Source organism: Nycticebus coucang, chromosome 10 (genome assembly GCF_027406575.1).
Source record: "Nycticebus coucang isolate mNycCou1 chromosome 10, mNycCou1.pri, whole genome shotgun sequence".
Taxonomy (NCBI): Eukaryota; Metazoa; Chordata; class Mammalia; order Primates; family Lorisidae; genus Nycticebus; species Nycticebus coucang.
Genome location: NC_069789.1, coordinates 12,829,496 through 12,901,187, shown reverse-complemented (window position 1 = coordinate 12,901,187; position 71,692 = coordinate 12,829,496). Strand labels below are relative to the sequence as shown.

At 38.0% G+C, this 71,692-nt stretch overlaps 1 protein-coding gene across 2 annotated transcripts; it reads left to right on the top strand.

The window, feature by feature from the left end:
- The first annotated feature begins 35,890 nt into the window (after positions 1-35,890).
- On the top strand, positions 35,891-70,231 carry EXO1 (exonuclease 1). 2 transcript variants are annotated; one of them, XM_053605937.1, is made up of 15 exons: positions 35,891-35,968; positions 36,432-36,656; positions 37,876-38,049; positions 39,938-40,057; positions 40,822-40,945; positions 42,419-42,556; positions 44,369-44,581; positions 46,288-46,475; positions 47,441-47,537; positions 49,912-50,137; positions 54,285-54,531; positions 59,258-59,819; positions 63,668-63,769; positions 66,518-66,711; positions 69,960-70,231. In XM_053605937.1, the coding sequence occupies exons 3-15, from the start codon at positions 37,889-37,891 to the stop codon at positions 70,093-70,095; spliced, it is 2,508 nt and encodes an 835-aa protein (XP_053461912.1). In that variant the 5' UTR covers positions 35,891-35,968; positions 36,432-36,656; positions 37,876-37,888; the 3' UTR covers positions 70,096-70,231. The 2 variants fall into 2 exon arrangements, with proteins under 2 accessions (XP_053461912.1, XP_053461911.1); XM_053605936.1 differs by having other exon boundaries at positions 36,432-36,922.
- The last annotated feature ends 1,461 nt before the right edge of the window (positions 70,232-71,692 follow it).

The window sequence follows — 71,692 nt, the reverse complement described above, 5'->3', positions numbered from 1 at the left end:
CGAATCCGCCAGCTCAGGTGTATGTGGCTGACGCCTTAACCACTTGAGCCACAGGCACGGCTCCTATAGACAAAACATTTTCTAACATTTGCCCCATCCTTGTTCTCCATTCTGGGCTGTCCTTTGCCAAATAAAAACAACTAACCCAACAAGAAAGAGAAAGAGAAAACAAACCTAACATCCTAGCAACTGTCAAGGTTTCACCCATGTCAGTCCTTCTAACATTTCCCTCATTGCTTAAATAACAAAAAATAAAATAAAATAAAAGTTGTTTGGGCAAAGAATAATGTGCTTTCTCCATCATCAATTGTTATTCTGAGACTCTGTCTAGGTCATATGGTAGGAAGTTTCAAATTTGTTTTCAAAAAACAGAAACACACCTACACAGCACTCTGCCTGGAGAGAAAATCCTTTCTCCCATGAATACTGATTCAGTTCAAAGGCAAACCAAACTCTAATCTAAAATAGAACAGGATGAAAAGTTACTTAGAAGTGAATATAAACAAGGAATTGGGAAGAAGAGAGGCAACAGTGACACATGGAGAGTTTATTCTTGCATGTTATCTTAACACGTTCCTAGGAAATAACCTTGGTAATAGAGTTGAAGAAATGAAAAGAACAATCACTAAGCTGAATGGCAAAGATAGATGTGGTGATGAATCAGGCCACCTAATTTTGCATTCATTTCACCCAGTCTCCATTGTAGCTACTTCCTGCATATCAAAGACCACAGTAGGGCTGACGACCCTTAGCAGGATAAGACTTGCAATGTGATGTTTTAAGTAGGGATAGGCCTGCTAGCCATTTTGCTTGCTTATAGCCATGGTTTAAGAATGGGACAAAGACTGGATGTCTTAGGGCCAACTGCTGGTTCCAGAGCTAAAAGAACCCCTCCATGGCAGTTGGGAAATAAGAGTCCTCCCACCCCCAGGCTTGTGCACTGCATCAGGAAGCCAGTCACCCAGATAAAAGAGGGGGCATTCAGGAACAGGAGTTGGGAAGTCTGTGGGGAAGTTTATAAAACATTGCACATCCAATGTTACTTAAATTGTCCCCCAGCCTACCCCCAGAGAGACCTAATCCTTTGATTCTTCCTTTGGGTTGCTAGGTAAAAAAGATTGCACAGATTCCCAAAAGCAAGTCTAGAGAAATAGCTGCTGACCTACAAGAGCTCTAGAAAACTGGGATCATGAGGCTAAAAAAAATGATGGCAGAGTTTGACGCAGATGGGGAAAAGAATACTTCCTAACTTCTTCACAGCACTTATCATGAATTCAACAATGAAAATTTAGACCAGGTGATTCCACCTGCAAGCTACCATCAGGGAATGTTTTAAAGAACCACTGAAAGAAAAGTAACGGCCCACCATGGGAGAAAGCAGTCATATACTCAGAGGTCTTTTTCACCTTCTTACTGGACCTGGTGGTGAACCAGTGGTGCCAGGAGTTGGGGTTTGAGGGAACTAGGTAGGATGTGACCTGCCTGAAGAAGCAAAAGTTAAGAAAGCTTATAAGGACAAGTCCAAGTCACTGTCCCTTAGAAAAAGAGAGTATCCAGCTTAGGGCAGGCAAATACCATCAGGGGGCTGGAAGCACTGCTGGAATCAGAATTCAAAGATGGGGTTAGAAAGCAAGGCAAGGGAAGATCAAATGAGAACAGAACAGGGGGGCTGCTAAGAAGTAGCCAAGCTCCTTTTCCAACCAAATAAACCACCCAAAGCTTCCACATTCAACAAATCTTCAGGACTAGAAGAAATGACAGAAGGTGAGGATATGGAAAAGATGTAGGGTCTATCCTTACCCACAGGTAGAAAGCCAACAGAGACCCAGGAGTCAAAAACAATTCAAATTAAACATCAAGTTCAAAGGGTGACTTGAGATTTGGGGTTTGCTTCAAAATAACTGAAAGAGGATCCACAGTATATAGATGAAACAAAACTGGTCCTTTAACTTCAAATAGTACAGTATAAATAGCTATTTTTTTACTCAGAACACTTCATTCTGAATGGAGATGACAATGGCTAGAATTAAAAACCACTTTCACAAAGAGTACCAGCTAATATTGTTCGTGAAGAAGGATATGTCTCATCCTGTAATTCAAAACTTCCTTTCAATTTATATCTGAATAGGAATATGGGAATATTCAAGAAAGAGGGCTTTGTGAAAGTTCTCTATGCAGCATTTGAGAGCAGATTAAATGATGTTGCTTTTCTAATGTTAACACTTTCAAATACAGGACAAGCCTAAGGTCTTGTCAAATCTTGACAAATCTAAGGTCTCATGTTTATAGCTTTTGTTATTAATATTCTATTTATATTATATTATCTGGAGAGGTCGAGAAAACTACTTGTTATGTTTATCCTATAGTGAAAAAAGTAAGATGGGAGCACAGAGCAAGGTGGTGGACCAGAAGGTTCATTTAGCTGACCTCTCCTAGAATGACTGGGGAAAAAAATGAGAACCCAGATACCTGGCACAGGAACCTTACCCAGAGTCGCAGCTCAGGGAGCACAGCAAGGAGGTGGTGAGCTGGATATAGTGTATGATTTGGAGTGGTAGAAATCTGATGAATCACATAAGTGATTGCAACCAGCTGGGACTGGCTGGCCCCCCCATGGAGGTCTGGAATGGGAGGAAGCTTTTCCAGAGTTTTCAGTTGTTGGGGGAAGCTGTGCATTGAGTAGAAAGCTTGAAAGAGTAGGTGGACTCAAATAGTATACAGCAACCATATTTGAATGCCGCTGGAGTGGACTTGCCATAGGTTTGGTGGATGGTGAGGCAGCCATATTGAGAAGATGTCAGTGGTCATGGGGCTGGCATTGTGGGAAGATTAGGAGAAGGTATTATCTGGGACCTAAAGCACAGCTGCCTTAATTCTGCCTGCCAAGATCAGAACTCCACTCTTGGAACAGGCTGAGGGACTCCCTCACCTCCCAGAAACTGGAGTCAGGGGGGCACTGTGAGACCTGCCCCTGAAGAATTCTTGGGAACTTTAAGATCCCAACATGGCAGGGTCTGAATGCTGAAGAAACAATCAGGCGATCACCAAAGTTTGGAATGAGCACCATAGAGGTTGTTGGCTGTGCTCTCTGTCTCCTAAAACACAAAACCCACAGCACCACCTGAAGTCCCAGCAACATATTACAACATATTTTCATCAAAAGCAAGGACTTCTGTATATTTGGCCACAAAGAAGAGTTTGGCTTGGCTCAGGCTGAGGCCAATTCAAGACCTAAGCTCTGAGACAAGGGAATTTGAAGCAAAAGAGGCAGCGAGAAGGAAAAAGGAGGACAAGGAGGTGAATACGAAGAAAGAACACATGAGGAACCAACAGAAAAAATCTGGCAACATGAAAAATCTGAACAAGGGATGATGAGGCAGCTACTGTAGAAGATACCACCTATAAAACATTAATGGACTTGCCACAAAGGGAATTTAAAATATGGATGATAAAAACAATAAGAGGAAGGGACAATAAAATGGAAAGACAGAACCAAAAGTCAGATGAGAGATATGTAGAACATAGAAAGTATATGGTGGAGCTTAAGGAAATGATCAGGGAATGTAAAGATGCAATGGGAACTATCAAAAATAGGTTAGATCATGGAGCAGAAAGAACCTCAGAGCTAGAGAACAAAGTTTCTGAGTTAACCCAGGTAGTTAAAGAGGTAGAAAAGAGGAGAGAGAAAGCAGAACAGGTGCTTAGAGAATGATGAGATTCCATGAAGCATCGAAACATATGAATAATAGGAATCCCTGAAGGGGAAGAAGATTGTCCCAAAGGAATGGAAGCCCTACTAGAAACTATCATAAATGAAAACTTACCAAGTTTTACTAATGACCCAGATACACTCCTTTCAGCTGGATATCGAACCCTCAGTCATCTCAACTCAAACAGAAACTCTCTAAGACACATTGTAATGAACCTGCCTAAAGTCAAGATGAAAGAAACATTTCTTCATGCAGCCAGGAGTAAGCACCAACTGATCTACAGAGGCAAAGCCATAGGATGACAGCAGACTTTTCAACTGAAACCTTTCAAGACAGAAGAGCATGGTTATCCACCTTCAACATTCTTAAACAAAATAATTTTCACCCAAGAATTATGTATCCTGCTAAACTAAGCTTCAAAATTGATGGAGAAATCAAATCTTTTGTGGGTACACAAGCACTGAGTAAATTTGCCATAACAAGACCATCTCCACAGGAAATACTTAGACTTATTTTCAACACTGACCACCACCAGCAAACTAAACATCCAGAAGCTTAAGGTCAAAATTTAGCTTCCACAATTGTGCAAAGGCTAAAACTACACAACAGACTTTCATAAAACAAGATGAACAGAACTCTGCCACACTTATCAATTCTCTTAATAAATGTCAATGGACTGAATTAACCACTGAAGAGGCACAGGCTGGATGATTGGATAAAAAAGCACAAGCCATCCATATGCTATCTCCAGAAGACACACCTAGCCTTGAAGGACAAATCAAGACTCAGGGTTAAGGGATGGAAAACAGTCTTTCAAGCAAATGGGAATCAGAAGGAGGGGTTGCAATCTTATTTTCAGATACAAGTAGATTTAAAGCAACTAAAGTTAAGGAAGACAAATATAGACACTTTGTACTAGTCAAAAAAACAATATAATAAGAAGACATATCAATTTTAAATATTATGCACCAAACTTAAATAGTCCCAGATTTATGAAACAGACCTTGATGGGTCTGAGCAGTATGATATCCCATAACACCATAATCTTGGGGACTTTAACACCCCTCTGACAGAACTGGACAGAAACTAAACAAAATACAAAGGACTTAAATGTGACCCTAAAACAAACAGGATTAATAGATATATACAGAACAACCATCCTAAAGCTAAAGAATACACATTTTTTTCATCAGCCCATGGTAAAAAATTGACCACATTCTAGGATACAAAATAAACCTCAGAAAAATTAAAAGAATAGAAATTATACCTTGTAACTTCTCAGACCACAAAGCAATAAAGGTGAAACTCAACTCCAAAAAAAGTTCATTCCTCCCCCCCTGACCAAAGACTTGAAAATTAAACAACTTTATGCTGAATAATAGTTGGGTTCAGGAAGAGATACAAGAAGAAATCGTTAAATTCTTCAAAAATAACAACAACGAAGACACAAGTTATCAAAACCTATGGAATACAATAAAAGTAGTCTTAGGAGGGAAATTTTTCCCATTAGATGCCTACATTCAAAAAACATCAACAAACTCACCAACCATCTTATGGAATTGGTTAAAAAAGAATAATCTAATATCAAACTCAGCAGAAGAAAAGAAATAACCACAATTAAATCAGAGATTAATGAAACTGAAAACAAAAGAATCATTCAGAAAATTAATGAAACAAAAACTTTTTTGAAAAAGCTATTTTTCAAAAAAATAAATAAAATCAATAAACCTTTGGCTAGATTAACTAAAAACAGAAAAGTAAAATCTCTAATAACTTCAATCAGAAACAATAAAGGAGAAATAACGACAGATGCCACAGAGATACAAGAGATTATCTCTGATATCTGCAAGAAACTCTATGCCCAGAAATTTGACAATGTGGAGGAAATGGATCAATACCTGGAATCACACCCTCTCCTTCAACTTAACCAACAAGAAACAGATCTGTTTGGTTTTTTGTTGTTGTTTGTTTTATTTTGTTTTGAGACAAGAGTCTCAAGCTGTTGCCCTAGGTAGAGTGCCGTGGCATCACAACTCATAGCAACCTCAACTCTTGGGCTTAAGTGATTCTCTTGCCTCAGCCTCCCAAGTAGCTGGGACTACAGGTGCCTACCACAAAGGCTGGCTATTTTTTGGTTGTAGCTGTCGTTGTTGTTTGGCAGGCCCAAGCTGGATCTGGTGTATATTGCTGGCACCCTAGCTGCTGAGCTACAGGCGCCAAGCCAAGAAATAGATCTCTTAAACAGACCAATTTCAAGCACTGAGATCACAGAAACAATAATAAATCTCCCAAAAATAATAAATGCCCTGGTCCAGATGGTTTTACACCACAATTCCATCAAACCTTCAAAGAACAGCTTATACCCGTATTACAGAAATTATTTCAAAAAATTGAAAAGGAAGAAATCTTCCCCCAACACATTCTATGAAACAAACATTACCCTGATATCAAAACCAGAAAAAGACCCAACTAAAAAGGAGAACTTCAGACCAACTTCACTAATGAATATAGATGAAATTTTTTTCAGTAATACTCTACCCAATAGATTACAGCTTCACATTAAAAAAAAAAAAATCATACATCATGATCAAATAGGTCCCATCCCAGGTATACAAGGCTGGTTTAACATACACCAGTCCATAAATGTAATTCACCATCTTAACAGAAGCAAAAACAAAGACCATATGATCCTCTCAATAGATGCAGAAAAAGCAGTCAATAAAATTCAGCACCTTTTTCTAATTAGAACACTTAAGAATATAGGGATAGGTGGCACATTTCTTTATCTTTTTCTTTTCTTTTTCTTTTTTCTTTCTTTTTTTTTGCAGTTTTTTTTTTGGCTGGAGGCTAGGTTTGAACCGACCACCTCCAGCATATGGGGCCAGCACCCTACTCCCTTGAGCCACAGGCGCTGCCCAGGTGGCACATTTCTTAAACTGATTGAAGTCATCTACTACAAACCCACAGCTAATATTGTACTACATGGGGTAAAACCGAAAGCTTTTCCACTTAGAACTGGAACCAAACAAAGTTGTCTTATATTGTCAATACTATTCGACATAGTGCTGGAAGTTCTAGCCAATATGATCAGTTAAGAGAAGGTAATAAAGGACGTCCCAATGGGACAGTGGAGGTCAAACTCTTGCTCTTTGCTGATGATCTTATACTTAGAGAACCCCAAAGACTCAACCACAAGACTTCCTGGAAGTGATAAAAAAAATACAGTAATGTCTCAGGATATAAAATCAATGTCCACAAATCAGTAGCCTTTATATGCCAATAACAGTCAAAATGAGAAGCTAATCAAGGACACATTTCCCTTCACAGTAGCTTCAAAAAAAAAGAAATATCTAGGAATATACCTAACAAAAGAGGTGAAGGACCTCTACAAAGAAAATTATGAAACCCTAAGAAAAGAAATAGCAGATGATATTAACAAATGGAGGAACATACCATGATCACCGCTAGGAATGATCAAATTGTTAAAATGTCTATACTTCCAATCTACAGATTCAAAGCAATCTCCATTAAAATAACAACATCATACTTTCAAGATTTGGAAAAAATAATTCTTCATTTTGTATGGAACCAGAAATAAACCTGTATAGCCAAGGAAATTCTTTCTTTTAATTATATTTTACTTTTTTTTTTTTGAGACAGAGTCTCAAGCTGTCACGCTGGGTAGAGTGCTGTTTTAATTATATTTTACTTTTTTTTTTTTTTTGAGACAGACTCTCAAGCTGTCACGCTGGGTAGAGTGCTGTGGCATCACAGCTCACAGCAACCTCAAACTCTTGGGCTTAAGCAATTCTCTTGCCTCAGCCTCCAAAGTGGCGAGGACTACAGACACCCACCACAACACCTGGCTATTTATTTTGTTGCAGTTGTCATTGTTGTTTTAGCAGGCCCAAGCCAGGTTTGAACCCACCAGCCCCAGTGTATGTAGCCAGTGCCCTACCCACTGAGCTACAGGCGCCTCCCACCCAAAGCAATTCTTAGTAATAAAAACAAAGCTGGAGGCATGACCTTACCAAACTTTTGGCTATACTACAAAGCCCCAGTGATCAAAACAGCATGGTATTGGCACAAAAATAGAGACATAGACATCTGGCACCAAATAGAAAACTGTGAGAGGAAACTAACCTCTTACAGCCAACTGATTTTTGATAAAGCAAACAAGAAGATACACTGGAGAAAAGAATCCCTATTCAATAAATTGTGCTGGGAGAACTGAATAACCACATGTAAAAGACTGAAACTGGACCCATACCTCTCACCACTTATAAAAATTGATTCAAGATGGATAAAAGATTTAAATCTAAGGCCTGAAACAACAAAAATCCTCAAAGAAAGTGTGGGGAAAACACTTGAAGATATTGGCTAGGGAAAGATTTTATGAAGACTTCTGTGGCTATTGCAACCACAACAAAAATAAACAAATGGGGCTTAATTAAACTGAATAGCTTCTGTACAGCTAAGGAGATAATTACTGTAGCATATAGACAACCTTCAGAATGGGAAAAGATATTTGCATATTATGAATCAGACAAAAGCTTGATAACTAGGATCTACAGAGAACTCAAATTAATCAACAAAAAAAGAGCCAACAATCCCATACATCACGGGGCAAGAGACATGAACAGAACCTTCTCTAAAGAAGACAGGTGAATGGCTAACAAACATGAAAAAAAGCTCATCATCACTAATCATTAGAGAAATGCAAATTAAAACCACCCTGAGATATCACCTAACCCCAGTGGGAATGACCCACATCACAAAGTCTCAAACCTGCAGATGCTGGTATGGATGTGGAGAGAAGGGAGCACTTTTATACTGCTGGTGGGACTGCAAACTAATACAACCTTTTTGGAAGGGAGTGTGGAGAATCCTCAAAGAACTCAAATTAGACCTCCCACTTAATCCTGCAATCCCATTTGTGGGTGAACATAAAGGAAGTTAGGATTATGGGAATAGAGTAAGATTGATATAACAATGGAATGATTGTACAAAAAGTTGTATGATCAGGGTCAGTTATGCAGGAGAATGGGAGAGGAAAAGAGCCTCCAAAAAGTACATGCTATACTGGGGGCTTCATGAGACAGCTTCACATGACCATCAAATGACTTCAGGAAAAGGTCTGCAAGGGAGTCAGAAAGAACCCGGAAAAGGTCCACAAGGGCCTGGCTGGGGGCCTGAGAAGGCTTGGGAAGCCATTTTAGGACATGTGCAGCTGACTCATTGAGCAAGAAAGGTTAGTTCTTATGGGTGTGAGATAAGAGGATTCAGCTTTGTTCCTCCCAGCTCCTGAAGATGAGTAAGGTGTCAATTAATCTGCCCACAGGAAACAAAGGATTAACTGGGTAGCATCTAACTCCAAAGATCATGGTCCCATTTCCTCTGTTTTCTTTAATACTGTTTGTGATTGGTACATATCTTAAGAAGTAAAAGTAATAAAAATAGTTAAAGGGGGATGGGTAACCCAGAATCAGGGCAGGAGAGACTGCAGATGTGATGTATGTTGTTGTTGTTGCAAACACCCATTAACTAATCAAGAGAAATAATAAAAACTGAGTTCATCCAGAATGAGATGTCTTCACTGTCTCTGTGCAATCTAATTCTTTGTCCCCTCAATGAATCCCAAACAGGAAGAAAGGAAAAGGAAAGGAAAGGAAAGGAAAGGAAAAAGGAAAGGAAAGGAGGCTTAAAATTGGAAAAAGAGGGCGGCGCCGGTGGCTCAGTCGGTAAGGCGCCGGCCCCATATACCAAGGGTGGCAGGTTCAGGCCCAGCCCCGGCCAAACTGCAACCAAAAAATAGCCGGGCGTTGTGGTGGGCGCCTGTAGTCCCAGCTGCTCGGGAGGCTGAGGCAAGAGAATCGCTTAAGCCCAGGAGTTGGAGGTTGCTGTGAGCTGTGTGAGGCCAGGGCACTCTACCGAGGGCCATAAAGTGAGACTCTGTCTCTACCAAAAAAAAAAAGAAAAAAAAAAAATTGGAAAAAGAAAGAAAGGAAAGGAAAGGAGGAAGGGAAGGGAAGAGAAAGGGAAGGGAAAGGAAGGGAAGGGAGGAGAGGGGAGGGGAGGGGAGGGAAAGGAAGGGACCAAAACCAAACGAGATAGAAGAAATTGTCCAAACCCAACAAGGAAGAGTCAGGACTTTGAGCCTAGGTCTCCTGTCTCCAAACTCAAGCCTTTTTTCATAGCCCCATTTCCTGAGTTTCCTCCAGTTGCCAGTGTGGTACCAAGCCTGGTAATTTGCTGATCAGTCTTTCCAGTCTTGTCTTTTAGAAAAAAGTGAACTATAGTTCTGCAATATTTTGTTATTCCAGAATATTATGCTATTTTTAAAGAACTAAGTATTTTTCTATTTTTCTTGGTATAGTACCATTATTTCGGTATTTCAAAAGTCTAATCTCTTAATTATGGGCATTGTGAGATGTACTCAGAGAGTTATATATTACATTTAAATTTCATACCCAATTCAGCTTCTTTTGACCAGAAAGCATTCTGATTTTATCACTTCTCTGCTAAAATCTCTTTAAAATGTCATCTGGTACTAATTTTAATTTTCTAAGTAACTAGTAATGCTAAGCATTTTCTTCTTATAGAATTTTTATTAACCTCAGAGTTGATTTGGGCCCCATTAATTTCCAAAAGCTCCGGATAAAATTTGAATGGGGTAAAGGATAGTGGAGTAGGAAGGGACCCTAAGGAAAATAAAGTAGAATAGACGCGTTAAGAAGAAGAAGAGAAGAAAATGTGAAATTTCAACATTAGTGGTTCTTCTTTCCTTATTTCCTGAGAGGACCAAATTCATTTTCTTAGAAATAGACTAATAGAATTATCCCATAGGCTAATCTATTTTAACTTTTTCCCTAAATTACCCTTTTTAGAGACATTTAGGCTAGAAGAACAGAAACACAGCAGTCTTTGGCCCGGCTCTCAGTTTCATTGTTTCCTCAGGACAGTGTAGGAGATGATAGCAATGTGACGAAGGCAACTTTTAATGAAATACTGCCAGTGATATCAGCGTTACTGCCAGCATTTCAGTATTAGGGAAATAAATAGAATTAACTTTTGTCGCCTTGTTCCAATATTGCAGTTGCTAAACCTGACTATTTGAAGTTTCAGACCAACTACTGCGGATTCTCTTAAGGCCTCCTGTTGTGCCAGCCCACTCACCCACTGCCATCAAAGCCAAACTTTGATGGCCTTCATCACAGCTCCCAATTCAAACACCACCTGGTGGAGCTTGCTCTACTATGAACTCTTCCAGCTCTGGGTACAACACAGATTCTGGCATTACTGTCCTCATTCTGAATTCTGGCTACCTACCATAGGAGAGTTAAATATAACACAATGAATTCCTTTTCAATTTGGATGGCTTTTGTTTCTTTCTCGCCTAGCTGTCCTGGCTGGGACTTCCAGTACTTTATTGAATAGAAGTGACGAACATGGGCATCAGTGTCTTCTTCCAGATCTTAGTTGTGGGTGTGTTGTACATGGCTTCTATTGTGTTGAGGTACATCCCTTTATACCTATATGTTGAGAGCTTTTATCATGAAGGAATATTGCATTTTGTCACTGCTTTTTCTGAAACTATTGAAATGATAATATGGCTTGTGTTTTTTATTCTGTTAATGCAGTGATTTTCAACGGGTGTGCCATGGCACCCTGCTGTGTCGTGAGAGGATATTAGGTGTGCCCTGAAAATTCAAACATCATTAATTATTTTCAAAAGAACTTCTTTTACTTTTTTTTTGATCGACATAATTTAAGTGTGCCAGGAGATTAAAAAGGGTTGAAAAAATATTGTGTTAATGCATTGCATCACATTTATTGATTTCTGTATGTTGAAACATCCTTGTATCACTGCGACAACATCTATTGATAATGATAAATGATCTTTTTAATGTGCTGTTGAATTTGGTTTGCTAGTATTGATTGACCTGTAGTTTTCATTTTTATGTTGTATCCTTGTCTGGTATTGGTATAGGGGTAATTCTTGCCTCATGAAATGAGTTTGGAAGTGTTCCTTTCTCTTCAATTTTTCAGAATAGTTTGAGAATTGGTCTTGGCTCTTTGTTAAATATTTTATAGAATTCAGCAATGAAGCCATCAAGTTCTTGTCAAAAGTTTGATGGGAAGTTTGGCTGGTTGGCTTCTCTCTCTTTTTTAATGATTCAATGTTGATAGGTTGTAGGTACCCAGGAATTTTTCCATTTCCTCTAGGTTTTCCAATTTGTTGGCATATAATTGTTTTTCTTATCCTTTCTGTTTGTGTGGTCTCGGTTGTAATGTCACCTTTTTTACTTCTGATTTTACTTATTTGAATTTTCTCTCTTTTAATTAATTGAAGCTTTGTAGTGGGGGTTTGGTCTCTATTTCATGTATTTCTACTGTGGTGTTTATTATTTTCTTCCTTCTATTAATTTTGGATTTAGTTTGTTTTTATTTTTTAGTTCCTTGATGTGCAATGTTGGGTTGTTTGTAACTACAGAAAAAAATAAAATACTTTGGAACAAATTTAACCAAGAAGATAAAAGATCTCTACACTGAAAACTATAAAATATTGTTGAAAGAAATTAAAGAAGACACAAATAAATGGAAAGATATTCCTGACTCATAGATTGGAAGATTACACCCTAACCCCCTTTGGAGACATAGTTTTACTCTTGTCACCATTGGTAGAGTGCCATGGTGTCATCATAGCTCACAGAAACCTCAGACTCTTGAGCTCAAGTGGTCCTCTTGCCTCAGCTTCCCAAGTAGCTGGAACTACAGGAACCTGCCACAATGCCCAGTCAGAGACAGAGTCTTGCTCTTACTCAGGCTGATCTTGAACTCCTCTGCTCAAGCAATACATCCACCTTGACCTCTCATAGTATCACAGGCATCAGCCATCAGGCCTGGCCTATAGGATTTAATATTGTTAAAATGTCCATATACCAAAGCTATCTATAGATTCAATGCAATCCCTGTCAAAATTCCAATGATTTTTTTTTTTACAAAATTTTTTAAAAATCCTAGAATGTGTTTGGAACCACAAAAAACCCTACATAGCGAAAGCAATCCTGAGCTAAAAAGGAAGAAAGCTGGAGCATCATATTAAGTAACTTCAAAATATAATGCAAAGTTGTAGTAACCAGAACAGCAAGGTATTGTATAATAATAGACACACAGACCAAAGTGGCAAAATAGAAAGCCCAGAAATAAATTCATTCACCTACAACCAGTTGATTTTCAACAAAAGGACCAAGAATACAAACTGTGGGAAAAGATAGTCTCTTCAATAAATGGTGCTGGGAAAATTGGGATATTCACACGCATAAGAATAAGACTGGACCTTTTCTCTCACCACATACAAAAATCAATTCAAAGTGAACTAAAAACTTAAATGTAAGACCTGAAATGATAAAACTACTAAAAGGGGACACAGAGGAATGCTTCATGCCATTGGTTTGGGCAAAGATTTTTTTCAATAATATCCCCAAAGCACAAGTAACAAAAGCAAAAATTGACAAAGGGGACAAATATCACACAAAGCATCTGCACAGCAAAAGAAACAGTGGAGTGAAAGGACAACCTACAGAATGGGAGAATGGGAGAAAATATTTGCAAACTAAGCATCTGGCAAGTGGTTAGTATCCAGACCATATAATAAACTTAAACAACTCAATAGTAAAAAAAAAAAAATAAATGAATAAAAAAAAATCAGATTTTAAAATGTGCAAAATAGGGCAGTGCTGTGGCTCAGTGGGTAGGGCACCAGCCCCATATACCAAGGGTGGAGGATTCGAACCCAGCCCCAGCCAAACTGCAACAAAAAAATAGCCAGGCGTTGTGGCGGGTGCCTGTAGTCCCAGCTACTCGGGAGGCTGAGGCAAGAGAATCGCCTAAGCCCAGGAGTTGGAGGTTGCTGTGAACTGTGATGCCACAGCACTCTACCAAGGGCAATAAAGTGAGGCTCTGTCTCTAAAAAAAAAAAAAAAAAAGTGCTATATACTTGAATAGACATTTCTTAACAGAATATATACAAATGGCTAACAGATATATGAAAAAATGCTCAACATCATTAATCATTAGGGAGACACAAATGAAAACTATAGTGAGATATTACCTCACCCCAATTAGAATGGCTATTAAGAAAAAGATGAAACATAACAATTTTGGCACAGATGTGAAGAAAAGTGAATGAAGTCTTATATGCTGTTGGTGAAAATGTAAATCAGAATAGCCATTATGGAAAACAGTACACAGGTTCCCCCCCCCCCCAAAAAAAAAAAAAAACAGAACTAAAGTATGATCCAGCAATCTGACTACTGGGTACATAGCCAAAGGAGATGAAATCAGTACCTCAAAGAAATTATCAGTACTCCAATGTTTACTGCAGTACTATCCACAATGGGGAAAATATGGAATCAACCTGAGTGTCCAACAACAGATGAAGGGGTAAAGAAAATGTAGCATACTAAACAGTGGAATACTATTCAGCCAAAAAAAAAAAAAAAAAAGGAAATTCTTCCTTTTTTGGCAACGTGGATGAACCTAGAGGACATTATGCTAAATGAAACAAGCAAGGCACAGAAAGACAACTATGTTACTTCACTGACATCCAGGATTGAAGGAAGTTGATCTCATAGAAATAGAAGCTAAGAACAGAGTTTACCTGGGGTTGGGGAAGGTAGGAGGAAGGTGGGGGGATGGAGAGAGATTAGTCAACGTGTACAAAGTTACAATTAGATAGGAAGAATAAGTTCTGATGTTCAATTGCTCAGTAGGATGACTATTTTAGCAATATTGTATTATATATCTCAAAATATCTGGAAGAGAGGACTTCAAATATTCCCACCACCAGGACAGGATAAATGTATGAGGTGATGGATATACTAAATACCTTGATTCTATTTCTATGCAGGGTATGTATGTACTGAAACATCACACTGTACCCCATAAACATGTACAATTATGAATGTGTCAACTGAAAACAAAATAAAATAATTAACTTCAATATATTGCCCTTCAAAAAAAGGGCAATATATTATTATACAATATTTATTGTATGAGCCCATTTATGTAACCAAAATTCCATAAAACTTGCGTCTTTCTTTTATCTAGCTGTCTGTATGTCTATATGAAAATGAATACAGGGTGGCGCCTATCAGTGGATAGGGTGCCAGCCACGGCCGAACTGCAATAAAAAAAAAGTTGGGCATTGCGGTGGGCGCCTATAGTTCCAGCTACTTGGGAGGCTGAGGCAAGAGACTAAGTCCAGGAGTTGGAGGTTTCTGTGAGCTGTGTGACGCCATGGCAAGAACTCTATCAAGGTTGATTAAGTGAGACTCTGTCTCTAAAAAAAGAAAAAAAGAAAAGAAAAAAGAAATTGAATACAAAGAAGTCTGGAGAATTTACTGGAGTCTAACAGAAAAGCTTAAATGCACATAATATATATTTAGTATTCACAGACATATTTAATATTCCATTTTTTAAGCATAAAAATAAATGTGAATGCAAAATACTTTAGGGGAAAAAGGAGTGAGCAGGCCATCTGCCAATATGGTAATTCAATTTAAAGCCAGCTAAGCTAGGGGAACCTCTAAAAGAGAGAGGCAACTGCCCAGCCCATTAGAAGGTGATGCTTCCCAACAGCGATGAGATGCTTATCCTGACATAGCAAAGTTGTCATCTTCTAACAGTCAGTCCATTACTGAGTCATGTTCAGTTGAATTCAGTAGTGCTCTCATACCTTTTTTCCCCTTCCTTTTATTAAGAGTCAGCAAGAGTTCTTTCATCTCTGGCTGCAGAGAAGAAGCAGGCCTGAGTGATCACTGTCCATTAGCAGCAGCTTTGCTGGCAGAAAATGGGAAAGAAGTCTTTTCTTTTCATTAGCTGCCACTGCAGCAATCTTAAAGAAAGAACCCACCTATTTTGTCCCGTGTCAGTTGAACTTTTAAGGAAGTTTAGCCTGAAACTTCCAAGCGGGTGCCATAACATAAAAGATTAAACGGATGCTGATATCCATAATGTTTATGTTCATTCTATGTATTTGATTATTAAGTTCATTTTCTAATTTTCTTAATGACTGTCAAAAGCTCACTATTTCTTTCTGGTAAATTCTGTCTCTCTCCCTCTCTCACTCCTCTGATTATTTTAAAATATGGTGCCTCTTTGCCCTGGCAATGGAGGCCCATTCCCTATCTATGGTGAACGTATCTTGTTCTATAAACCTGTATCTTGCTCTTACTCTGTAAACCTACTTTTCTCTTCCTCAATAAACTTTGTTTTATGCTTGCCTTAAAATGTAAATAAATTAAGAAATAAATAAAAATAAATATAAAAAAACTACCCAACCTTTACTCTATATTCCAGATGTTTATTTTATGAATAATGGTTCTATGTACAAAAGAAATAAGCTGTGTGATTTTTCTTTTTAAATATATTCTTACTTCTTAAAAATGAAGATAGAAAAAGTTTTAAATGGTGTCATTCTCACATGATATGACTGTGTGCCTGAAAATCTCAAGAGGATTAGCTCAAAAGTCATTATACACTAGAAGAAAATTATTCAGTAAATTGGCTAAGGAACAAAATTAATCTAAAATAAAATCAATAGTATTGCAATATACAATTAAATAAATATAATTTAAGAAAAGATATATACAACAATAGTTAAAATAGTCTTAGGAATATATTTAACAATAAACATGCAAAATCTGTATGAAACAATTTTTTATTTCAGATTAACATGAAGGTAGAAATGATTAGGTGATATTGTTTGCATTTCTTTTTGTTGTTTTATAATAAACATATATATATTATATTATTTCAGGTTAATGTGCGGGTACAAATAGCTAAGTCACAATATGTGAATTTCTTAGGTACAGTCCTACACCCAAAAGGAGTGCCACACATCCCTTCATTGTGCCCATTCAGCGACAGCACCCCAAATTGCCCTTCCTCTTTCCCCTTCCCATGTTCCTCTTCCCCTCCCTCAGCCTACCTCCCCCAACTTGAATTGAAATGAGTTTTTCTCCTATGTACACATGAATTAGATCGTCTACTGGCTTCATATTAGTATTGAGTACATTGGATATTTGCTTTTCCATTCTTGTGATACTTTACTGAGAAAAATGTATTTCAACTTCATCCAGGTTAATACAAAAGATGTGAAATCACCATTTTTTTAATGGCTGAATAGTATTCCATGTTATACATATATCACAGTTTGTTAATACATTCCTGGGTTGATGGGCATTTAGGTTGTTTCCACATCTTGGCAATTACAAATTGAGCTGCAATAAACAATCTAATGCAGATGTCCTCCTGGTAAAATGCTTTTTTTTTTTTTTTCATAGATACCTATGTATTAAACAATGTTAATGCTGCATTAATAATTTTTGAATATGTACTAAATTTTTTAATTTAAACATTTAAACTGAGAGATATATAAGACAAGTAAAATTTAATTTAGTTTTGGCTCAGAAGTATCCATATTGAAACAACAAAATCCTCTCTAAACTAATACATAAATCATAAATTTTCAATAAAAGTAACAAACTTTTACTGAGTAAGGTGTTTTAAAGTTCACAGGGGGAAAGATATAACGTTATCTATAAGAGAAGGTGACACACAAGCTCATCTGGCCCCACAGGGGCCTATCCAGCAGCACGCTGTATGTAATGGTTAACAGTGGCCACCATCAATAGAATCTTGCTGTGTTGCCCAGGCTGGTCTCAACTCCTGGGCTCGAGAGATCTTCCCTCCCATCTTGGCCTCCCCAAATTCTAGGATTACAAGCATGAGCCACAATACCTGGGTCTACTTGATTTCTTAAATAAAATTTTTAGTTGTATCAAAGATTCAAAAGTTTAAAAAAATAGTAAAAAAAATAATAGAAATAGTGAGACAAAATATGAAAAAAAATGGTAGTTGTCTTTGAGGAAGACCTTCCTGAGACTGACAACAAAACCCCTCAAAAGCCATAAAAGAAAAGACTGATAGCTTTGCTACTTAAAATTTTTTAATTTCTGCTAATTAACTCAGGAAAATAATTTTTGCAAAAAAGAAAAGAAAGAGAAAGGAAAGAAAGAGAAAGGAAGGAAAGAAAGGAAGAAAACGAAGAAAAGAAAAGAAAAGAAAAGAGAGAGAGAAAGAATAAACTGACCTAAAATGAAGAGTGAACCATGTTAAGTGGTTATCGGTGGTGGTGGTGGTGGTGGTGTCTAGAAAAGCAAGATGTGGAACAATTTGTATGGTGTACTACCAGTTTGGTTAAAAAAAAAAAAAAGTATTCATGCATATTGGTGGTAAGAAACTGGCAATAGGGAGGCACCTGTGGCTCAAGGAGTAGGGTACTGGCTCCATATGCTAGAGGTGGTGGATTCAAACCTGGCCCCAGCCAAAAACTGCAAAAAAAAGAAAGAAAGAAACTGGCAATAACAGCTACCCCTGGATGGTGAGACTTGGGGACCCCGAAATGGGACCCCGAGATGGAGACGGGAGAGCGGTATGCTTTTCAAAGAAAACCTTTCCACTGTATTGCATTTCCTACTTGTGTTCATATTATTCATACATAAATATAAACTTTGTGAACTAATTTACAGTATTTCTTAGTCTGTATTTATAAATATGTTCTTTCTGATGTACATACTCAGTTTTTATAGATAGTAAGGTGGAACACAACAGAAAACCTAATAATTTGAAAGATCTTTATAATGTAATTTGGAATGTTTAAAATGGGTTTTATTTGATTTTGAAAAGTTTTACCTTGTCATATATGCAGATGTAAACTTTTCATGCATTTATTTCAAGTGACGTAAAAATAATTTCTTTTTATAGCATGGGCTTTCATATTTTATATGACGTAGCTGCCCTACTTATGAGAGGGCACCCAGAAGTCAAGTTCCAAGCTGGTATATGCACCTTTTTAAAAATAATAGTACCTTGCTTTTTGCAGTGTTTTGCATGTGGGCTACCATTTGATCTTGATCAGTTTTTTTCCAGATCTAAATGTAAGCAACTATCTACATGAAAAGAACCGTTTTTAGCTGTCCTTTTTTGCTTTCACAGATAAGAGAATTGCAGTCTTGCTTTTGGCCCAGCCTACTGTCCTCCTTCCCCGGGTTCTTCCCTTTCTCTCTTTTTCCCTCCTTCCTCCCATCCTTCTCTTGCACCTTCCCACTCTTTGTGGATTCACCTGCTTTGAATCATAAACATGATTTTAAGAATGTTAGTAATGGTTCATTCTCAAGTTTCAACACCAAAAACAAAAACAAAACAAAACAAAAAGAATGTACTAAGATCCAGGAAGGAAAACCTTTTCAATGACTGCTTTTGAGCCAGCATAGTCCTTCAGCTTGTTCTTACAGATTGCTTCATTGCAATAAAAACAACTGATTTTTTCAATTTGGAGACTATTTTCACTCAGTTCCCTGCAGAAACTCTGCAGAACATGGGAAGCAGGTCAGCCCCACTTCCTGGCCTTTTAAAGCAAAGAAGAAGAAAAGGGAGAAAAAGCCCTTATTGCCATTTCTTGTTATCTACTTTTTATTTAATGATGATGTACGTGGGTTTTGTGTAGAAGCAATATTTTTAAATTTCTATTTTAGTTTCCTCTTTCTTTTAAGCTGAAGTTAAAATAATTTTTAAAACAGCTTTATTTGAATTTTCTGTTTACATTTTTTTCCACTAGGAAACTTTGAATCTTCTTTACAGAACTTATCTTTACTAATAGCCTCTTCTTTTTGTCTGGACTCTTTTGTACCATTGCCATCCATTTAATTTAAATGAAAATTACTTGTTTTCAAGTAATTTAGTTGAAATTTAGTTGAAACTGGTTTAGTTTAGTTGAAACTGGTTTAGCCAGTTTCTTCTTTCTCTTTCAGAGAGGAAAAGATAGGTGTTTTTTTAGGAAGATACATTAATTTCTTTCAAGCAAGTGTTAGCCCCTAGTGGATCCAAAGTGACAATACACTTTCTGTCAATTTTGGAGGACATTCTGGAAAGGAATCTTCACTTTGGGAAAGCAATAAATCAAATTGCTAGTGCAGAAGAAAACAAAGGAAAATACTATTCATTTTGCCAAACAGCATACATTCTTTGTATGAAATCACAAAGTAATATTAATAAAATTGACTACATGATAACTTTAGAACTTAGAAATGTAAAAAACATCATAGACAAAATTAAAAGCCAAGTGACAAACTGGAAAACACTTCCAACAAATATACAAATAGTGAACATTCTTAATATGTAAAGATTTTTTACAAATCAACAAATTATAAGAACTAATGGAGAGGTACTAGCCCCCCAACAAAAGCAAGTGACATGGCCTCATGTGCTCCCAAAGGAACGTTGCCCTAAGATGGAAAAACTTCTTTCTTTGTGGACATGCCCAGGCTAGTAAGAACAATCAGTTAAATGTTTACAGAAAGGAAAGTTACCGGAGAGCTTGGCACGGTTGCAGCTGGGGCCTGGGCACCTGTGGAGGTTACGGGAAGAGTGCTCTGCTCTATTCTCCTTTTAGCAAATTATTCTTTCTTAAGTTTTAGGGAACTAATCAATCAAGTACAGACAAGTAGAAGCTGTTGTGGTTAAGCCTTCAGCAAAGTGTTGAGCAAAGGGTCTCAGTTTACAACTAGCTATGTATGTGTCTAGCAGCATGTGTGCCGAACAAAGAATTTCTTAGCAGTCTTTATGATTTCACCATTAAATGTTCCTTTTTCTATTTCTATACTTTTTTTTTCTTTTGACTAGTTCTGTGTATAAAAACACCCAATAAATGTGGGAAGCCACCAATGGCCTGAGTAAGCCTTGGTCTCCCTCTCATAACAATCATTCTGTGTGCAGTGCTTATCTCTGAGTTTCTGAGCATCTAGTTCTGAGGACAATAACAAACTAATAAGTTTTCACAGGATTTCTATTCATAAGATCAACTTACAAAATTATAGAATTTTTCTAGACCAGCAATAACCAACTAGAAAAGTTAAAAAGGAGATACAATCTACAGAAATAAAACAATAAAATATTTGGGAATGGAGCTAAGCAAAACATATAATACAAAATCCCCAGGGGGGGAAATTTTTAAACTCTAATCAAAGACACAGATAATGATATAAATAAATTATTTTAAATAAGCTACTTATTTTCACAAAGATGTAAAAGTTCTCCAAATTAAGCTAAATTTACTTCAATCCAATGCAATCCCATTAAAACTTCCAGTTTCCTTTTAGAAAAACTAAATAAACTTATTCTAAACTTACCTGGAAGAATAAGTGTTTATGAATAATCAGATCAACCCTTAAAGAGTAAAAAGAGAAGATTTGGCCTGTTGAACACTAAAACATAGTACAAGGTCATAGCAATAAAAAGTAATAATTGTGAAGAACAAATAAATGGACCAATAAAATAGAAAAGAGAAATTAGAAACAGATCCATGAATTCATGGAAACTTATACATAAATACAAAGTATTTATACTATATAATAAAAGTAGCACCATAAATTAATGAGGAAAGACACAATTTTTAAAATAGTGTTAGAGAAACTTAGTCACATATGGAGAAAAATAAAAATGGATTTCTACCTAATGTCAAATAATAAAGATAAATCTTATCATTTTTGTAGTTTTTTACATGTGGGTTACCATTAGGTCTTCATCAGTTTTTTGCAGATTTAAATATAAGCAGCTATCTACATGTTTTTGCCCACTCACTTTGTTGCCCTCAGTAAAGTGCTGAGGCATCATAGCTCACAGCAACCTCAAACTCTTGGGCTCAAGCAATCCTCTTGCCTCAGCCTCTGGAGTGGCTGGGATGTCAGGGACCCACCACAATGCCTGGCTATTTTTAGTGATGGTATCTGACTCTTGCTCAGGCTGGTCTTGAACTCCTGAGCTCAAGGGATCCACCTCCCAGAGTGTTAGCATTACAGGTGTGAACCACTGCACCTGGCCCTCATAAAGATGAATTTTAGACAGACTACAAGCTAAAATGTAAAATGAGTGGAAATATAAAAATTAATAAAAGGTAAAATGCGAATATACTGGTAAACTGAGATGGGAAAAACTTTTTACATAAAATTTGAAAAGCATAGATCATGGGAAATTAATAAATGTGTTTCATCAAAATTGAGAATTTATGTACAATATATAATAATGGACAAATTTAGCAGACAGATGACAGAACAGGAGAAGAACTTTTCAAAGTCTAAAACGGATCTTTGTCTAATCTCTAGAATAGTTCTTAGCAATGGAGGCCTCTGCAATGATGAAAACGTTCTGCATCTACATTGCCCAATACGGTAGCAACCAGACACGTGTGACTACTGAGCATTTGAAGTGCGGCTCGCGCTACTGAAAAATAACCCAGGTGACTAGTGGTTAGCAGTACTGAACAGAATAAACAAAAACACTTGGAAATCTACAAGAAAAAAAGAAAAACCACATAGGATAATGGGTAAAGGTTATGATTAGGTAACATACACAAGAAAAAAACAAACAAAGATGCTAATAAATTCAATAGTAATCAGAAAGATGCATATTAAAACAAAAATAATTGATCGCTTTTACCTGTTAGGGTAGCCAGGTAAGTGTGGAGGAGATGTAAGTCTTATGCACTGCTGGTGAGAATTTAGACTGGAGCAGTCATCTGAAGAGCAATCAGTAGGTGTAATCAAATTAGGTATACGACCTTACAATTCTGCACCTATGTGCATGCATGTATTCCAAACAAACATCTCACACAAGATTGAATGGAGGCATTCAATGCATTATTTGTAATAGCAGAAAGGAGAGTAAATGTGAGGAAAATCAGGATGACCTTCACTGCAAGCGATCTTAGTAAAATGTGGTGAAAAGCACCCACTATATAGCACTTTGCAGTAATCATTTAAAAAGTACCAGATACACAGAGAACATGAGTGAATCACGAGAACTGTGCTAAGTAAAAATAAAGTGCAGAATTAAATGTGATACACAAAACCACTTGATTTATGTAAACTGAAAATGTATGCTTACAAAAAATAGACATTCTACAACTCATATAACTGAAAGGATATTAAGTGAATACTCTAGGAAGCTTGCTTATGTGTACGTGTGTGACAGGGAGTAAAATGGGACTCAGGAGTCAGGAGAAAAGGGACGATGCTGATGATCACTGTGAAAGAGGAGCACCGGTAACTCAACCCTCTATAGCTGAGGTTTACCAAAAAAAAATGAAAGAAGAAAGGAAAGGAAGGAAGAGAGAGAGTGAAAGAGAAAGAAAGGCAGGCAGGAAGACAGGAAACAGGAAGGAAGGAAGGAAGGAAGGAAGGAGCTTAACAACCTATTAGAAAAAAATTAATGAATATTGAACATACCACATAGATGCAAATAAGGAAAAAACATACAAGACCTAATGTTCAACTTCTTAGTATTTAAAGAGAAAAGATGTAAAAGAATGTGGTAACATTTTCATATCATATGGTTAAAAATATTAACAAAAATATCTTTCATCATTGGAGGAATATTTAAAGGGGCACTAAAAGAGCTGGTAGTTTAAATTGATAATCCTTTTCCAAAGGGCAATCTGGCAGTATATATGAAGATAATGGTAATCAAACCTTTAATTCCTTTTCAGGAATTTATCTAAGTAGATCATTAGATAAGAGGATGAAGATATAATTGTGTCCACCCTTTACTATAAAAGACAAAAATAAATACCCAACAGTAGAAGAAGAAAATCTTACAATACGTCCATAATGAAGGAACACATCTTCAAAGTATATTTACTGCATAGGAAAACACTCCTGAAATAATGACATATGAGAAAATATATAAAATTTTCTTTGCATATATACTGTAAAGGGAAGTTTGTTTTTAAAAATTCATACACATATGCACTAAAAAATAGTGGCAGAAAATACAGATTATGTTAATACCAGTCATCTCTGTATAATAGTATTGCAGTAATATTTGTGGAAATTTTTGTTTTCTTCTTTATACAGTTCTGTATGTTCCCACAATCATTACCCAAAAGTATGTATTTCTATTATAATTAGAAAATGCACATTGATTTAGGAGGCATGGGGACATCTTGACTTGTGATGAATGGGTAATTTGATAAAGGACATGTGGTCTAAGCAGAAATACTACCTAAGGATGACAAAGTAATCGGTAGGAGCCTTAGCAGCCAGACCTTCACAAAATACACAGGAGAAAAGAAAGGTGGACGAGACCTGTGGTTTGTCAGACTCCCACTGCTACAGCCAGATCCTTTTGTAGAGCCACAACATGGGAGCAAAACAGAAGCCATAGATGGTCTGCATTCTGCTCACCATCAATCTCAAAAGGTCACATCAACCCTAGGAATTTTCAACAAACAGAGCCGGCACCTTTCTGAAGCATGAAGGACCTTTATACAACTACATTTTCTACCCAAAAAGGGATTTCTAGTAGTTCTGATAATTTCTAGAGAGCCTTATAGCAGCATTTCAGTGGTATCAATTACTGAGACATCTGAAGGTCCAAAGCTTCAGAAAAAGTCACCTCATCATTTGAAGAGTCATTGAATACAAGCTTATAAAAGTACAATGGCATGGAGAGTAAGGGGCTTATGTCTGGGTTGTAGAAGCCCAAAAATGCTTTTGCTGAAAAAGATTTACAGATTCTACATGGCCTTATAGAATTTTGATGTGGAAGACATAGTTCATGCCTAACGGAGACCAACACACTGTGGAATGTGGTGAGTTCGCTGTGACTGAGACCTCTGGGCTCAATCCTCTGTAGCCAATCTAGTCTCCAGTGACCAGAAATACCTCATCTTGGAGAGACCAGCTGTAGCTGGTATGTATAGAAAAGAAATACAACTCCTGGGTGGTGCCTGTGATTCAAAGGAGTAGGGTGCCGGCCCCATATGCCGGAGATGGCGGGTTCAAACCTAGCCCAGGCCAAAAAAAGAAAAGAAATAAAACTCCTAACTAATGCTGACAGTTAATGAACTCAATTTTTTTTTTTTTTAGGGTGCAGGTGAAGTTTACTAAGTGTAGAGTATAAGGGTTTGAACACAATAATTAAGAAAATGACATGAAGGCTATGTTAACCAGTTTGGTGAAAATATTTCAGACTGTATATGGAACCAGCACGTTGTACCTCATGATTGCATTATTGTACACAGCTATGATTTAATAAAAAAAATGAAATGAACTCAAATTTTAATTTTGGAAAAATAATTCAGCTTATCAGCAATGGTGAGAAAGGGTCTTACCAGCAAGGATGCTGGAAAGGAACAGCTGAGTGGTGGGCATCTCTTAGATGGAAAAGAGAAATTCCAGAGAGTAGGGGAGGGAAGACCAAGGAACTCTGGAGGGTACTGGTGTGAAAACAAGTCAGCCACCCTTACCTGTCCTGTGTTAAACTTGATAATCAAAAATCAGTAAAACAGAAATGAAAACTACACATTATCTTATTATACACCGAGCCCAAAGATTTAGGGAAATCTACATATTTTATAAAACCATCACTTTTTATTTCTGAAAACTAATAAATAGGAGCTCTATCATGACTTGGTAAGATTTTTTGAAAGCTAAATGAAACAAATGTTTGGAAAACAACTTTCTATTAATACAGGGAGATGATTCATAATGCAACAGCTAAAAAAAAAAAAAAAAACAGAAGAATGTTGTTCAAAGGTCATAAAAAAAGGCAGTGCACACTTCAGAACTGTGAGTCCACCCGTTTGTAAATCTAATGGAAGTGAGTGAAATGGAACATTTGGAAGTCATGACTGACCCTGGAAATGAACACGTGGAGAAGACGACCATCTCCAAGTACAGAGGCCTGGACCAGATCCTTCCCTCGTGGCTGGTAGAAGGAACCAACCCTGCCCACACTACTCCTTGATCTGGGACTTCTTGCCTCTGGAACTATGACATAACATCATCTTCCGTGTTTCCAAATGACCCTTTCATATAAGGACACTAGTCCTCTTGAATTATGGCTCCCCTATTGATGACAGAATTTTAACTTAATTACCTCTGTAAAGACCCTATCTCCAAAAGGTCACATTCTGAGGTTCTCGGGTTTGGGACTCCCAGATATTTGGGGAGTGGTGGGGAGAGGACAATTCAACCTATAACAGAGAGAATTCATTCCCTTTTTAAAAAAGCCAGTTTGAGTTGGGTTTCTGTCCTTCACAACCAAGACTTCTGCTCAGTAAAACTTAATTTCCTTCCCTTAGGTAACTAAAACTTCTTTTAAATCCCAGAAAGTTTTCAGAAATCAATGATAACATGCATGGGCACAATTTTAATGCAAGTGATACAGCTCCTTCTGAGTCATTCCTGAGGGACAAGACCTAGGCTCTAATTTTGATTTCTTCCATTATGAAGTTGGTCAAATAAATGATATTAAAAAAAAAGAATAGCAATTTCATTTTAAAGGAAAGTAGCATGAGACTGTGAAAAGGGTATCAGTCTAAGTGAAAAGGGTATCAGTCTAAAGATGCAAATATCTCCTTATATAAGATTCTGGCTCTACTACTTGCTCTATAATGTTGAGTGAGCCACTCAACAGGGCAGAAGGTCTCATATTCCTCATTTCTAACAAATTGGAGAACAAACGAAAAATATGTGGGAAAACTCTTGGCAAACCATAAATCACTATACATAACTAGGTACTGTGGACTTTTATTCACTTAACGATATTGACTGTCACTACCCAAACACTATCTTATACACTTTACACACATACACTTAATCTTCACAATCCTATGAAGCAGTTCAGTTGGGTCTATTATTCAACCCTGTCGCCAGGTTAACATAACGAAGAATAAAAAGATAAGTTTTTTCTAACATTAGCAAATTAATAGCCAGTAAATTACATAGTCAAGATTTGAATCCAAGTAATGCATGTCCAGAGCTTAAGCTCTTACCAAATGAGGTGAAGAGCATATAAGGAAAAACAGAAGATATCCAGGGGAGACATATACAGTAGACATGCATATAGATACACAAAAATATGGAAAAACTGGCCATGGACACTAGGTAAAAATACTTATTAGATTTTAAACAGTGGAATTAAAGCATGTGTTTATCCTCTGCTTCTGAAAATAGAACTGCTAGCTGAGTAAGTCCCCCAGAGGCCGAAAGAGTAATAAGTGGACAGAAATTCATTACTCTTTCATCTGGCAGCAGCTGCTTCGTGCAGAATCTGGCACTTATCACAGGACTGCTCTTTGCCTTACAATCAATGAGACTCCTTTGCTTAGCTAAGCCTCTCCAGCTCTCCATCTTGTATTTCTCCTCACTAAGCATTCTGCTGCTGGTTGGTTTTCTCTCTGTGTTGATGTATTAATGTCTGTTTCGTTGTTCTGGGTTATATTTCACTGAGTTTTCAATAGAAATATCCCTTGTAGATATCTGGTGAAGGAATGTCCTTCATCACCTTACCACCTCAGGACTATTTATTCTGATATCCTACTGCAAGTCACACTTTCCCATTAAAGTCAAAAGAATAATGTCTATTTGAGGCCTATGACTAAGTCTCAAGCTCACCCAGAAAGTGGTTGGCATTTTCTGAAATGTTTGTATTGTCAATTATTTTTAGAAAACCAAAACAAAAAATTGAATCACTGATACGAATGAATTCCTTTGGGCCATGAAAAAGTCACGATGAGACTAAAAGTCATGAGAGATCAAATGCTGTTCCAACAGTAGAAAAAGAAATTTCTCCAATCTGAACCACAGGGCCCAGCATGCATGATTTATAAAAGATCTCATATAAGAAGTAAGATTTAGCCTGGCTATGTCTGTAAAGACCCTCTTCCACTCATTTACCTTAAACTCACCTGACAGTAGGCTTTGAAGCATCAGAAAAATGTGTCTGTGGACCCAGAAATTCTCAGTCTGGATTTTGTCTACTGTCCTCCTTATTCCATAACTGTCCTGTATTCCATTACAGTTGGCTTCCTCTCAGAACTACATATCCCTAATCCTCTCTGTATCTCCCCTATTCACTAAGTAATACCTCTTCTCCCTACTACCCCTATGTGTCATAATCAAGTACTGATGCTTGAAATCAGGTCTAGTTTGAATCACTTTGGATAGGAGGGTTAGGACTATAACGAGATTAGCTATTTCTCTCTGCTTAAGTTTTTTTTGTCTGTAAATGAGATCACAATAGTAATCTTCCAGAGTTATTCAGGGTATATAAAAAGTGTTCCTACCGGGGGCAGTGGTTCACACCTATAATCCTAGCACTTTGAGAGGCTGAGGTGAGAGGACTGCTTGAGGCCAAGAGTTCAAGGCCAGCCTGAGCAAGAGAAAGACCCTATTTTTACGAAAAAGAAAAAATAGAAAAAAAAAAATAGCCAGGCATGATGGTGTGCACCTGTAGTCCCAGCTACTTAGGAGGCTGAGGCAGGAGGATTGCTTGAGCCAGGAACTTGAGGTTGCAGTGGGCTACGATGACATCTCTGCACTCTAGCCCAGGCAACAAAGCATGAGACCCTGCCTCAAAAAGAAAAAAAAAATTGTTCCTTTCCTTTCTTTTTCCTAAATCATCTAAAGGGGATCAGTAAATTGATAACTTCAGAAATGTTAAAATGATATAAATACATATAATGGCCATCCAAAGATAGTGATTAAAAACACAGACTCTACAGCCAAATTACCTTGTTCAGATCTCTTTTTATTCAGTTGCCTCATTTGTAAAATGAGGATAATAAATGTGCCAACCTTATTGTACTGTTATGAGTGTTAAATAAGTATGTAAAACATGTACGATCAATCTAAAACATTTGAAGTGCTTCTTAAGTGTTACAATTCAGGATTTTTTTATTATTATTCAATCATAGCTGTGTACATTAATATGATCACAGGGCACCATACACTGGTTTTTATAAACTGTTTGACACATTTTCATCACTCTGGTTAACATAGCCTTTCTGGAATTTTCTTAGTTATTGCGTTAAGACATTTATATTCTACATTTACTAAGTTTCACATGTACCCTTGTAAGATGCACCACAGGTGTAATCCCACCAATCACCCTCCCTCTGCCCATCTTCCCCCCTCCCTCCCCTCCCTCTCCCGCTTCCCCATAGTCTTAGGTTATAACTGGGTTATAGCTTTCATATGAAAGCCATAAATCAGTTTCATAGTAGGGCTAAGTACATTGGATACTTTTTCTTCCATTCTTGAGATACTTTACTAAGAAGAATATGTTCCAGGTCCATCCATGTGAACACGAAACAGGTAAAGTCTCCATCTTTCTTTAAGGCTGCATAATATTCCATGGTGTACATATACCACAATTCATTAATCCATTTGTGGATCGCTGGGCAGTTGGGCTTTTTCCATGACTTCGCGATTATGAATAGGGCTGTAATAAACATTCTGGTACAACTATCTTTGTTATAATGTGATTTTTTGGTCTTCTGGGTATATACCTAGTAGAGGAATTATAGGATTGAATGGCAGATCTATTTTTAGATCTCTAAGTGTTCTCCAAACATCTTTCCAAAAGGAATGTATTAATTTGCATTCCCACCAGCAGTGTAGAAGTGTTCTCTTTTCTCCACATCCACACCAACATCTCTGGTCTTGGGACTTTGTGATTTGGGCTAATCTTACTGAAGTCAGATGGTATCTCAAGGTAGTTTTGATTTGCATTTCTCTGATGATTAAAAATGATGAGCATTTTTTCATGTCTGTAGGCTGTGTGCCTGTCTTCTTCAGAGAAGTTTCTCTTGAAGTCCCTTGCCCAGCCTGCAATGGGATCACATGTTCTTTTCTTGCTTATACTTTTGAGTTCACTGTGGATTCTGGTTATTAAACCTTTGTCAGAGACATAACCTGCAAATATCTTCTCCCAATCTGAGGGCTGTCTGCTTGCTTTATTTACTGTGTTCTTGGCTGTGCAGAAGCTTTTTAGTTTGATCAGGTCCCAGTAGTGTATTTGCCCCTTGTGGCTCTGATGGGGACACCTTTTAGGTTGCTAAACTCAGCTCAGGAATAAATTTTCATCAATTGGGTTTTGCCAGGAATTGCAAGCTGCTGTCCTCCATGAGGGAGGAGCCTGCCAGCCAGCATGGCTGAGCAGGGAAAATCTCTACAACAGAGTCCATGGTTTTAAATTACACCTCATATACAGCAATCCGCCAATTTGCTGCACATATCCAGCTATCTGTCCAGACCAATAATCCAGGTGGGGAAAAGGTCCAGACCCCTCTTCCTCTCACCTGATGACTTGGGAGAGGTGGGCTACATGTCCGTCCCATCCGTCTGCCATCATGCTCCACCTCCTCAGGATTCTTATAGTAAATTTTATTATTTAGATACACAGATAATGTTAACGCTAATAATTCAATCACCATGAAGACAGCTTTGCCAATTATCTATACTACTTTCTCTAGAAGGTGTATTTTTGAGTCAGCTGTATTATTTTTTAGTAGAGTCATTTTGCATAAATGCATTATATAGTTTTCTTGCAGAGAAAAAAAGGGGGCTATTTAAAATCATTTTTCCTCCACAGTAGGGAACGAGAACCAATATTTGTTCTTCCTACATTCTACATCTTAGATTATTTATACTCATGTTGGTAACTTCTGGATTGTTTAATTTTACTATAAGACAGCTTTGCAAATACCTATATTACCCAAATGTCTAAGCTTTAAAAATATCAGTGACTATTTCAGATCTAGGTTATTGGCTAATTTCAATATTCATTTATCAAACCAATATTCACTGGTGTCTACTATGTACCAGGCAATTTTACAGAAGAGAAGCAAAAATCTGTCCTTATACAGCTTTTATTAAAGTGAGGTGGGATATAGTAAATAAACAATAAATAACTATCTTAAATAAAATGCCCAATTGTGGTAAGTATCCTGAAGAAAAGTAAATCAGGGAAAAGAAAAAGGGTGTCACAAAATAGGGATAGGAATTGCGATTTAAAATACCATGATTGGGTGGCACCTGTGGCTCAGTGGGTAGGACACTGACTACATATTCCAAGGGTGGCAGTTTGGAACCCAGCTCCTGCCAAATTACAACAACAACAAAAAATAGCCGGGCATTCTGGCAGGCGCCTGTAGCCCCAGCTACTTGGGAGGCTGAGGCAAGAAAATTGCCTAAGCCTAGGAGTTTGAGGTTGCTGTGAGCTATGTGACGCCACGGCACTCTAGCCAGGGTGATAAAGTGAGACTCTGTCTCTTTCAAAAAAAAAAAAAAAAAAAGCACCATGATTACAGAATGCCTCACTGAGAAGAGACTTATTACACAGAGAAGTAAAGAACCAAGCCATGTAGAAGAGCATTCTCTTCTGTCCCATGAAGAAGGGACAGCTTATGCAGAAGTCTGGAGGTGGGAGTGTACCCACCATGTTCCAGGAATGGCAAGGAGGCGAACGTGGCTAAAGTAGAGTGAGTAAGAGCCATAGTAGTAGAAGTTGAAGTGACACGCACACAAAGTTATGGAAATGTGCGTAGAAGCATTACTAGTAGGGACAAAATCTGGAAACAATTCAGACATTTATCAACAGTACCATGAATTATAATACACTTACATAATGGAATTCTACATTGAAATGAAAAGAAAAAAACAACTATAGGTTCTCTCAATAATAGGGACGAGCACCACGATGTTGAGTAAAGTAGGCTAGATGTTAAAGAATAAAAACTGCATCTGGCTCGGCGCCTGTGGCTCAAGTGGCTAAGGCGCCAGCCACATACACCTGAGCTGGTGGGTTCGAATCCAGCCCGGGCCCACCAAACAACGATGGCTACAACCAAGAAATAGCCGGGCATTGTGGCGGGCGCCTGTAGTCCCAGCTACTTGGGAGGTGGAGGCAGGAGACTCGCTTGAGCCCAGGAGTTGGAGGTTGCTGTGAGCTGTGATGCCACAGCACTCTACCCAGGGCGACAGCTTGAGGCTCTGTCTCAAGAAAAAAAAAAAAAAAAAAAAAACTGCATGATTTCATTTATAGAAATTCTATAAACAGGGCAAAAATAATATATATGTCATTAAGACAGATTGGTCCTTTGGGAGGACAAAGATCTGTGTGATTGGAAAAGAGGAACAAAGCGTCTTTCGGGAGAACTCAGCAGAGGTAATACAGTATGATCACTTTGTGATAATTCACTTAGCATTAGCATACATTTCTGTATGTACATTTTATTTCCTCCAAAAAAGAAAAATTATACAATAGCAAATGGAAGATCTTGAGATAGCAATTACAGACAATTCTTTCATAAAGTTTCACTATAAGGACAGCAGAAAAATGGGGTAGCTGAAGGGTTATTTTAAAGAAGGAAGAAATGACTGATTTAGAAACTTCATTTATTCATGTTTACCACTGATGCAAAATACCTGTTGTATTATTTACTTAATAGGCTTTCTTTATATCAATTCATTTTCAATTTAAATTTATTTAAAAACCAAACTTCATGTTAGACTGGAAATACCACTTGCCATAATAGAAATAACTGTAAAATCACAATAAAAACAAAGTCATTCATTAAACTATATTAAAATGTAAAGACAATCAAACGCAAATAAAAATCAGTCTAATTGAGCTATAATAAAATGAGCATCTGAAAGTAAGTTCCTCACGCACAAAACTGGAGCTGTTAATAATCAGTAAGGAAAAAAAGGGTATTCTGGTCCATGTGCATATAATAATTACCACCCCTGCTCACATTTCCCTTATCATCTTTGCCTTTACACTCCATGCACCCAATTTTGAACACAAATCCATATTGTGTTCAATCCACAATCCATAATGAAAACAACAGCCTATCTCTTGATGACAATAGGATGCACACTTGTCCAGCACTTGAGGTTGTTCCCAGCCCCATGTCTTTCTGGTCTGGAGAGAAGCTGGGGTTGGGAAAAAGCTGCTGACTGTAAAGAACCCTACTTCCTCGCCTCTTCTTGGAAAATTCCGGTGTGTGCATCAGTGTGCATGTGGAAGGAGGTGCTGCTCAGCTGTGGTTCCAGCAACCCTGCCTGAAACCAGGCAAAGGGAAGAGGCTGTCCAGAGTTTGGGGTCCCAACTGTCACTGGGGCCCCAAATCATCTGCCTTGGGGTTCATGTATTAAAAAACATTGCTCTTATAACAATGGAGGCAACATTTTCCAAAATAAAAATTAAGGCCCCTGATCTTTCAACAAGATAGACTACTTGAAGATAAGAGCTTCTCAGAAAACCCAGAAATCATGGTGTCATACAATTTATTAGTCCACAAATTTAGTTTTTTTTTTTTTTTTTTGTACAGACAGAGTCTCACTTTACTGCCCTCGGTAGAGGGCCGTGGCCTCACACAGCTCACAGCAACCTCCAACTCCTGGGCTTAAGCGATTCTCTTGCCTCAGCCTCCGGAGTAGCTGGGACTACAGGCGCCCGCCACAACGCCCGGCTATTTTTTGGTTGCAGTTCGGCCGGGGCCGGGTTTGAACCCACCACCCTCGGCATATGGGGCCGGCGCCCTACCGACTGAGCCACAGGCGCCGCCCAACAAATTTAGTTTTTTTTTAAAGCAACACTAGTGCTAAACAATTGGGATATGAAAATTCATAGACATAATTGCTACCATCAAGGTAAGGGTGCCAGATAAAATTACAGAATGCACAGTTAAATTTGAATTTCAGATAGACATGGATTTTTTTATATGTCCCAAATACTGGATTAAATATACTAAAAATGTATCTGTTGTTCTGAAATTCAAATTTCTGGGTGTTCTATGTTATTATTTGCTAAATCTGCCAACCCAACCTCTAAGGGTTTTCAAACTACTGAAGAAGAAAATCAATTAAAATACAGTGAGAATCTGAGAAGTACCAGGCAAAAAGATTGATCACAGGATGCTGGTGTATGCTGAACAAATACCCAACTTATTAAAGATAGCTGGGAACTGGTAACACTGTAACTTAAGCTAAGGATGTATGCATTATAAATTAACTTCAGAATTCAATAACGTACCATCATTATTTATGATTTAACTTTTATTTTTTTAGAGACAGTCGTACCATGGCATCACAGCTCACAGCAACCTCCAGCTCTTGGGCTTTGGCGATTCTCTTGCCTCAGCCTCCTGAGTAGCTGGAACTACAGGCACCCACCACAATGCCTGGCTATTTTTCGTTGCAGTTTGGCTGGGGCCGGGTTTGAACCTGCCACCCTCGGTATATGGGGCCGGCACCCTACTCACTGAGCCACAGGTGCCGCCCATGTTTTAACTTTTTGATGAACACGTGTTTTGTCTGCAGAACTAAATTCTAAATTCCTTGAAAATACAGGTCATCTCTTTGTGTCCCCACAACACTTACCACCGGCAAGAATACTTTAGGCATGTAGTAAGTTATTGCACAAACTGATTTAAATAGTTTTATCTCCCAAAGAGTAAAAATATTATGTTCAGAGAAAAAAAAAATTTTTTTTGAGATGCAGTCTTGCTCTATCACCTAGGCTAAAGTGCAGTGGCATGATCATAGCTCACTACAGCCTTGAACTACTGGGCTCAAGCAATCCTCCTGCCTCAGCCTCTGAAGTATCTAGGCCAACAAGCTGGCACCACCACACTCAGCTGATTTTGTAAAAGAATTTTTGCAGAGCAACAGCCTCAGCAAGAGCAAAACAACCTTCTAACTTTTCGCATTTGGTTATATCCCTCAGGCGGGTCTTGAACTCATGGTCTCAAGCAATCTTCCTCCCTCCTCAGCCTCCCAAAGTGCTGAGATTACAAGTGCAAGCCACTATGCCTAGTCAATTTTTTTTTTTATAACTAATGTTTTCTTTTTTAATTTCTATCTCTGAAAGCTCCAGCCAAAAACCCAGTTTGGAGCCTTCGGCGTCCAATTACTGGTAAACACTGGGCTATTTGCAGTGCAACAATTTCTTATGTTAGTTTTATGATAGATTCCATGTGGCTTTTATGGGCACCTTTTTGATTTGGGGGTTCATTTCTAAGATCCTCATGGGTGGCATATTCTTGCTTGCATCCAAGGTATTGAAGCAGTGTGGTCCAAGGACTATAAGAACACTTCTCTACAAGCACAAACCAACCACATTTAAGTTTCTCTTTAATCTACTCTGGTTTGAAACTGTCTCCCACTCTCCTAGAATCTGCTCCAGGCTGGTAGGATGAGGTCTACCATAGCCGCTGGAATAGGAATAAAAAAATAACTTTTCTCATCTTCTCTCCTAGTCTCAGCTCTACAGAACAACACTGGGGAGCAGACAACCCTGCTTACCTAAACACATTTCCCCAAAGTGTCACCTTTTCAACATTTTTTATTGGCGTGCTGGATGTAAGGTCATGAAAAGACTTTAAAAGAAGCATGAAATAACAGTAGAGAAGCTAACAGGGGAGCATTTTAAATAATATGCTCACTTCTTCCCCTTCAACTCCTTGCATCGTAGTTTTGAAGTATCATTCCTGCTGATCTCGGGGTCCAGAACCCACTTTGTTTTCTGGTCTAAAGTTCTTTCCAAATTTTTTGACCATCAAATTCCTAAAACGGCAACCAGGTGTGAGCATTAAGAGCACTGAGGGAGCCCCACCGAAGTCTTCTGTAAGGTCTGTTTTCAAGATTGTTTTGTTATTATATAGGTAAAATTCTCCCTGACTTATGTTAAAAATAGATGAAGAAGCCAGTTACTAGGCAAAGTGGTAGGGGTGGATTTTAACCAATAATACTATTGCAATAGGAAAAACTGTCTAGCGCGAACTTAACTCCATTTCAATTCGTAAGGGATGACTGGGCTTAGTTTTATAAAGAGAATGAAAGAACTGGGAAGGGGGCCAATGGTGCTGAGTGGGACTAGGGGAGTAACGCCAGTCCGGCTCCTCTTCGAGGTGTTAAAAACCTCATCCCAGACACGCGGCGGCGCCCTCTAAACCTCAGCCTACCGGAAGTGAAGCCGCAGAAGGACGAGAACTACAACTTCCAGAAGCCCCAGCGAGAGCAAAACCTTCCAACTTTCAGGAGCACCGTTTCTGCCCACGCCTTCAGGAGGGCGCACGGAGCTTGTGCTGGCAGCTGCGACCAAAGTCGCAGGGCAGCGAGCCGCGACCACGTCCAGCCAGGAAGAGAGCCCGGGGCCGGACCTGACAGACCGGAGGCCGCCGGGGAGGGGTGGAGCCAGCGTGACGAGGTGCGCGCTGACGTCACGTCCGGTGGGCAGGGCCCTGGGTGATCCCGCGCAAATTGAAAAGTTGGGCCCTTAGCGCGCCGCGGCTGCCAGGTTGCGAGTGTTCTGCGCTGTGGCCCTCGGTTGCTCAGGTCAAAGTGAGTGAAGGGCGTCGGGGGCGCGTTTCTGAACCCTTCCCTGCCTGGCTTATCTCGAGCAGACGGGGAGGAGACCCTTTCTTGGAGAGTGAGGGATCGGGGTGTGTGGGGGCTAATGGGTGGGTTCCCCCTGGACCCCGCCGGGCGGTCTGCGCGTCAGCTCCCTCCCTCCAGTAGGTACTTAGAATCTGCCAGGAAGGAAAGAGAGGGTCCGGCGCGGTCTTCCCAGGGGGAGTATGTGTTACTTGATTCCGAGGGAACGTGTGGGCCAGGCTAGGGCTGCAATTCAGAGAACAGAGGGAGCGCCCGCGCTCATTAGAGAGCAGGTGATTCCTGGGTAGCGCTGGCCCCGGGGTTGTGGGACTTCCCTTACTTTTCCGCTGAAGTCGGCAGTCCGCTTTTTACGTGCACTCTCCTTACTTTTGAATGTTGACAAATTGAGTTTTCCCTTAATGTTGTGCAGGCCAAAGGAAACAACAACAAACGTGTTGTCTGGAATGGGCTTTTGGGGTACGCCTACACATCTCCGCGAGACAGAGGGATAAAGTGGTGAAGTTGCTGTTACTGTAACCTCTGGTGCTGCCCGTGATCGCCTTAAGATATGTGCTGTATTGCACTCAGCCATTCTTACTGTGCTAAAGGGGAAATATTTATTCAAGGATATATGCCTAGCCTAGAAGAAACTTATGTAAGTTTCATCAATTGAGTATTATGTCCATTTTCCTCAGAGTGAAAGAAAATTCTCTTTAGACATTGTCTACGAAGTAAGAGACTAATTGCTTTCTCAAACTGTGACCTGAGGACCACCTACATCCAAATTGCTTCTGGTTTTTAAAATTGAGTCCCCAGCCTCATTCCAGAACTACTGAATCAGGGTTACTGGGATTGGAGTTGATAATCTGCTACTTCTGAAATTTGAGAACTGCATCAGAGCTCTGTTAATGTGTCAGCAGGGTAAGGCTAACTTCTGATCCTGTACTTTTTTTTCTTGCCTTTCTTCCAAGCTTGATGTTTCTTAGGAGAGGTTTGTATCATGAAATGCTAAGCAACTACTCAGGTGCCCATTGCTGACTTTTTATCGGAGGGAGTGGCCGGGGGAGTAATCTTTTCAGAAAGGCCTGTGTCATTTCTAGCATTTCTGTATAGAAAGGACTTTGAGGGCTGCAACTTCAATGGAAAGATAGTAAGTTAAAGCACTTGTCTTGAGGCTGTATTTGTAAAGCAAACAGTTTCACATTTCTTTGGGGATAGCTTTAGAGAATCTGATGGAATTACTCCCAGGCACCACCACTGCTTATGACCATAATGTTTATTGCTTGGAATGGTGCATTCTGATGGCAGGGAATTTCAGCCCTAAAAAAGTATAGATTCATTTCTGTAATTCTGTTTGACTGTTTCATTTGTTTTATTTTTTAATTGAAATGCCTGCCTTTCTACAAGGTGTTTCAGGTTTCTACTGTGCAAATTTGTGTGTTGGCTCTTCGTAGTGCCTTTTTTAGAGGTGGTGTGATGCCACCTCTAAAACAGTTGTGTAGATTTTAACAGTGTCTTTTAGAAGAGAGGGGAGGCATTTTTTAGTAGTTTCTATGTGCCTGCTCGGGTGTTAAGAATTTGGAGCATATGTAATGATTGTAAATGTGAAAGCACTTTGGAAAGAATAACCATTAAGCAACTGTCAAGTGATATTAGAAGTAGTGTTAATGATTAGTGTAAATTATAGACTGTTGAAATTGTTTAACAAGAGGAGCTCAGTTAAAATATTTAACAGCAGTGATTCTCAAATATCTAATCAATAACAGTTTCTGTATCAAATTTCAAGTTATTTTTCTTTTATTTTTCTCTGACATTTGGATGAATATATTGCTTTAAATATTGCTGTTTTCCCTTTTTCCTTTCATATCATGTAGTTAATTTGGCATTATGGGGATACAAGGATTGCTACAATTTATCAAAGAAGCTTCCGAACCCATCCATGTGAGGAAGTATAAAGGGCAGGTAGTAGCTGTGGATACATATTGCTGGCTTCACAAAGGAGCTATTGCTTGTGCTGAAAAACTAGCCAAAGGTGAACCTACTGATAGGTAAGCTTGGGCCTTATATTAATTCTTTGATAGTTAAGAATGAGACTTAGGGCTGGGAGCAGTGGCCCATGCCTTTAATCCTAGGAGGCTGGGAGGCCAAGGCCGGTGGATTGCCTGAGCTTAGAAGTTCCACACCAGCCTGAGCGAGAGTGAGACCTCGTCTCTAAAAATAGCCGGATGTTGTGGCAGGTGCCTGTAGTCCCAGCTATTTGGGAGGCTGAGGCAAGAGAATCGCTTGAGCCCAAGAGTTTGAGGTTGCTGTGAGCTGTGACACCAGGGCACTCTAACAAGGATGACAAAGTGAGACTGTCTCAAAAAAAAGAATGAGACTTACAATATTATTTTTCCAGAACCAAATAGTTTTCACTCAGTGCCAGAATTTATCAAGAAGTGAGAGTGTATGTTCTAGAATATTGCCAAATCAGGAATGACTTCTTTCTAGGATAACAGGCCTAGTTTTTATTCCTAGCAATAAGATGGACCCAACATTGCCTCATTTGTTTTTTATCTAAGATAACTTCTTTTTTTAGACAAGAGTCTGTGTTGCACTCAGTAGAGTGCTATGGCATCACAGCTCACAGCAACCTCAACCTCTTAGGCTTAAGCGATTCTCTTGCCTCAGCCTCCCAAGTAGCTGGGAGTACAATCGCTCACCACAACACCTGGCTATTATTTGTTGCTGTTGTTGTTGTAGTTGTCATTGTTTAGCAGGCCCTGGCCGGATTTGAGCCCGCCAGCCCCAGGGTATGTGGTTGGCACCATAACCACTGAGCTACAGGCGCCAAGCCTAAGATAAACTTTTTAACAATGTTTTGAAAATCCATGCTGATTTCAGACACTCATTTTTTGGGTACAGAAAGCACACTGCTAATCCTAGTTAACAAAAAAAGAAAGTAATTGTGCTTTAAAATTTCATTACAATTGCATATTTGCTTTCTACTAAATTTTGCCTGATAACCAGCAGGTCCCAATCATTATTCTGTACCAGTGCAGGTTCACTGTCACTGATGTACAGCAAAACGAAAAAGAAAAAGAACGTTAGTATTGTGAGTCATTAAGAAGAGCATATTTGATTTTAAGGATTATCTTTTAAGATTATGTTTTTCTGTTTCTATTTTTGGGCTAAAAAAACTTCTACTAAATAATGGGTGTTACAAATGCAGCTGTTTTGTTAATTGCCTTGTCAGAATCAAAAAATACTGAATGAAATATGTGATCCTTGACTGGATCCTGAATTTAGAAAAAATAGTAGCAGCAGTATGCTGTGGCCAGCTCGTAAAAGCTCGCTGTACACTGCCTCTTCTCAACTTCGCTTTTGTTGACTCCATGTCAGTATCTTAATCACCATTTTCAGGAAAATCAAGCACCCTTTCCCCAGAAATAGTTGTTAGACATTTACCAGGATACCTGGATATAAGAAACAGTATTGGGGTAATTGGGCAAATTTTAACACAGACTATGTATTAATATTGTGTCGCTGTTAAATTTCCCAGGTGTGATATGATACTGTTGGAGGAATCAAATGTTTATTGTACTTCTTTCAACTTTTTAATAGATTTGAAATTTTTTAAATTAAAAAATGGGGAAGACCAGATTTAGAGCCAAAAATGACAGAATTAAAGATGTCGAAGCTCTTTAATCTACAGATACGGAAACCAAGGCTTGGGAGGTCAAGTAACGTACCAGACATCACATGGTTCATAAGAACCAAGGCAAGATTTGAACCCAAGTCTAATAAATTAGAATTTCCATTTCCCATAAAAACATTTGCTTAAAAACCAAAAGAAAAACCTCAGTCAGAATTATCTCATCTGGCTTAACATAGAGCAAAAGTTAATACCGTAAGAAAGACAAAGCATTTAAGTGCATTTTTCTTTTTTTTCCATAGATATGTAGGATTTTGCATGAAATTTTTAAATATGTTACTGTCCCATGGAATCAAGCCTATTCTCGTATTTGATGGCTGTACTTTACCTTCGAAAAAGGAAGTAGAAAAGTCCAGAAGAGAGTAAGTCAATTCTCTACTTAATCTCCAATTTAATTCCACTAAGGTCGGATGCTAACCTGTTTCCCCGAAAATAAGACATCCTCCGAAAATAAGACCTACTTACAGGAAGGATAAGACATCCCCTGAAAATAAGACCTAGTGCATTTTTGGGAGCACACCTTAAAATAAGACACTGTCTTATTTTTGGGGAAACGGGGTATCATCTGTAGGTTAACAATTTTTAAAATTTTTAACATGTTTAGCATGTTGATTTTACCTTTAGTTCCAGGTACTTGAAGAGGCTGAGGGCAGGGAGGATTGCTTGAGCCCAAGAGTTCAAGGCTGAAATGCGCCATGATCGCATGTATAATAGCCAGCCTGGGTGACAAATGCAAGACCCTGCCTCTAAAGATAAATGAATAGAATTTTAATTGATGGAGGCATATTTTATAGCCTAGTATATGAACAAATTTTCTTAAATATTTTGCATGTACTAGGTTATTTTCGCTTTTTTAAAAGGTATCTTACTGTATTGCCTTGCTTTGTTACTGTATTTTCTGTTGACATACAGCATTGTTGTAGAAAAATGTAATTGTGTGTGTGCGCACACATAAATCACTTGTTCTTTTTGCCTAGAAGCCCAGGGCATCTGGTTTAATATTCTCAAGGACCTGGTATGCACTTTTTTAATTCTAGGAAAGTTTCTTGAATTACAGTTTTATTATAGTTTCTTAATCAGCCTCTTAAATGTTTTGTTATATTTTAAAAATGTTCTTGCCTTACAGAAGACGACAAGCCAGTCTTCTTAAGGGAAAGCAGCTTCTTCGTGAGGGAAAAGTCTCAGAAGCCCGAGAATGTTTTACCCGATCTATCAATATCACACATGCTATGGCCCACAAAGTAATTAAAGTAAGTGAATAAAAAATAAAGCCAAAGCAACAAATGGCTTAGTTTTTTAAGATACTTACTAATAGGAGAGCCAGAAAAATCAGGGGAGGAAAATTATTTTAGATCTAACCTGAAGTAAAGGGTAGGCGTCAGAGGAAGAATGAAACAGTATTATTCTATAGATTAGAGTCCAACAATTTCCGATGGAAAAATCCTGAGGAATAGCAAGGCTCTTCCTTTTGAGATCAGTGACTTGGATAGTTAAACTCTGCCAGCACGTTGTTCCATAGAGATGAAAGGGAGAAAATGGGATTTCGGTCTCCCCTCACATATAATCTTCAACACTTACTGTAAACCTTCACTCTTGATTGAAGAGATCTGTTGAACCATTCTCACAGCTCAGGACCTCTGCAGACTTCTATCCTTCATCTGCTGCTATGTAAAAGCTTCTCTTTATCACTGTGCCCACAGTCCCAACCTTCACTCTCTCCTGTTTAGGGCCTGTGTCCACACTGCTTGGTAAAGGCATGATGGTAAAGGGGAGATTAGCTTTTTCTTTTAGCTTACAAATCTGCCATTTGGTTCCTAAGCTGAAATAAGCACTAAAATTCTTATCTGGGCTCTTTAATCGTATGGGTATTTCTTTGCTGTTTCTGTATGGGTCGTGGTTGAAGAAAAGGATGGAGTGCAGGAGGAAGCATGAAATGTGAGGGGAAATGTGCCCTCTGTTTGCCACAGGAAGAGGCTACCCTGTGTGCAGAAGTAGAGAAGAAACCCCAATTGCACCCAAATAGTGGGGTAAAAGGCTGAGAGTAGGACATTTGCTGGCAAAAAGAAAAAACCTTGTAGATTGCAAATTGTCAACAATCTTAATAGAAGCAGGATCGTGGTACCTCTTTCCACATTTTTTAGTTACCCAAGGTGCTCCTCAGGCCTTAGGAATTATTCCCCTGACTTGAGGCAAGGACATACCTGTTCCAACTGCCTGGATTTTGAAATAGGGATAGGGATTATATTTCTTTGCAAGGTTATTTTAGAAGTATTTGCCTATGATCGTTGGTTTAAATATAGTGACATGGGTCTATAATTTTATTAACATAGTATCAGATCAACAGGACAAGCTGTTATTTTTATGGGGAAATATATTCAAAGGTCCAAACAAATTTATTGTTTTGCAACCTAACCATTCTTAAGATGGAAGCAATTTGAAATAATTAATTTTGTAGCTTGAAGGTGTTTTGTTGTTGTTCTGAAGGTGTAGCAATATATCTTTTCTCCAAATTTATGTATTGTTTTGATTTCTTAATGTTACATGATTAGTTAAACTTATACTAGAACTAAAGATAGAAAAACTCTAAAGGAAATGATTTTTTAAAGATAATGTTAGTATGTGTATGTAGAGATTAGTAGTGAAGTGGATTTGAAACAGGAAGTTGTTTGGTATAATACTAACCAGAAGCTGTGCGGCAGATAAACAGTGACCCTCTCACACAGGCTGCTCGGTCTCAGGGAGTAGATTGCCTCGTGGCTCCATATGAAGCTGATGCACAGTTGGCCTATCTCAACAAAGCTGGTATTGTACAAGCTATAATTACAGAGGACTCTGACCTCCTGGCTTTTGGCTGTAAAAAGGTACTTAACTGCAACTGCTTATTGCTTTTCTATGTAGATGGAAGTAGTGTGAGTATGTCAAGGAGCTGAAGTTTTTCCTCTCCAGGAATAATTAATTTATTGTCTATAATTAGCATCTATTTTTATAATGTTAATTATTTTCTTTAAAATGAAAAGAAGTGTTTTGCTGCTTGACTATTGCATAATCTGGATTTTTTTTTAGAGTAAGGCCTTAAGGTTGGAGGGTTCTGGTGAGTCATACCACTAATCCTAGCACTCTGTGAGACTGAAATTATAGGAATGCTTGAAGTCAAGAGTTTGAGACTAGCTTGGGCAACATAGCAAGATCTGACATTAGAGGAATGCTTGAAGTCAAGAGTTTGAGACTAGCTTGGGCAACATAGCAAGATCTCGCCTGTAAAAAAAAAAAAGAAAATTAGCTGAGTATGGTGGCTGATACCTGTAGCTCTAGCTCTAGCTATAGGGAGCCCAAGGCAGGAGAATCACTTGAGCCCTAGAGTTGGAGGTCACACTGAGCTGTGATCACACTAATGCACTCTAGCCGGGCAACAGAATGAGATTTTATTTCTTAAAGATAATAACAATGATAACATGTTCTGACTCAGCGCCCCTAGCTCTGTGAGTAGGGCGCTGGCCACATACACTGAGGCTGAGGCTTCGAACCTGACCTGAGCCTATTAAACAACAATGACAACTGCAACCAAAAAATAGCCGGGCGTTGTGGTGGGCGCCTGTAGTCCCAGCTACCAGGGAGGCTGAGGCAAGAGAATCCCCTAAGCCCAAGAGTCTGAGGTTGCTGTGAGCTGTGATATCACAGCACTCTACTAAGGGTGACATAGTGAGACTTGGTCTCAAAAAAAAATTATAGCATATCCTTGTATTTATTTATTTATTTATTTATTTATTTTTGAGACAGTGTGAGCTGTGATGCCACAGCACTCTACTGAGAGTGACATAGTGAGACCTGCTAGCAAGGTTCTGGTGTTTTAGTCATTTGTTTCTTTTAATGACGTAATATAGGCTGTCGACATAACATTATCTCACCCTCAGTAGAGTGCTGTGGCATCACAGCTCACAGCAACCTCAGACTGTTGGGCTTAGGAGATTCTCTTGCCTCAGCCTCCCTGGTAGCTGGGACTACAGGTGCCCGCCACAGCGCCCAGCTATTTTTTGGTTGCAGTTGTCTTGTTTAGCAGGCCCGGGCCAGGCTTCAACCCTCCAGCCTCAGTATATGTCGCCCGTGCCCTACTCACTGAGCTGCAGGCTCCGAGCTACTTTTTTTTTTCTTGTATATGTTTTAATTAGTGAGATAAATTAACTTATCTACTTATGGGAAGCTATGTAGTTATTTAGAGTTATTTATAAAACTGTTTAATGGAAAACTTTGTCATGAGATATTAAGGGGAGAAATTAAGAGGCAAAACTAAGATGATCTCAGTTTTGTTAATGCTTACAGTGTTTTCATAGATGACTAGAAACATCTATATGAAAAGATTAATGCTGAGTAATAGTATAAATGATGGAATATGGGCAACTTCTATCTTCTTCTTCCTGAATTTCTGTATTTTCCAAATTTTTTACAATAAACATGTATTACTTATTAATAATAAGAAAAAAGGTTACTTCAGAATGTAAGAGATAAGGAAGGAGAAAATACTTAAGTTTAATTTATTTGTAAATTTAGTAATCATTAACTTGCCAACCTATAACTCCTGTCTCTCGGTGTAACAGTGAAGAACAAGAAAGATTTAGAATTAATGACAAATAAAATTGCCTCTTCCAAGTTATTAATAATTTCCCTTCCTTTTGAAGGTAATTTTAAAAATGGACCAATTTGGGAATGGACTGGAAATTGATCAGGCCCGCCTAGGGATGTGCAAACAACTTGGGGATGTGTTCACAGAGGAGAAGTTTCGTTACATGTGTATCCTTTCAGGCTGTGATTATCTGCCCTCACTGCGTGGAATTGGATTAGCAAAGGCGTGCAAAGTACTAAGACTAGCCAATAATCCAGATATTGTAAAGGTATTGATTTTTAATAACAGATAAACCACTTAGAATACAGACTTTATTAATGTTATGTCGACAGCCTATATTACGTCATTAAAAGAAACAAATGATTAAAACACCAGAACCTTGCTAGCAGTCAGTCAGCAAACCTTGGAAGATCCACGTTTACAGCAGGTACAGGTAGTGGTGACTTTTAAAATGAAGGTGAATATATAAAGAGACATAAGGGCTAAGTATTACTGGATAGAATAAATTCACTCTTTTGATTTTTGTCCTGTTACTCTACAGTAATGGTTCTTTAATTTTTTGGTCTCAGGATCCCTTCACAGTCCTAAAAGCTCTGTGTGGGTGTAATTCTTGTTTATGTAAGTTATAGCTACTTAATTTTGTATATTTACCAAATTGAAAGTTACAACTGAAATTTAAATGCTTTATCAATTCACTTAAACTGATGTAATAAGCTCATTACATATTAACCTAAATAGCATGCTTTTGTGGTAAATAGCCATATTTTTCAAAGCAAAAATTGTGAGAAAGTGGAATTGTACATTTATACAAATCTCTTTCATACGGCTTAATGGAAGACAGCTGGATTCTCATACAACTGGAGCATCCATAGTCCAAAAATCTGAAATGTTCCAAAATATAAAACTTTCTGAGCACCAGTCTGACAAGTAGAAAATGTCACTTCTGATCTCTTGTGAGGGTTGTACAAAATTATTAAAAATGTCTAAAATTGTCTTCAGTCTGTGGGTGTAGGATGTATATGAAGCATAAATGGATCTTGTGTTTAGACTTGGGTCACATTCCCAAGATAGCTCATTATGAATATGCAAATATTTCAAAATTCCACAAAAAGAAAAATCCTCCACATCTGAAATACTTCTGGTCCCAAGCATTTTGGATAAAGTATACTCAGCCTGTGTCTATTTCCTCATTCAGTCTCATTTGATATCCTATGTCATACATCCTCTGGAATATTCCAAGACTCCATGTATCACTACTGTATGGTTTTTCTTAAAAAATAAACATACATTAAAGAAGTTTGTTTTCCATCTTGGGTCTCAAGCCCTTAGAGTTTACAGAGCGGAAATCCCATTTTCCATTTCTAAGAGTAGAAAGCCTAAGTCCTCCAGGGTAAGGGTGTTGTGATATAATGGAAAGGTTTCTAGTTTGGGAGTTCATGTCCCAGGTGGGAAGAGCACCGCATGCCCTAACTAGCCTGTCACTTGGAATCACTTACTTGACTGGGTCTTCCCTTCATCTGTGGGTTTGATGTATAATATTTAAGATCCCTTCTAGCTTTAAGCATCTGTGATTCTCACAGACATCAGAATGTCAACCGAGTTTAAAAATATGATCTAAGATTATTTGTTTGTTTTAATTCTCAGGTTTTGTATGTTGTTTGTTTTGTTGCTTTCTGGATGAAAGGGACTTTGAGGATGAATAATGTATGGTAAAATCACACCTAGGAATATAAACTAGATGTATAAATGGATTTTTGGTCTTTTGTATTAATAATCAAAAAAACAAAAAAAAATAATAGTTATGAGACTTAGAATTTTGAGTGATTTTACATGATTGTGTTGGCCAGTAGCATTTTTTATGTAGTTGAAAGCAATTGATTTTTCAGTCCCTGCTAATGTAAATGGATTGTTCTTGAGGATAATATGTTTCTTATTCTTTAATTGCAGATAAAATATTTTTGTATCCCTTATTAGGTTATCAAGAAAATTGGACATTATCTCAAGATGAATATAACAGTACCAGAAGATTATATCAAAGGATTTATTCGAGCCAACAATACCTTCCTTTATCAGCTAGTTTTTGATCCCATCACAAGGAAGCTAATCCCTCTGAATGCCTATGAACATGACATTGACCCTGAAACACTAAGCTATGCTGGGCGGTATCCTTTCTGAACCATTATGGTAGAATTTTATGTTTCCTCCATATTTTTAGGATATATTTTTCATGAGACATTCAGTAAAAAGCTTGTAGATTGTTTTTTGCTTTCTTCTTTTATAGTGAAATTTGTATTTTGTTTACTTTAATTACCATGCGAATGAAAAGTTAGAACAGGTTTTTGTTTATAAATCTAAGGCTTGGGCAGCCCCTGTGGCTCAGTGGGTAGGGTGCCAGCCCCATATACCGAGGGTGGTGGGTTTGAACCTGGCCCTGGCCAAACTGCAACACAAAATAGCTGGGCGTTGTGGCATGCACCTATAGTCCTAGCTACTCAGGAGGCTGAGGCAAGAGGATCGCCTAAGCCCAGGAGTTGGAGGTTGCTGTGAGCTGTGACGCCACAGCACTATCAAGGGTGACAAAGTGAGATTCTGTCTCAAAAAAAAAAAAAAAAAAGTCTAAGGCTCTTCTTGTATAGCATACTAATAATTACTTGTATCACCTGAGGGGAGCAGATTGACAGCCTATCACAGTATACATTCCAAAGGTGGTGCTTGAGAGACCCCTCGTGGCAAGGGAGCTCAGTTTCTCCGGAAGAGCACTCTGGGTATTGGAACACACCAGCAGAGGATGCCCTTCCTATAGCTACTGGCCATGTGCACTCAGGCAGGTGCAGAGCCCTGAGTCACTTAGATGGTGGCTTGGAGTTACCCCTCCCCGTCCCTTGAAGGGGAGGGAATTGGTGATGACTTGGGGCTTTGCTTCACAAGATGGTCAATTCCTGCAGAGACAAATAGACACCAGCAAACTGTGTCTGTGGTTTCAGTAATGCTGGTGTAGAAACTGCATAGGATCCCTATAGTCGTAAACCTAAACGTTTTCTGTGACAATAGAAAACATTTTTCTATCTTAGTACAGTGTCGTTTGATTGTTAATAAAAGCATTTTTTCCTTAATCTTACCAACCTAGGTATGTTGATAATTCTATAGCTCTTCAAATAGCACTTGGAAATAAAGATATAAATACTTTTGAACAGATTGATGACTACAATCCAGACACTGCTATGGTAACATTTTCATGGCCGTTAATGTAAAATCACATTTTAGTTATGTCTCAGGAACTGAGATTAACAGCACATCTACATCTTTTGAGTATTTGTATATCCAGGCACTGTGAGCATGTACATTGAAAACAACTTGATCCTAGAGAAATAAGATCTTAGAACATAAGTATACCAGTTAGTTTTTTTTTTTTTTTAATTAGGAAATAACCATATAAATCCTTAGGACTTTAATCATCCCATTTATTCAGAGAACTCACATCTCTGTCTTTACCCCAATCTCTCACCCAGTTCTCAATATCTCAGGTGCCTCTACATAAATAATTTCCTGTAGCCTCAAATTTAACCATAGTCAAAACCAAACTTTTCATTATTTATCAACTTTCCTTAATAACATCTCTTTCGTCTTTCTTTTTTACCTATTGTTACATAACATTATGCCTCTATTTTATTTTCTGTTTCTTCCTAACAGAACATGATCTTCATAAAGAAGACATCACTGTTGTGTTTACCATGTTTATTTCTTAACTAAGTGAATGCCAGTTACCTGAGCTCTTTCATTCTCTCGGACTAGAAAACTTGGAAAAAACTTTTTTCTTTCCTTTCATTGCTAAATCTCTTTGCCTTTTTAATTGTCTTTCTGGTTGGTATTTTCTTCTTTCTCATAGCTTCCAGTCTAATCCAGGTCTTTTTACCCTTGCTCACTAATTCAGTCCTTTGCTAAGCATTTGTGAAACATTGTAACTAACAGAGTTAAGCTAGGTGGGCTTCTGCAATATAGCACCACAGTAGCTGGCTAATTTTCCTATTTTTGGTAGGGACAGGGTCTCATTCTTGCTCAGGCCGGTCTTGAACTTCTGAGCTCAAGTGATCCTCCTGTCTTAGCCTCCTAGAATGGTAGGATTATAGGTGTGAGCCACCATGTCTAGTTGATGTCATTATAATTTTATCAGGAATGATTCTAAAGCTTTTCTGTAGTCTCAGAAACTTTAAAAAAAAAAAAGAATAGTTGGTTGTATTGAATATGTCCAGTTATGGAGTAGTAAAAGGACCATCCTTCATAGAGATGTTTCTATAGGAACTATAATTATACACCAAACTACTTAATTATTTTTATATATCTAAAATTTGTTCTTCCCAGTCTGGTTTTTCACTTGCCTATTTCTGTTTTCTCAATAAAACCATCAAGAGAGCTAATGCCTGGCTCGGCGCCTGTGGCTCAAGTGGCTAAGGCGTCAGCCACATACACCTAAGCTGGTGGGTTTGAATCCAGCCTGGCCCACCAAACAACAATGATGGCTGCAACCAAAAAATAGCCAGGCGTTGTGGCGGGCACCTGTGGTCCCAGCTACTTGGGAGGCGGAGGCAGGAGACTTGCTTCAGCCCAGGCGTTGGAGGTTGTTGTGAGCTGTGATGCCACAGCTTTCTACCTAGGGGGACAGCTTGAGGCTCTGTCTCAAAAGAAAAAAGAAAGCTAATGCCTTGACCCACACTGCTAAAACTATTTTTTTATACTCATTCCCTTCCTTGTTAATTCCCAGCAGTCGTTCTTAATTTTTGCTTTTAAGTGAAAAACTTACATTATATTCTAAGTTTATGTAGGATTGTTTTTGTCAGGTGATATTCACACCCCAGCTAATGACAAGTTTTGCGTCTTTGTTAATTGTTTTCCCTTCCGTCATCCCTCCCTGTTAGAACGTCATTGCACATCCTCTTAGCGTATCCTTGTCTTCCAAAATAAGTGATTGTGGGTAACTTACATTAGCATTAAAAAAGTGGTTACTTTTCAGTACTACCTGATACCAGCCCTTTCTCAGAAAGTTTCATTCAAGACTCGGTGTAGACCAACGTCGTTTCTGTTTCTCTGTTGTGCCCTTAAGATGGTACCAGGTATCAGTCTAATAGAAACAAATATTTGGTAACTTAGATTGTTTAGGTTTGAACTCAGCTAATTTTTAGACATGGTACAGTTAATTTTAAGTACATAATTTTATGTAGATTACTTGGAGGCATACTGCCAGATAATTAAGCCAGTTAATGTCGTGTATGCAAAAAATTCTCAAATTTTAAAGACATTTTATTCCTGCCCACATTTTGCTGATAGCAGTCTCATTTCTTGCACTACTCAGCTTAGGAAGATTTATTTTTGATTTCTTAGAGGTAAGCTGACAAGTTCACTTGCGTCTCATTAGAAGAGAAATGGGCCTGTGAATACAGGACACACTTAATGAAAAGCACAGGACCAACCAGCAAGGTCAAAAATGTTACCAGAGGGCAGACATTTCATCAAGGGCAGTTATTTTTAGGAATAACTTAATATATTTATTTCTTATTTATGTTGCTACAGAGGGAAATGAATTATTTTCCTTTTCCTTTTTAGCCTACCCAATTAAGAAGTCATAGTTGGAATGACAGCACACGTCAAAAATCATCTAATGCTAATAGCATTTGGCATAGGAATTATTGTCCTCGGCTGGAGTTGGATAGTGTTTCAGATGCTACACGATTAAAGGAAAAACTAAATACTATGGGAATTGAGCAACTGATTAGCACTAAGGGGTTAAATCTTCCAAGGAAGTCATCCACAGTGAAAAGACCAAGAAGTGGTACGTATTTTATTTTTGCAAAATGCTAGTTAATATGGTGATATTTAAGAAACATTTGCCAAACTCAAAGTCACTAAGATTTTCTCTTGTTCTCTTCTAGAAGTTTTGTAGTTTTAACTCTTACATTGAAGCCTATGATTCATTTTGAGTTAATTTTTTTTATATGATGTGATGTATAGCTCAAGGTTCCTTACCTTGTATCTGGCAGTTCAGTTGTTCCGTACCATTTGTTCAAACGTTTTCTTTTCCCCATTTAATTGCCTTAGCATATGTGTTGAAAACTGATCACATATATTTGGGTCTTTTTCTGGACTTTGTTATTCTGTACTGCTCCTCTCTTTATCCATCTTTACATCAAGTACATTCTTATTACTGTAACTTCATAGTTAACTCAAGTGGTATAAATCCCCCAAATTTGTTTTTTTTTTTTTTTTTTTTTGCCTTTTTTGGCCGAGGCTGGGTTTGAACCCACCACCTCTGGAATATGGGGCCGGCGCCCTACCCCTTTGAGCCACAGGCGCCACCCATCCCAAATTTGTTTTCTATTGGAAAGCTATTTTGGCTATTCTATGTTCTTCACATTTCCACATACATTTTAGAATTAACTTATTAATTAATACCCAAAAAAATTGCTATTGTGATTTAGTTGAATCCATAGATAAGTTTGGGGAAAGTTGGTATCCTATAATATTGAGTTTTCTGATCCATTTATTTTATGCCTTCAAGGCTTTGTAATTTTCAGTATATAGATCTTACACATCTGTTGTCAAATTTATCCTTGTAGCTCATATTTTTGATGCTTTTATAAATGGCGTTTTTATTTTGATTTTCAGGTCTTTGTTAATATATTGAAATACAATTGATTTTGTATATTAACCTTATATTTTACGATCTTGATAAAGTCACACTCTGATAACTCCTTTGTAGAGTCTGTAGGATTTTCTATATAGAGACAACCATGTCACCTATGAATGACAGTCTTGTTTCTCCTTTTGCTGTTTAGATGCTTTTTATTTTTTTTTTTTTTGCTTGCTAGTACCTCCAGTACTATTGTTGAATAGAAATGCTAAGAGTGGAATAATAGGTATTGATAAAAGGTCAGAGAATTTTTTCACCAAAGATGATATTTAGAAGTGGGAGGAGGGGTGGCGCCTGTGGCTCAAAGGAGTAGGACGCCAGCCCAATATGCCAGAGGTGGTGGGTTCAAACCCAGCCCTGGCCAAAAACTAGAAGTGGGAGGAATGACTATAATCTTTTCCTTCCTTCTTTCAGATATCTCTATCAGTGAATGAAATAACAAAAGTAAAACAAAGACCTTTGCAAAATTTTAGTTTATGCTTTTTTTTAATAAGTATAGATTACCTGATTTCTTATGAACTTAAATCTTCTTTATGATAACATCTCTGAACTTTTGTTTCTTCATATAAAATGAGAACGATATTGCTTATTTCACAGTAATTTTTATATGTTACAGAAGATAATATATAGAAGTACCTGGCATATAACAAGTACAACGTACGTGTAGGTTCTTTCCTTTTCTTTTGTTCTATCAAGGTAGTCTGCTCATTTTATGTAGAGAGGTTTTATTAGTATGTTTTTTATGTGAGGCTAAATCTACTTTTTTTTTTTTTTTTTATTGTTTTTTATTGTTGGGGATTCATTGAGGGTACAATAAGCCAGGTTACACTGATTCCAATTGTTAGGTAAAGTCCCTCTTGCAATCATGTCTTGCCCCCATAAAGTGTGACACACACCAAGCAAATCTACTTTTTTTTACAATTACCACTTAACAATGGATTTTTGTCCCTGAACATATAAAACAACCTCCCCCCAAAAACTGTATTAAATTTAATTCCTATTTTATAAAACAGCACCTCAGATCTTTAGAGCTAACCGTTGTGATGCTCTGGAATTTTTCTTCCTGGTCATAGTTCTTTATCTATTTTCATTAGACTTTGGATATAATACAGTTTTTTCAATGACTATATTAATTGTTCCATTGAGTATGATTGCATGTCTACTTTAGAACAGAGGAGATGTTTAAGAATTGCTGTACTGTTTCAGTCCTTCATCCAGAGACTGTGCTTTTATTTTTACCAACTATGATTGTGTTCACTCTTATAGGCATTCTTGTCTTTTTGCTGGCATTTGCTGAGTTTGTAATCAAAATTTGCCAGTTGCTATTAAGTCAGCTTCAGCTATATTTTGAACAAAAATGTGGGTTAATTTGTCTCTATTGTGGTAATCTTAATTCATTTTAATTCATTGTTCTGCCTGTTAAATTTTTTTTTCTTTTTTAAATCTTTGTAATGTTTTCTAACATGGGTATTATTTGTGTCTTACGGAAATTATAACAGCTAAGTATGGCTTCCTATGTCTTAAAGTTTTGGTTAAAATGTTTTTGCTTATATAATGATGACTGAATCAGAGCACATGAGGCAGACTTCCCCTGAGATTAACAGTCGCCAATAGTCTTTCTGCAAATCCACATGACTGGCGTGTAATAGATACCGCTGTATGCGGTCCACTAGGATAATACGAGAGATACTGAAGCGCCTTGCTGAATTCAAGGAAGGTCAATACGTGAATTCCCCTGACCAGCCATACTAACAATCTCATATAAAAAGAAAATGAGGTTAATCTGCTGTAGCTTCTTCTTGGGGAAGGTTTGGTGGGGGTCCTAGAATACTTGCTTTTTCTTCTGTAGCTGTTCGCAACTTTCCACATAATAAAACAGATTTAGTTTTTCCCATGAATCTAAACCTAGTTTACTGATAAAGCTTTTTAAAAAGCTGTGCCTTTTAAAAACCGAGATGTCATCTTGTCTCTAGCATTTCGATACTCTCAACCTATCTTAACCAACAATAGCCTCTGTGGAGTAGAAGCTTAGGTATTTAGACTTGGGTCAGGGTGGGAGGGGATGTTTGTTTGTTTGTTTTTTGAGACAGAGTCTCACTTTGTCATCCTGGGTAGAATGCCAGGGCATCACCATAGATCATGACAGCCTCAATCTCTTGAGCTCAGGAGATCTTTTTGCCTTAGCCTCCCCAGTATCTGGGACTACAAGCACCCGCCACAATGCCTGGCTAGTTTTTCTGCTTTTTGATAGAACTAGGATTTCATTCTTGCTCAGGCTGATCTTGCTCAAGCTGGTCTTAAACTCCTGAGCTCTAGGGATCCACCTGCCTCGGCCTCCCAGAGTGCTAGGATTACAGGTGTGAGTCACTGCGCCCGGCCTAGACACAGATTTAGTTGAACTAATTTAAAACACCTTAGTTCTATTTCTGTTCTTGACTGTCTCGAGCTTTAACCTTTTTTTATATTATTTAGTCTTATGATTTACTCTAATACCAGAGAATACATTTGACACACAATAGTCTCCATGGGCCTAATAATGAAGTGATGAGGATTGGGGCTAAGGCACAAATACTTTGGACTATGCAACAGTTACATATACTTCAAAAACCATAACACAGGCTCGGCACAGTGGTTATGGTGCCAGCCACATACAATGGGGCTGGCGGGTTACAGCCTGGCTCAGGCCTGCTAAACAACAACAACTACAACAAAAAAAATAGCCGGGCATTGTGGCAGGCACTTATAGTACCAGCTACTATGGAGGCTTGAGGCAAGAGAATCGCTTAAGCCCAAGAGTTTTAGGTTGCTATGAGCTGTGAGGCCAGGGCACTGTACGGAGGGTGACATAATGAGACTCTGTCTCAAAAGAAAAAAGCAAAACCATAACACATGCACAAAGTATATAAATAGCTGCTGGTTTTATTGGGAACTTTTTAAAAAATCAATCAATAATCATATATTTACACATAAATTTTCCCTAGAAATGTTTTATATTCAAAATCAGGCCTTTAATTTGATGAATATATAGACATGCAGAATGATTATGCCCTGAAATTTTGATTCAGTAATTTCACAAGTAATTGATAATTAAATCTTAAATAATTTGTGAAATTATAAAACATAGCCAAGAAAATGTTGTTTTTGGGTCATCCCTGTGTTTCCTTTTATAAGGCATAATTTACAAAAGTAAGATTTGGTCTTTAGGGCAGTAGGATGTGGAATTGAGGTTAAGGCCAAATCTAACTACAAGTGAAACAAAGATTGACAGATAATTTTGGGGTTTTTTTAGAAGAGCTATCGGAAGATGACCTGATGAGTCAGTATTCATTTTCATTTACAAAGAAGACCAAGAAGAATAGCTGTGAAGGTAATAAATCATTAAACTTTTCTGAAGTGTTCGTACCTGACCTGGTAGGTGGACCTACCAACAAAAGAAGCTTAAGCACACCACCGAGGACAAGAAATAAATTTGCAACACTTTTACAGAGAAAAAATGAAGAAAGTGGTGCAGTTGTTGTTCCAGGGACCAGAAGCAGGTATAGTAATTTGTCTTGGTATTTACTTTGTCTTGAATAAACACAGAATCTGAGGGAGGGAAGTATAGGACCTTTAAGCTGATTATAATTTTATCATGTGTTGCCTTAGTTCTGACCAAAATGTATCACTTCTGTTACTTTTATAATCTCTGTATACAGAATCAATAAAAGAGGGTTGTATCCCCTGTTACTTCATTTTGCATTATAGAAATACAGTTATTTGGGGGTTTCTTTCCTCTCCTTTCTTTATTTCTACTCTTCAGTTTCTCTGAGGGCTTACTACAGTTTTACAAAGCATTTTCAGAAATATATCTAAGTATAGATGACCGAAGAGCTGTAATACTAATTGAGAACCTCATAGCACGCCTGGTTCTGTGGTTACAAAAATGAGAAAGACATAGTTTTGTTTTTGAGACACTTGTTGTCCAGCTTATAGTTGGAAACATAGGTACATAAACAAAATCTTTCCATACAGTGTAGTAAGTACAGTGATAAAGGCACACATATGGCGTTTTGAGAGCATTCAAGGGGCATCTAATGCTGGGGCAGTGGTTGGAAAGGATGAGAGGAAGGGGGTGAGAGTTGGGTGTCTCTACCTAGGTTAAAATGAGTGGGAGTAAAGCAGACAAAAAAAGACTGGGACCAAGTACCTTTGCAGCAGAGTCAACAAGCTTGAGCAAAGTATGGAGGTGCAGAGCAGCGTGGGTACCAGGCAGCTACTCACTGCTGATCACTGCCATCCTTACCACCACCAGAATGCAAGCTGGGGAAAAGTTAATGATGAGGGAGCAGAAAGGGGCAGGAGGCTAGCCATTAAGGGCTTCTATGCCACGCTAAGAACCTCAATCTTTAGAGGCGAAAGGAAACGTCACAGGATTTTAATTAGAGAAGGGGTATGATGTGATTCCTGTGTTTAGAATGACCATTCTGAGTGCCCTATGAAGAATGAATTCAAATGGACCACAAGGATGAGTTAGGCTGTCTCTGCGAGCGATAATGATATTTTGAAGAGTCAGTACGGCTTGGGAGTTTTGACCCTGGAATCAAACTGTCTAGATTTGAGTCTTGTCCTGTTCATTACTGAGACGTTCACTTTGGGCAAATGAACCTCTGGGTTGCTTCCATTTTCTCTTCTTAAAAATTGGGGCTAAGGGCTCCATGCCTGTAGCTCAGCGGCTAGGGTGCCAGTCACATACACCAGAGTTAGTGGGTTCGAACCTAGCCCAGGCCTGCCACAACGATGACAACTACAACAAAAAAATAGCCAGGCGTGGTGGTGGGTGCCTGTACTCCCAATTACTTGGGAAACTGAGGCAAGAGAATCACTTAAGCCCAAGGGTTTGAGGTTGCTGTGAGCTGTGATGCAACGGTACTCTCTACCAAGGGCAACAGAGTAAAACTCTGTCTCAAAAAAAAAAAAAAAAAATTGGCACTAAGAGTTCTAACAATTAAATCAGAAAGTGTATAAGACATGCTGATAGCTGAAAAACATGCAATGAATAACTTATTTTGTTAATGCTGGAAGATGGTACACAATCCCAAAAAGGGCGCAAAGGTGTCAAAAGTTATCTAGGCATGCCACAGTAACTCTGAAAAAGAGAAAATCTACCAGCTCCTGTAATCTTCTGGAAGATTTAGAACGAGGTCTTTTTAGTTTGTTTGTTTCTTGTTTTTAAGTTTAGTAGAACAGGCTGCAGTTTGTGATAGTGGGAGATGGGCATGAAGGAATGAGCCACTGGGAACGCCTTAGCCTGGCTCCAGGTTGCTGTTTCAGACACCTCTTTCATTGAGTCTTTTCAAGGAAACAGTCACAACACAATAAACTGAGCACTCTGATTCTTCCTCAGCCACCACCCTCATTAAAGGAGCTTGTCAACAGTGGAATGATGAAAAGTAGTTTGCAAAAGAACACAGTTTTAGATGGTATGTGCTCATTTAAAAGTTGTAGAAAGGTGACTTCCATTATCTGGAGAAATTTTCAGAACTTGGTTTCATTTTTCCACTTTCCAGTGAAGAGTAGTTTCTCTTCTCTGCTGCTGAGTGTTTGGACCCAATTAACGAGAATAACATTTGTGTATCTATACAGAACTTAGCTGTTTAGGCATTATAGGAGCTTGAGAAAAGCCTCAGGTTTGAGACTAGACTTAGCTACTTAATACAGTTTAGATGTTTCGCTAGTAAATTGTTCAGAGGGCACACTAAGAGATGCCTGAAGAAATAATTTTTTTGTCCTCAATCCGCTTCCTGCGGAATAATAATTAGGAGTAAGTCTTTGATGTCTAATTTTCTGACCTGGGTTATGCAGCAGCAGGTAGTAATAATTAGTAATATTGTTAAATTAGTTTTCAAAGTTAATTTTCAAATTTTAATATTTCAGTGTTCTCTTATTACAACAATATTAAGAAATACCACGGGGTTAATATTATTGTCACTAAGTGGGGTTAAGAGGTTGAGGCTCTGAGAGGTTCACCTCCCAGGGTCATGTATTAGTTATTAGTACCAGGGATAAGAGACAGAGTTTCCTAGTCATAGTTAATGTGATGGTTTAAAAGCAGCACACAATCCAACAGGCCTAGATTTTAATTCTCACTCTGTCATCTTATTAGTTGAGTGATATTTCACACATCATTTAACTTCCCTGAACTTATTTATTTATAAAATATGGATGATCATATATGTAAAGCTGTTGTGAAGGTTCCTAGAAGCTCTGCCTACCACGCCCTTGGCATAATGCCTAGTCATTAATACATATGCAAACATTTTCTTATCACCCTTTCACTTTTTCAACTAAAATGAGGTATTACACATGTAAAAAGTTGTTTCCAATCTGTCTGCTTTTTTAAAAGCCTGTTTTAAGTTAATTACCTTTATTTTATAGATAATTATCCTGGAAATATGCCCGCTTAGTTTTTGAGATCTGGAAATAAAGTATCAGTTAAGTTATTTTATAGGCTAATTAGGAAGAAGCAGCCCTGCTGGTGGGGGGCGGGGGGGTGTCTGAGTTTTAATTCTGTTCTTTTGCTAATTGTATAACTCTGGGTATTGTCAATATAACTTCTCTTTACCCATAAGATAATGCATGCCAGAATAGGTGGGAATCATAAGAATTACTGTTTATTTAAAAAGGCATTTATGATCAAACCTCAGAGCTTGTTTTACGCTTAAAGAAAAGCCAAATAAGAGCTTTTCTTCCATATCCCACTTCCTGTCCTGTGCCCACACTACTTGTCTAGGGGTTTGATGAAAGGGTAGAAAAGATTTTTATTCTCTAACATTTAGTAAATATTCTTTTTATTATCTTGGATTTGAACTAATGCTTATTAAGTGGATAAATTCTCATTAAGTTTTATATTTATCTGATTATGTACTCTAGGATTTTCTTTTTAAACCTAAAAACTCCCCTTGAATAAATCCTCCATAATAATGCTGATCTTTCTTTCATGTTTATTGGACTATTTTTAAGCATTTTTTTTAAAGCTGCTACACTGAATAAGTAATACCTCTTTAGTAATATAGACTATAATGATTGATTTGAAAGTTTTAACCTCAATATTTAAATAGTGCAGAAGTTTATAGAATACATAGCAAGCTGGTAGATTAGTGTACTACTACAAGTTCTATACAAGTTTCCGGATAATTCAATGCTAGGAGTAAAGCTAAGGGGTAAATGGTTATTTTTTTTTTCATAAAGAAGATAAGACAGTAGTTGCAAAGTGTCCTTCCTGTTGCGTATTTCCACATCTCTTCATGTTTTAGCCCCTACCCTGCGTTCTGTGGAGGATACAAAGTCACGGACAGTACCACCCTTGGGGAGCTTGTCTTCTGTTCAAGAGTTTAAAAGGTCAGGGAAAGTACACCTGTATGATAACCAAGTATAGATAAAATGTGGAAGCTCCAAGTGCTTATCGATGTGCATATCGATGGCAACTTTTAGAATGTCCTGTCTAAAAATTCATTTGTATAAATAAATTTTTTTTTTTTTTTTTTTTTTTTGTAGAGACAGAGTTTCACTTTATTGCCCTCGGTAGAGTGCCGTGGCGTCACACAGCTCACAGCAACCTCCAACTCCTGGGCCTAGGCGATTCTCCTGCCTCAGCCTCCCGAGTAGCTGGGACTACAGGTGCCCTCCACAACGCCCGGCTATTTTTTTGTTGCAGTTTGGCCGGGGCTGGGTTTGAACCTGCCACCCTCGGTATATGGGGCCGGCGCCCTGCTCACTGAGCCACAGGCGCCGCCCTGTATAAATAAATTTTTAAACGAGTGAATGTTGGCATAATCAAAATCTAAACTAGGAATAAAATTTAAGATTTTTATGCCTTTATTTATGAAATTATATATTTGTGAGACCCTTTTTAAAAAGAAACCAGGCCCTTCTATTTTCAATCTTGACACCTTTTTTTGTTTGTTTGTTTGAGACAGAACCTCAAGCTTTCTCCCCAGATAGAGAGCTGTGGTGTCATAGCTGACAGCAACCTCCAACTCTTGGGCTTAAGTGATTCTCTTGCCTCAGCTTCCCAAGTAGCTGGGATTACAGGCACCCGCCACAACACCCAGCTATTTTTTGATTGTAGTTGTCGTTGTTTGGCAGGCCCAAGCTGAATTTGAACCTGCCAGCTCTGCTCTGATGTATGTGGCTGGCGCCTTATAGGTGCCAAGCCATCTTGACACCTTTTTGAGAGAACTCTAAAATATTTAATACTTATCCATTCTTTTTTTTTTCTGTTAGGTTTTTTTGCAGTTCTCTGGATTTTGTTGACTGTGTAGCAAAGGAAGTGAGCAGCCAACCTCTAGATGAAATTGCTGTCAAGGATAAGGAGACTAATTTGAGTGAATCAGATCATCCAGACCTAGAAGGCAAGAAGCTGGTTGATAGAAATATGGCACATGCTTCAAATGATCAGATTCCAGACGACGTAGCAGGGTTTGCTGATGAAGACTCTCAGTCTTTTAAGACCAGCTGCTTCACAAGGACCGTTTCACCGCCTACTTTGAGGACACTAAGAAGTTGTTTTAGCTGGTCTGGAGGTCTTGGAGATTTTTCTAGGACTCCGAGCCCCTCTCCAAGCACAGCGTTACAGCAGTTCCGAAGAAAGAATGATTCCCCCTCCTCTCTGCCTGAGAGTAGCATGTCTGATGTATCTCAGCTAGAGAGTGACAAGTCAGGGGATGAATCTCATCACTTGCATGAAGTGGGGTCTTCACAGTCCCAGGAAAGTGTGGAATTATCACTGCACAGTTTCAATGCATCAAGTCTTTCTCAGCCTTCTAATAATGATTCCGATTCAGAGGTAAGTCAAATTCTAAAGACTTTGTCTTAAATTCATATGTAAGAGAAAATAGGATATTAATCAGGTAATTAAAAAAAAAGAAATTTCATCTACATTATGGAAATGACTGTCTCGTAATTTTTCGTTCTAAATCCTGTGTAGAGAAGTTTACATGGTATACATTTGAATGACTTCTGTCTTTCATATTTTAAACCTCTGTATATTTAACTCTATACTTCTTGAATCACTGTGTTCCATTAATATGTATCTCAAGATGTGGCACTGTTAAGACCTAAGCACGATGATATCTATGAAATGAAAAATTATTACAAATTTACTGTTTAAATCCTTAATATACTTTTGAATTCAGATAATATTTGAAACCTTTTAAGGAAATAGCCCTGTTAAAGTTATGGTATCTGTAAGGTTTATAACTCCAGAAATACATTTTCATTGCTCATCTTACTCCTGCTAAATGTCCCCTTTATAACAAAACAAAGTAGTAACACAACTCATTTTATGTTATTCCATTTTAAATTTATGAAAGCAACCTAACCACTTTTTTCTCCCTTATAAGATATATTTTATTCTGACATAAAATCAAAACTCCAAATAAATACAGTCAGCACCACTTAAAAATAGAGATACAGGGCGGCGCCTGTGGCTCAACGGGTAGGGCGCCGGTCCCATATGCTGGAGGTGGCGGGTTCAAGCCCAGCCCCGGCCAGAAAAAAAAAAAAATAGAGATACAGTCTGGAAAATATGTCATTAGGTGATTTCATCATTGTGGGGACCTCACAGAGTATACACACACACACAAACCCAAATAGTGTGGCTTACCCACATACCTGGGCTACAGGATATAACCTACTGCTCCCAGGCTACAAACTTGTGTAACATGTTACTATACTAAAAACTGTAGGCAGATATAAGTCAATGGTAAGTATTTGTGTATCTAGACATAGAAAGGTGCTGTATAAATATTGTGAAACATCTTAAGGACTGGACCACTGCCATGTAAGCAGACTGTTATTGACCAAGATGTTATTATGCAGTAAATAACTTATTGCTCATAAGATTCAGTGACATTTAAAAATGATGTGATGTCATAATACCTTTCTTTAACTATGAGTTCTCTCAAATGAGACCAGTTATAGTTGGTAAAGATAAAATAACAGTATTATGTTTACCCATTATAATTACCAAGTTATAAGAATAATGATAGCCACAGTAATATTTGACAGCATTTTGATGTCTGGTAATCTCAAATATCAAATAGCATCTAAAAAATCAGTATAGTTTGTATTTATCGAAAAGAAATTATTTCATTCATGTTCCCAAAGGAAACCTCAAGTTGTACTGGACTCTTAAGAAAAAAGCCAAGTTAAAATGTGGAGTTAGGGCATTTTCACTTGGAGAAAGCTGAAATCAGTTTATGTATTTGAACCCTGAATCTATCCCATGTACTTTTTTTTTTTTTTTTTTGAGACAGAGCCTCACGTTGTCACTCTTAGTAGAGGGCTGTGGGCTGTAGTGTCATAGCTCACAGCAAACTCAAACTCTTGGGCTCAGGTGATCCTCTTGCCTCAGCCTCCTGAGTAGCTGGGACTACAGGCGCCCACCACATCACCTGGCTAATTTTTAGAGATGGGGTCTCACTGTTGCTCAGGCTGGTCTTGAACTCCTGAGCTCAGGCAATCCGCCTGCCTTGGCCTCCTAGAGTATTAGGGTTACAGGCATGAGCCACTGTATCTGGCCTCCATGTAGCATTTTTTAAGTTTTTAGGAGTGTGCTGAACCAAACCCTTAGCTGCCTTTGAAACTTTAGCTTTTCTTTTCCCTTTCTCTTGCCCTGCCTTGAGTTCACCCATACCAAGTCCTATCTACACTGGTCTAGAACGCCCTCTGTTTTACTATGAACCTCCATTGTAATATCATCTTTTTTCTTTTTCACCTCTTACTACACTTTTTTCTTGGCACCATTTGCTTACCACAACAGTTGCTGTCTCTTAAACATCATTCCTAAAACACCCCTGTCTATGTGTGAGGATATTAGGTCTTCTAAGTAGCTTTGAGACATTCTTTCTTCTTTTTCCAGCATGCATCTCTCTGTTTTGCTTGCTTTTTAAGCTCTTAGCCATATTTCAACAAGAAGCCTCACCCTTCTACCAGGGTGAGGGGCTCGTTATGCTGGCAGAACTCCACACTCCATCTTCTGGGTTAGCTATTTTTTATACTAATCAGTAACAGAAATATGGAAGTCTTCCACCAAAAATAAACTAAACAAAGCTAGAAATCATTTATTAAGTCCTCTCTCTACCTGCCAGATGTAGTAAACACCTATTAGAATAAGTAGTTAATTCTCAAAGAATTAGATGCTGACAGATAACTTAAAAATGATATAATCTTTCATTGATTCAGAAAATGTTTCAGAAAGCCATGATGCCTTTTTGGCTTTGCTTTAAGTATTAGTTTTTATCATATGGTTCTGAAGAAAATGTTTCAACGTTAGAGCTGCTGTTGGTAGTTCAATGGAAGAAAGCAACACCCATAGATTCTGTTTGTACTGAGTTCATTGACCCTGTTTGAGGTTGTGATCAGGTTAGGATCTTGCTCATCGTCTCTAGGAAATGATTTAGCCCAGAGTCACCACTGTTGGCAGCTGTGAGGGTGTCCCTACACTGTGGCTGCAAGGCCACACAAGGCCCTCCAGATCCCCAAGTGTAGCCCCTCAACCAAATCCAAACTAAACAGAACAAATCCCTTTATCAATTAGTTCTGTAAAATTTTTTTTTTTTGTAGAGACAGAGTCTCACATTATGGCCCTCGGTAGAGTGCCATGGCATCACACAGCTCACAGCAACCTCCAACTCCTGGGCTTAAGCGATTCTCTTGCCTCAGCCTCCCGAGTAGCTGGGACTACAGGTGCCCGCCACAACGCCCGGCTATTTTTTGGTTGCAGTTCAGCCGGGGCCGGGTTTGAACCCGCCACCCTCAGTATATGGGGCTGGTGCCTTACCCACTGAGCCACAGGCGCTGCCCCAGTTCTGTAAAATTTTAATTCAGTCAAAAAGACCGCACTCAAAAAAAAAAATCCTGGAAAAATATAAAAGTATGAAGTTTTCTGAATTTCCATTCATTGTCCTTTTTTCTTTTTTTTGAGACAAAGTCTCACTTTGTTGCCCTCAGTAGAGTGCTGTAGCGTTATAGCTCACAGCAACCTCAACTCTTGGGCTCAAGCAATTCTCTTGTCTCAGCCTCCCGAGTAGCTGGGACTACAGGCGCCTGGTATAAGGCCTGGCTATTTTTTAGAGACGGGGTCTCCCACTTGCGCAGGCTGGTCTTGAACCTGTGAGCTCAGTCAGGCAGTCCACCCAGCTCCGCCTCCCAGAGTGCTGGGTTTACAGGCATGAGCCACCGCACCTGGCCACATTGTCCTTTTTTATTTGACTTTCATGGGAATACAGATTACAATAGAACTCTATATCTTTAGGAAAGTCTTATCTGATAGAGTAAGATGCAGAGAGTAGACTTTAAAGTCATTGCTAAAGGTAAAAGAGCATTTTATATAATACTACACCGCTTCTTGAAAGTAGATATCATTTTTCTCTTTAAAGTTGAACGTGTCAGACAATTAAAAGATATGTAGCTGCACTGATTCAACACTTTACTTCTCCAGCTAAAACATCTTGCTAACTTCTTTAATAAAACTGGCAGGTATTATCCTTTCCATATTAGATTCCTTTTCCTTTATTAATTCTATCCCATATTTTTACTTACTTTCCATTTTGTTGAATATTGGTTTGTTGTCATAAAAATTCCATAGTTAAAAATCTAATTTTATTTTATTTTTTGATTTGGGTGATCTAGGAATCTGATTGTAATATTAAGTCACCTGATAATCAAGGTAATCAGGCCTCCAAGCCACATTTATCTCATTTTTCAAGAAAAGACACATGTCTAAGGAACAAGGTAAAACATTTATTTGTTTTCATTTCAGAGGCAATGTATTCTTATTATTCAAAAATGAGAAACATCGGGAGGCTGAGGCAAGAGAATTGCTTAAGCCCAAGAGCTGGATGTTGCTGTGAGCTCTGATGCAACAGCACTCTATCGAGGGCGATAAAGTGAGACTCTGTTTCTTAAAAAAAAAAAGGAAAGAAAATGAGAGATACAAGCAAAATTAAAGATTAAAATACCCATATTCTCATTTATACAAAATTATCTGTTTTTAGGCTTCCTAGAACCAAGTTTTTGCTTGTTTAAGTGTGTTTAAGTTATAAACCTATTTTCTCTTGCAACATAAAGTTCTTCTTCAATTTACTTGTAATAACTATATAATATGCCATTAAATAGGTTTAGCCAATCCCCTTATTTTGTCATTCACCCTAAAAACTTTTTGCTTTAGCAAATAGTATCTACAACAAGATCTTAAGAATAAGTATTTGAGGATGTATTCTTGAATAATTTATAGAGATGAATTCCATGGAGTGTGGTATTACTGGTCCCAAGGCATGTACGATTTAACTTTGATGTATTACCAAAAGGCTTTGTGAGATGAACAACATATTTAAGAATGTAAGAATTAGGCTGTCGTTTCTGGAAAGCAATTTGAAAATCTTCAATAGTAAGTGCATTCTAGAACCTGAGGAAACATTGAGAATTTAAGTATAAGAAAAGTTAAAACTGCATTGTTTACAATGGTGAAAAATTGGAAATAATAACTAAAAGCAAGTAAGTAAATTATCAAATAATCATGGGCTTTAGCTCTTAGGTGGTAGAAATACAAGTGAACTTTTTTCTGTTCTTCTTCTTGTGTTTTTCTACAGTGAGCTTATATTATTTTTCTAGTACCATAAAGTCTTAAAAATTTCAGCAAATGGTCTTCATATTCATTTGAAAGAAGATCCTTATCTCACATATAATATAAATACACATTATCTCTTAGTTGACATGGGCTGCTATGACAAAATATCGTAAACGGGGTGGCTTAAACAACAAACATTTATTTTCCGCAGACTGGCAGAATTGGCCAGACAGCTTTTTCCTGCCGTGTCCTCACACGAGAGAGACAGAGGTCAGCTCTTTCATGTCTTGTCTTTTAAGGGCACCAGTCTCACCCATGAGGGCTACATCCTCTCGACCTAATGGCTTCCCAAAGGAACCTTAGCAATTCAAGCTGAATGTTAAGGGGATACAATATTCACTATATAGCAAATTCCAGCATATTAAAAGCATAAATGTAAAATATCTAAATATGAGATTATTTTCTAAATCTTTGAGAAGGCCTTTCAAACATATATACTGACTTGGAAAGATTTCTATGTTATTTTTTGAGTGAAAAGATAAAATGTTATTAAACAATACATATAGCATGGTATTTTTATTTAAATGCTTACAAGTATTCATGCACACATTTGTGTGTTTATATAATCAGAATGAAAAATTAGGAAAGATACTTACAAAATTATTTGCAGTGATGGATAGGACTAGAGATATAGAAAGCTCTTTCTGGAAAGAAGTTATATCTAGCAGTGAAGCATCGCCTTTTTATTATAATTCGTACTCTCAAAAATTTGCATTGTCGGGGTTTCAACTATCACTTCTGTTTTGATGACTCTTTGGGTGAATACTCCTTGATATCCACCTTTAACATCTAAAATCAGCTCATATCTTTTACCTCTAATAATTTCTTCTCAGAACATTTTTGTTTTTATCTGTTTAATAAAATTATATTATTCTTTGTCACCTGGTTTCAAAATCTTAGGGCTGTCCTTTTTTTTTTTTTTTTTTTTAATAACCACCAGCTTAAATTCTTCTGCAGCAGGTAGAGAAAAACAGCCAAACATCAACCCATCTCCACATTCTAACATTTATTTGTCTTGTTTTTTGCTCTCTCCCTTTTCCCCATTACCAACACCCTAAGTGAGGATTTCATCTTTCTTTGTGAACCTTTATTTTAACTTTTCTATTTTTTATTCATCCTCTGCCAAATTAATCAGTCTTAAAACTTTTTTTATATATTTCATTCTTACTGTCCTAAGAAACAACAACAAAACTAATGGCTCCATACCACCCACAGCATAAAAATCAGCCCTTCCAGTAGAAACAATCTAAATGTCAACAGAGGTTTAAGTAAATTATGGCGTTCTTATACAAAGAAAGGATAGATTACCTATTCAAAATAGAATTCGGTTCTGCTTGTGAAATGGAAAAATCCGTAAGATACATCATCAAGTGGAATCAAGATAAATTGAGAAAAACAAAGTGCATTGCAGTGTGTAACACACTTCTACCTGTATGTGTGAGTGATTCAGTGGACGCTCAGGAAACTGACAACAGCAATAGCCTCTGGAACAAGAAGCAGTGAGGAAATGAGAGAGCCTGACTTTTCTTCCTGTTCTATTGTAACACTTACATTTTATGCCAGGTGTACATATTACCTATTAAAATAATTATGATGGGGTGGTGCCTGTGGCTCAAAGGAGTAGGGTGCCAACCCCATATACTGGAGGTGGCAGGTTCAAACCCAGCCCCAGCCAAAAACTGCAAAAAATAATAATAATTATGATGAATTCAATTTAGACATTTATAAATAGCACATTTTTACACATTGCTTAATGGGTTATTCTTCAGTTCCAATGTATAAAGAATAGTTTGAAATTAACTCAAGGTAGTTACTTTAGCAGAATGGTCTTAAAACAGGCATTTATTCTTCAGGTTCCTGGGCTACATAAATCTAGTTCCATGGATTCTCTTTCTACGACCAAGATCAAACCTCTAGTACCTGCCAGAGTCAGTGGGCTGAGCAAGAAGCCTGCAGGCATCCAGAAGAGAAATCATCATAATGCCGAGAACAAGCCAGGATTACAGATAAAGATCAACGAGCTCTGGAAAAATTTTGGATTTAGAAAGTGAGTTGCCTTTTCCGTATTCTGAAATAGGATTAAGTATTCTTTTCCACAATTTCTCTCTCTTTCTCCCAACTTCTTCTAGTTTTATATCAATCAATTTTTGTTTCTCTCACCAAAAGAAAATTATTTTTCTTTATTCTCTTTAGCCAGCTGTTTATAAGGTTATTTAATTTCCATTTCTATACCTTGTTTTCATAAAAAGATGGCAAACTGGGTGCCGCCTGTGGCTCAGTGGGTAGGGCGCCGGCTCCATATACCCAGGGTGGTGGGTTCAAACCCGGCCCCAGCTGAACTGCAACAAAAAAGTAGCTGGACGTTGTGGTGGGCGCCTGTAGTCCCAGTTACCTTGGAGGCTGAGGCAAGAAAATCGCCTAAGCCCAGGAGTTGGAGGTTGCTGTGAGCTGTGACATCACGGCACTCTACCGAGGGTGACAAGGTGAGACTCTTGTCTCTAAAAAAAAAGAAAATGGCAAACTGGTAAAACAGTTCTCAGTCTGGCTTTGGTTCTCTCTGTGGTTAAGCAAATTACTTATCCAGTTCTGAAGCTTTCTGTTATCTTTCAGGATTGTAAGAAGGATAGTTTTAAACAAGGGGTAGGAGCATCATACTCCCCTAAGTTATCACATTTAAAATGGGGATGTACAATTGTGGTAAAGATAAAAAAATAGAATGGAGAGAATCATTTAGTTTATGTGATGAATTAATCAGAGTTCTAATGTACATGGCAAATACTATTTTAAAAGATTAATATAAGCTAAATTTTTTAACCATAATACTTCCTTCTGTTAGACTACAAAATTAGCCACAGAATAGTTGGTAGTTAATTTGTTGGTAGCCACTAATAGTTTGTAGTTATTTTCTTGTTCTTTTCAGTAAAGCACATGTGCTAAGTTTAATAAAAGTGGTTTTTTTTTTTAAGTTATGTGGGTGATCAGGTTAAAGCTTTACCTAATAGAGATACTGTCACACTCAGATGAGAAAGTATGAGTGGAGACACTTTGTAAATAAGCAACTGCTAGACAGTTGTTTCTTACTTTACATTTATGGTTAAAGCATTTAGTAGCAGTTCTCAAACTTTTTGTTTTCGGAAACTTTTATACTCGCAATTTATTGAGGGCCCAGACCATTTGTTTTATGTGGGTTATACTTGTCAACACTTAACCATAATAGAAATGAAAAATAGATAATTAAAAATATATTTTCAAATAACCATAAGCCCATTACATATGAATGAGAATAGTATATATTTTTTTAAATAGCTATATTTTCCGAGACCAAAAAGAGTAAGAAAAGTGGCATTTGTTTTACATTTCGCAAATCTTTACCATCTGGTTTAATAGAACTCAATTAAATTCTTATATCTGATTCTATATTTGCTCTGTTAAGATTTAGTACACATATTTTGGTTGATGAAGGAAATCTCACCCTACCCATATTTGTAGTTGGAAAACGTGTATTTTAATAACTTTTTCAGATAATTATAAATTTTATTCTTTGCTGTCACAAACAAGTAGTAGTTTCTAAAGGTTAGTTGCAACATGGAATGTGAAGCCGTATCAGCTGACTTTGCATACTCTGTTACATTATAATTCACTGGTATAGTTTTAATGAATCTAACTTGTGCATGATATTGTATCGTGATGCATTAGTGATCTGGAAAATATTTATCCCTTGAGTTGTACTTCTCTTTTTCATGTTGACCTATTTTATTATACAATATAAGAAAAAAATCACAATCAGCCAAGCCTTAAATACTAGAAAGTCATTAAGTGACAGATACAAGTTCTTCAGAATTCTATTTTCACTTGAATTTTATCATTGGCAACACATTTCAAAATACTGTTAAGTTATTTTTCTTTGCAGTAACAGGCACTCTGTTGGTTTCCAAGAAACCCTTTGCCAAATACCTAAATTTGAATGAACTTCAAATGCTTTTGCTTGAGAAAACTTTGATGTGAAATACAAGTGCTTTAAGTGTGCTTCTCATTTTGTCATAGGATATTAGGAAGTGTACCAAAAGGTTGAGATTTAATACAATCAGTGATTTAGTGCTTCATCAATCTCCAGAGGTCTGTGGAGCATACGTAGAGAAATGGTTTTTAGTTTGTTTGGGGTTTTTTTCTTGTTGTTGTTTGCTTCTTGATAGAGTCTCCCTCTGTCACTCCGGGTAGACTGCCGTGGCATCATCACAGCTCACAGCAACCTCAGACTCTTGGGCTCAATAGATCCTCTTGCCTCAGCCTCTCGAGTAGCTAGACTACGGCATGTGCCACTATGCCTGGCTAGTTTTTCTATTTTAGTACAGACAGGTTTTGCTCTTGCTTAGGCTGGTCTGGAACTCCTGAGCTCAACCTGTTGACCTCCCAGAATGTTTGGATTACAGGCATGAGCCTCTGCCCCGGCCCTAGAACTGTTGATAGAAATAAAGTGCACAACAGCATTCTTAAACACCTTTTGGAAAATAGGACCTTGTGGCTGGGTGCGGTGGCTCACGCCTATAATCCTAGCACTCTGGGAGGCCAAGGCAGGTGGATTGCTTGAGCTCAGGAGTTCAAGATCAGCCTGAGCAAGAGCAAGACATCTCTACTAAAAATAGAAAAACTAGCCAGGCACACTGGCACATGCTTGTAGTTTCAGCTACTTGGGAGACTGAGGCAAGAGGATTGCTCAAGCCCAAGAGTTTTAGGTTGTTGTGAACTATAGTACCACAGCACTCAGGGCAGCAGACTCAAAAAAAAAGAAGAAGAAGAAAATAGGACCTTTTGTTTAATTTTTGTTGACGGGAGTTAGAATTACCTGTGGTATCTTCATAATAGGATTGAATTTTTACAGACTTGGAGTTCCCTTCCTACAAAAAAGGGGGTGTGGAGAAGGGAATAAAAGATGATTAACTATTGTTCGTGCTTCACTTATATTGATTCTTTGCCAAACTTGAGAAAAGGGACTAAGGAGAAACAAATTAAAATTCACTGGAATCATTCTGCCTTTGTTAATGGATAGCTAGCGGTAGCCTAATGCCTGCACTGAAAGGCGATTTTGAAAGCAGGAAGGGCACTAGAAAGCAAAACGCACAATTTATTGGGAGTATTCCAAGGAGAACCTAAATGTGTTGTATAATGAATTGAAACAGGTTATATAGTAAAGGGTCTTACCCTCTTCACATACCTCTATTTTGTCCAGGTAGATTATTTCTTCTATAACATCTTGTACCCTAAAATTATCAATTTTATTTTCATTATATTTTGCAGAGATTCTGAAAAGCTTCCTTCTTGTAAGAAGCCTCTGTCTCCAGTCAAAGATAACATCCAACTAACCCCAGAAGCAGAAGAGGATATATTCAATAAGCCTGAATGTATGCGTGTTCAGAGAGCAATATTTCAATAAACTCAGACTGCTGTTGCCTACCTGAGAATCTTATCAATTTGAAGTCCCTTTTTGGGAATGAAGCAGTTACCAGCCTGAACGATTTGTTCTTAGATCTATACCATTTTTAAAATAGAATACATTTTGTATATTAACTATCTAATTGTTTCTTTTGTTTAGCTTTTTATAAGACGCTAAATAGAAGAATAATTTTATCTTTGACACTTTTTTCGAAGTTTTAATGTTAATTGGACAAATCCCCTGGAGTTGATAAAAATCTGCTCTAAAGATTTCCGTAACATTGTCAAGTAGAAGGGTGGTAAATGGAAAACGGCAATCCTACGGGAAATCAAGGTATTTCTCCAGGCTTTAAATTTTCGTCTGCCTTGCTATCCTTTAGTGTTGAATTGAAAAGGTTGTTGGGGTGGGAGGGGTAGTTTGAAGGGTTAAAGATCATTACACAAATGGGGCAGTGTTCAGTTATTCCTGAAGAGTTTGGTTGGATTACAGGCTGACAGTGAAAGAAACTACTTCTTGTATCATTAACGTTCTACAGCTTCAAAATAGCCTGTTTTAACATATCTTTTTTGATGTGTGGACTAAAAATTCCTTTGCATATAGTTAAAGCCATTGTACTGAACACTCTGTAAATTACTAAAGCTACAGGGTCTGTGATACGTACACTTTGCCAGGAGATAGACAGATGCCTGGAAAGAGCAGTTGCTACACAAGTGAAGAGCCGAAGTAACAGGAAGTACAGGAATTACAAAAATATTTGGGTGATGGTCTGGTGCAGTGGCTCATACCTGTAATCCTAACACTCTGGGAGGCCAAGATAGGAGGACCATTGGAGCTCAACTAGGAATGTGAATCAAATATTATCTACCAAATACTTACATTGTTACCCACTAAAAATGCCACTTTAATGGCAGAATAAAACATTCTATATATTCCCAAGAGTTAACAGAATGGAAAAGGAAACATCAGGCAAGGAAGCTGATCATGAATGGTAAGTGATTTAGCAAAGAAATGTTAATTTTTCTAGTGGCAAAACCCACTACGAGGTAAAAGTCTACTCTGGATGGAAGCACTATGCAGATTGCTGTGAAGCCAGAGGTGCAGAGTAAGGCTGAAATGGAGTTGGCTTTGAAGGGGAGGATGTTGGCAGGGCCATGGTGTTCAATCTCTGAATCCCCACATACTAGCAGCTGGACAGCAAAATAAAAATTCTGTAACAGTATTTACAACAAATGTAAGTGACATGGTGTCCTTAAAACCCAAAATATATTAGTAAGTGGGTAAAGACAAGCCACCAAAATCTGCAAGACCAAACCACTGAAACACACAGCAGGCCGAGCCGAAAATGGCATTTGAACCTGGAGAGGCTTTGCCCATTTCAGCAGTGAAAGAGTCATGTGGTGAGATCTGAAGGGCAAATCGTTCTGGCCCCTGTGACATATTGGCACTGATTCATCGTGTTCATCAAATCAGGTCTGCCTTCCAGCACAGTGCCCCCCATAGAGGAGAAACTGCTGGGATGAAGCCAATTTGAGAAGAAAGATAAAGTGGTGGACTAAAAGTAGACTAAAAAGGAATAGTCAACAGGAAGAAGAAAAAA

Coding starts and splice junctions, on each gene's coding strand:
- EXO1 (XM_053605937.1), top strand. CDS start 37,889: ATGGGGATACAAGGATTGCTACAATTTATCAAAGAAGCTTCCGAACCC. Junction 46,476..47,440: donor ACACTAAGCTATGCTGGGCG/GTATCCTTTCTG, acceptor TTACCAACCTAG/GTATGTTGATAATTCTATAG. Junction 63,770..66,517: donor ACACATGTCTAAGGAACAAG/GTAAAACATTTA, acceptor TTTATTCTTCAG/GTTCCTGGGCTACATAAATC.